A 69,974-nucleotide genomic window follows, 5' to 3' on the forward strand; every position below is an offset into this window, starting at 1 on the left:
AGTGATTAGCTGTAACGTTAATTTATGTGTGCACGTGGGTGGGTGTGGGTGTATTGGGGGGGGGGGGGGGGGGGGGGCGTAGGTGTGTATAAGTATGTGTAATCAACATTAAAGAGCTGAGATGTTAGTGTTTGGTACAGGGGTCTCAACAGTGACACATGTTTGGTGAAGGTCAAATGTGTGTGTCTGTGTGTGTGCATGTGTGTGTCTGTGTGTGTGCATGTGTGTGAGTGCATGTGTGTGTCTCCCTTAACCAAAGTAGAACAGCTCATTTGTGTCCAGTGTCTTATTCAGGTCAAGTTCAATCTCTTCACAATAGCATGTCACTCAAATATACGCATAAAACACACACACACATATGTAGTGTAAGCACCATGAACAGAAACATAACATGCTTACTATCAGAAGCAACCAGCACACAACAATGACACTAGTTTGTGTTTAAGAGTTGGCACACTTGGACGAAGCAGCCTCGTTCTCTTCTCCTTCCCTCGCTTCCTCTCCTTTTTTTCCCTCTTTCTCGCATCCCTTCATCTTGTTCTTTTCCTGTCCGTGTCTCCTTTTTTCCTCTCATTCTCTCCTCCTTCTTCCTTTCTCTCTCGCTCTCCTCCTTCCTTTTACTCCCTGCATCCCTCTCTCTTTTCCATCCCTTCATCCCTACACGTTCGCACACTCATTTGCACATTTTCTCTTCCGTTTTCTTCTTCCATTCATTTTTTGCAGTCGGTATGAAAATGGCATATGAATATGGATGCCAAGAGGCAGGGATATTGCCTATGGTGAGCAGCTATGCATTATGCAGCTTTCTGTGTCTTATGTAAAATCTCTCAGACACACACACACACACACATGTGCTAATGCACATCTAAAAAAATCATACTGTCAACTGAATACACACACACAAACAGATATACATCCATAGAGCTCACAACAACTACACACAAACACACACACAACGGGATACACATGTACTTCTACAAGGACAAGACAGATATATATCCACACCTGAAGAATAACCACACCTGCATGAATTTGCCTTCATTAGAATATACATGGAGGCTGATATGACAGCATGGTGATGTTAAGATGATTGTCTGAAAAAGGTGTCCACAAATAGAACCATCTGTGTAGGATCTTATGGATGTCAACAGAGTTATGTCTGGGACCTTTACATGAGTTCCCAAAACATACTGTACTTAGTAGTGGTGATGACATTGTGATATTTTCACAAACCCAAGACAGAGATGGAGAAAAAGAGAGAGAAAGAGAGAAACGTCCCCTATCATTATTTTCTGCAGTGTCAGTGGAATATTAGGGTGCCATTTCAGCATTTGAGGAATTACATTTATCTTCTAAGTCAGCTGCGTCAGGTTTGGAAACAGAACGGTATTAAAGATTAAATCAGAGGGGTGATAGAGCGAAACAGAGGGAAGGTGGGAATTTTGATCAATTTATTAGTATTTTAAGTTACCCATCCGTGACGCACCTTCTCTCGTTCGTCACAAACATGAAGTAACGGTGTTACCTGGCTTTCAGCGTTTAGAAAAGCGTGTTCTTCTATGGTGGCCTTTCTGGTTCTTGACAGATTCCAACTATTGAAGGCTCGTCTGCTGCCCCATCTATCCGTTACTACTTATTACAAATGACGGTTTGGGTGCGATAGAAAGGCTACGTGACTCCAAGCGCAACAGTTGTGGGAATGTTTGGTGAGTCAGCGCGACGTTAATAACACAAATGCTTTGTGTGGAATGTGAAACAGTCGCAGTGGAGATGAGATGGACACTAGTTTGATTTAGGTGAAGATACCATTACCGGTTTACCTTGCTATTGGTCTGACGTGTACCACATCTCAAAGTTATGCATCACGAACGCTTGCGGAAAATTGTCGCCACTTCACCCTTCACTCTACCGCCCCCAAAAGAGTGGATAAAAGAGCCGTACTCTCCGGAACGCAACGGGGGGACGCGAGTTAACACGAGTGACACGTAGGCATTAGTGTGACTTTGGCTTTGAGAAAAATGACAGGTTAACCGTTAGGAAGGCGTGTAAGGGTGGATATATGGGCACTTGGGAACTGTTTATAAGAGATCGAATAGCATGTCTGTCACACAGTGGCAGAAAGAGAGAGAGAGAGAGACAGAGGGAGAGAGAGAAAGAGAGAGAGAGAGAGAGAGAGAGAGAGAGAGAGAGAGAGAGAGAGAGAGAGAGAGAGAGAGAGGGGTGAGAGAGAGAAAACAATGCAAGCACTACAATGTCCTTAATTACTGCCTTGAAAGTCTGTGCGTAACTACAACAAAACACACAATGCTTGCTTGTAATGTCATTACAGTGGACAACTAGCCATTACTGAGGAGACTACTCACTTCATCTATAGAGCGCACTGTGTGTGTGTGCGTGTGTGTGTGTGTGTGTGTGTGTGCAGGGAAGTCAAGGGAGGAGGGGGAGGGGGGGGGGGGGTCCGTTCACCTATAAAGTTATTGCCTGACAAAAAAAATGTAGATGAGTAAGTACACACAATGGCTCAGCTCGCACGTGGAACGCAACCCAGACACGGTCCTAACACTAACAAAGTTGTGACACACAGGCCGAATCCTGCATTATTTCACCAGTCACAATTTCGATTTGACTCCCACGGCAGAGAAATCGGGCGACTGGTCTCATCTCTCAACCTGCATAATTGCTCTCCAAAATCATGTGCCTAATTCTCAGACCGGTGAAAAAACGATGTAGCTTTCGATATGAATTGCAACTGCACAACAGTAGCCTAGCCTAAGGAAAACATGTTTTAACTATTAGTCTTACAAGATTATGACCACATGAGAGAAGGAACAATGCAGTTTATGTAAAAGCCGCCTAAAGGCTGATTAAAGTCTAACGTCGTTGAGTGCTGCAATGTCATCACAGGCACGTCCTAATTTAGGTAGCATGCTGGTTAAATCCATTTAAGGCCTCTTTCATAATTCTAAACTAACCACTGCCGACCCTTAAAATTATTATTTATATCAAATCGTACAGACAAAATGACATTTGCTGAATTCATAGGCCTATGTAAAAACACAGACGGCTTAAAAAATAAAGCAACTTGATGCAACTTTAAACAGCAGCGCAGCGCAGATATGTATTTATCTGTAAATCAAATAGCCTACATGTTAATAATTTGATCGTGGTAAATGGCAAAAATATGTTGATCGGTTCAATAAATACGTTGTGATACTGTCCTTTTGACAGTATAAAACCATCAAATAATTACGGAAACCCTACCTCCAAAATACGTGAAATAAAAATAACGGTAATTCCATCTGCGTACAGTGCATTTATTAACACGTAATGTATTTATTATGAACATTTCTGTCAACAAATAAGTGAAAATAGTCATAATTTATTTGACATTGTAATTAGATTCCTGTCACATGCATGGGCCCAACACCTGAGGCCTCCGCAGAGGAGTGTTGTCTTGTCACATCTCCATAAAATGACTCTCTAGATCATGACAAAGAAGAATGAATATACCCTCCATTCATCCCTAACCCCCCCCCCCCCCCTCCCCATCCTTGGGGTGCAGGCGCTCTGTATGACCATGAGACACACACCCAAACTAATAGCTTCAAAATAGCTATCCAAAATGTCCGTGCAGCCTACTCCTACAAATCAACGGCAAATGAGATATTTTACTAAATGTCAGGGTGTCTGGGCTTGATTGAAGTAAAATGTATAAGTGACACTTTTAACCAACACAAACACACTGGTTAGTTAGATCATTTGAAAGTGAGATACAGTGTTGAGGCGCGGCCGAGGCAGGGAAAATGCGCAGTCCTAATTTATATGCATGTATGATAATTGGCTTGCAATTTTTCTATTAGGAAAATTGGTTATTTGGAACCGTCATTGAAATACAGACACTGCAAATCGAAACGTCAATAAATACACCACTGATTCTTCATGTCAAATGAACGAAAAAAAATAAGAAAAATTATGGACAAATTGAAGTTTTGTTTTCCTCGGCGTTATCTACATCTCTTCTCTTCCCTATCTCCAGCTTTCTTTCCGCCCCACTGCCCCCCCCCACCCACCCCCCCTCTATCAACACACAAACACGCAGGCTCACACAGTACATCTTGTTCAGTCACGGGACAAGCCTATGTGCAGTGTGCATAATTGAAACATAACCTGTTATCCACTTACAAATATCAAAAACAGCACAAAAGTCAGCATCGATGGCGGCAGAGAGACAGGAGCACCAAGCACCCGGACCGGCATCACAGAGGCCGGGTATCAGAGAGCTCTGACCGGGATGTAGGCCCACCGTAAATAAGAATGTTATGTCAAAGGTGATTGCTCTCCTAACATCATTGATAAGGAAGAACAGTGTTGCTTTAAGGACCTGTGTTTTACACAGCACAGTTTGGTTCACGGATATTTGTCGAAATGTATAGTAACATTGATCAATTTTGGGCCAATTATGAGAAATCGGACAGTTTGATGTTATCCAAGTTGAATAAACTAAAACAGTAATCTTTTTTGAACGGTAAACTAGAGAGGGAAGCTCGTCATCGTCTAGATCTGCAGTGGTGTTGGCGTTGTTGTCATGGCAAAACCCAATCAGTATGTAGAATCTGGTGCCACAGAAAATGGTGGCGAAATAATTGCACCAGCGATAATAAGACCGGAGTCTGCAGACGATCACGCGGCTGCTTCAACTACACGACGATTGACTTCAGCTTGTTGTTCTAGAAAATCAGCTCACAGCTTCTATAAAATGTATTGACCCTTGTGGCACACACACAAACACCCACAACTAGAAACTAACACCCCCACACAGACGTACAACAATCACACAGTAACGCTCCACACACACTCACACACACACACACTTGTATACACAACTAATCAACCTCAGGGATGTAACAAGCGGATTTTGTGCGTCAAATAAAGCGCTATCACAAAAGATCTAAACCACACACGCGCACGCACATAAACACGCACACTAACACCTTCTGTCGTGGGACAGGTCAAAGTCAGCCAACACATTTTACACTCGACCGTCCGTCTGAAGGCTACTTTCCCGAGTTAACACATCCTTTATGTGCGCCTTATGTGGAGTAAACCATCCCTCTGCAGATAACAATCTCCCTCCACCCCAACCCCCCCGCTATTGTCGCGTTTCCATATTCATCACACCTCGACATATTCATAATGAGAATGCAAATTGTGTTATCTCCCCCATCCTAACTGTCATAGACAAGCGCCAGTACAGATAGATGCGGACGAAAAAATAACTCCTCTCTCCTTCTTTCCAAATCAACTCGATATTCATTCAAACTGATCGTATTCATGTTTTTGAAGCGTCTTATCAAGGCATCTGCCCTGAAAGACATGGCTGAATGGGAACCTCGCTAATTGCCTCTGGGTAAAATGGAGACTGGCACAGGATCCAGAACACGCATTTTATCTGCCAGAAAGTTACTATTTGAGCTTTTCAGGGTTTACAATTTTTATATATAGTCTATATATTTATATATTTCCAAAATTTCAGAGTTCTGATATTTGACCAATTAATTTCACCCTCCTTAGTGGAATTTGGAACACGTACAGAACCCCCTCCAACTCCAACATGGCACACGGAAAGAGAGAGATAAGATCAACTGTCTCCACGTACCTTTATTTACAGCATACAGGAGGAGCAGAGTTACCCGCCACATGCCATAAAGAGCAGTTTGATTCTTCGGGAAGGTAGTGCTGTCCAGGGGGAAGTACGGCGGCGCAGCAGCGTTCGACCAGGCGAAGCTCCGTGCTGGAGTGACGGTGACGGCGCTGCGCGGCGATCTCTCCAGCCCTTGTCCCTCACTCTCCAGCGCAGAGCAACGGGCACGGTGCTAGTCCCGCCTCCCGTACCCTCCCCTAACCAGAACCGTCATCCAAACATCAGCCGGGGCCCCTCCCCTTCTATTCTAATAACGCGCGGAGACGGGAGAGGTGTGCAAGTGTACCGGAGGAGAAGCACGCGGTCCAGAGGGGCGCACGGGCCACGGGAGGAGAAGAGTTTAGAGGAAAAAGGTAGACGTGGTTCGAGGGGTATGTAAGTTTGCGGGGGTGTCGTGTTTTTCTCTCTCTTTTTTAATGGGTCTAAAACTGAGGCGTCAGTGGGAGTGGGAGGGGTCGTTGAAAGTGATGGAAGGCAGCAGGTGTCGGTTAGTTGCTTCTCAGCGGTGGTCGCGCGCACCTGTGGACCAGAGAACCGTTCCGGGCACATTCTTTTAAGGCGAGAGCGGTATCTCACATATCCAGAGGAATAGTTTGCACAAGAACCAGTCTGAAATGTAGATTTGCTTTTGCATAAATGTAGCCAATCGAACATGGCTATACATTTTTAGCATTTAACTTTTTTCCTTGGGGATTAGATATCGATTTAAAATGTTTAAATACAATCCTGTATCTCTTCTGTGTGTGCGTGTATGCGTACTCTCTCTCCCCCCCCCCCCCCTCCCCTCTCTCTCTCTCTCTCTGGCACAGACGAGATGCCACACACGGCTCAGTGCGTCCTTAGAGAACGTGCGCAACCACAATCTTTTACGCCCCCTCTCACAGAACACACACACACAAACAGGCACACATACACGCATGCACACGCGCTCACGCAGTCACAATTCAAAGACTCTGAATAATCCCGGATGGAGCGGTAGCCATCGGCAGCGTTGCGTGGCAGACAGACGACGGGCTGACACTAGAGGCGCGTGTCTCTATCAGCGTCGCTATTGTTGGTCTCAGTGAGACCTCAGTCTATTTTCAGCGTGGTGGTCTGCGGCTAGGACAGTCCTGTACAACTACTGTCATTCCAACCTATCTAAACGACCTAAAATCCCATGAGTTTGAGGAGAATGTCCCACAGGACAGGTATACTCTGGTTTGGCTGTCTCTGTCTTATCCTTCAAAACTATTTCTGTGTGGCTTCTCTTTATTTCTCCTCCATCTGCATCTCCTGCCTTTTTTGGAGGCTCCTGCCTTTTTAATCTGCTCGCTCTCTTTCTCTTGCTTCTCCCTGCCCTCTGTCTCTTTCTTCTCTATCCTCGTTCTACCTCTCCACTCTCCTTTACGCCAGCAGTAGAGACAGCCTTTACTGCTTGTCACACTGACAGTTCTAGAACTAAAACCAAGTTGTTTCTAGAATTCTAGCGATCGTCACAGTGGAGTGCCGAGTCAGCACAGTTCCAGCGTCGTACAGTACATCTCTCCTGCTCCATACTGTAGGCACCCTGCAGCTGGGCCTGTGAGTGACATACCAGCTCTGTTGCCATGACGATGATACCGGTCCTGCCCCAGCCCGTCAGGAGTGATGTGACCTGTTCTGACAGCGGCAGACTGGTTGGACTGTAACTCACCCTAAGATACACACGACATCTGACAAGACAGGCAAATGACCAGCAGGAGAGGAGAGGAGAGGAGGAGGGGAGTGGGGAGGTAGGGAGAAGAAAAGAGAGGAAAGGAGGAGAAGGGGGGAGAGGAAGGGAGGACAGGAGGGGAAAGGGTGGGAGAGGTGAGGTGAGTTAGTTAGAGAAGAGAGGGGAGAGATAAGGAAGGGAGGAGAGGATGGGAGGAGGAGGGGAGAAAGGGAGGAGAGAATGGGAGAGGAGAAGAGAGGAGGGGAGAGGGTGGAGCAGAGAGGAAGGGAGGAGGAGAGGAGCCCGGGAAACATCCATCCACCACACAGAACATGACTTATCTACATGATCCTCTTCTGACAGACACAGCCTCGGGGGAGAGAGGGAGGGAGAGAAAAGGTGAGAGAGAGAGCTAGGGAGGAAAACAGGGTCGCAGATAGATAGAGTGAAGTTGTGAGAGAAGGGAGTAAGAAAGAGTGAGAGATGGGAGTGAGTGAAGGGAGGGAGGGACAGAGCGGAGAGGAACAGAAAGAGAAAGGGATGGGGGTGAGTAAATGTGAACGTTATTACTATGACAATCAGAGAGCCCCTCGGGCCAGGACTACATACTAGGATTATATTAGCGCTAATGTATCTGGTATTAATACACACACACACAAATGGTGCTGCAAGGTCAGAGCTAGGGGCTGTCACAACATTTGAAGGTAAGAGCCTGTTAAGCATAGCTAGCTTCAGGCAGGGCCTCCACTGGGCTAGGCAAACCCTTTACTGGTGTGTGTGTGTGTGTCTGCGAGAGAGAGAACAGAGGGGTGCAGAAGCGAGATGTCAGGGGGTGATAATTTATTCAAATGAGCTAGAGAGGATAACGAGAAGATGGGGGGGAGGAGAGAAGAGGAGGGGGGGGGGGGGTGCACCTTGCTTATGACTCCTTTCTCAGAGCATAGATGTCCCATGCCACTGTGGCCAGGCTAGACATAAAGCTGAGTCTTTCTTGCTTTGCTTTTTCCTATGCTACCTTTCCCTCATTTCCATCTCTCCTTTTGCCCTTCCTTATTTCCCTATAGCCTTCTCTTCTTCCCATCTCTCTCTATCCTTCTCTCCTTCCTCTCTCTCTTTCCTGGTTGGCTTCCCTCATTCCCTTCCCTGTTCTCCCTGCCTCCCTACGTGTGGAAAGGACAGGATCTGCCTAGGACTGCAGACGGAGAAGGGAGGAGGAGAGAGAGATGACGAGTGGGGTAAGAAAGTAGAAAAGAGAGGAATGATGAATGTTGCAAAATATTATCAGCTCTGCGAGCGTCATGGAAATGGAATGTTATCACACCGAACGAGTTGCAGACCCAACATGGCTGCCACACCAGGCAGAAACGCAATGTAACTAGATCCAACATGGCTGCCAAATCAAACAGAAACTCTGGGCTTGTTTGAGATCATATGTGTTTGTTTGTGTGTGTGTGTATATGTCTGTGTGTGTGTCCTTGTCTGTGTAAACTTTCATGGCGATTAAAAGCCCTTTCTGATTCTGATGGGTGTGTGTGTGTGTGCGTTTGTGCGTGTGCGCGTTTGTCAGTTGAGAGCTTCAGGCTGTGAAGGTTTAATCGCAAAGGCATTAGGGTACCTTATTTACTGTTTTTCCAGTGTGTGTGTGTTTGCATATCTATGTATGTGTGTGAGGGAGAGATGTGGGAAAGTGATATAGATCAGAGCACAGAGGGTCAAGATGGAAAGTGTGCTTTCAGCAAAGCTGAACGTGTCTTCTCATGTTCCTGCTCACTCATCAACACACACATACACACACACACTCACACACACAGTTAGTTGCCTTTCTTATCTGTGAGTGAGTGTTACTAACGACCCCCTACCTCTATAGTGCACACACAAGCACCTGCCTCTCTGATGGTATCAGAGCCACTTGATTGACAGCTTTACCTGCTATCTTAGTGAAGCTCTCATGCACCACAAAGCAGGTGGTTGTGCTGGGATATAATAGGCTAGGCTAGGCTAGACTAGGCTGTGATAGACAAAAACTGATGGGGTAGGCTCGGCCAGTGAGGCTAGACTGTGACAGGCTGGGCTAAAATCACAATTTCGTAATTTTGGGGTAATTTTTTTTTCATTATTCTAAGGACGTTAGAATAATGAAACCTTTTCAGATTACTCTACAATCCAAAGGGGAATGGAGAGAAAGAGAGAGAGTGGGAGAGAGAGAGACATTTCCTGGTTGACATTGACAGCTCCTGTCTCTTGACGTAACGACTTATTTACTCGAGGATAATTAGTCATGCGCAGCCCGGTGGCGGGATGATTAATGAGCTTTGTCATCTCCGTCTCACGATGTAAACAGTCTTCTCTCAACCTACCTTTCTCTGGAAACAGAACACACTCCGATTGTCTCCAAACTTCTGATCTCGCCGATTATGTTTTGTTGTTTTTACAGCAAAACTACGTAACGTTTTATTTACTGCAAAACTTATTGTGACACGCGTCGCATAAGTTTACATGTGTGCAACCAGTGGGGTGACCTACTATAACAAAAGTACGATGAAAGGAGGAGAGGATATGAGTCAGCGAAACATCTATCCACTCAAGTAAGCGACGAAATGGGGACGTTTATAACAGGTTTAACAGATGCCCTTGCTTCTGGACTTCAGTGGTTTGACATTGGTCTGATGCTGACCCCTAGTGTCGATATTACAGACTACATTCACAGATAGGCCCATAGACTGCCAATGCAATGCGGAGGCTGTACTGATTTTGAACTCTGGACATCTGTTTCACCATCCATTTGCTAATTTAGAATTTTTATTTTTGAAGCTCTCTCTGACATTGCATGTACAAATTGCCCTCTAAAAATGTCATTTGATTTGATTCAATGAAACTAGGCCTGCATAAAACTTCTAGTTTGCTTTGTTGTTTAAGTTACATTTAGTCATTTAGCAGACACTCTTATCCAGAGCGACTTACAGTAAGTACAGGCACGTTGGGTGAAGTGCTTTACCCAAGGACACAGCGTCATTATTGCATGGCCGGGAATCAAACCAACAACCTTCTGATTAATAGCCTGAATCCCTAACCGCTCAGCCATCTGACCCCCGGAGTTAAACACCCGAATGCAATAACTTTACAGAGGTATGTATTCAACACTCATAGATATTTGCAACCAAATCGACACAGGACACACACACACACCCAAACACACACACACGGTTCGACAGGTCTTTATTAATACAAAGGGAATGCCTTAAGGCGTTTAACACACGTGCTGTAATAACAACATCTGAAGTCAGATGTCAGGCCAGTCTGGCTGTTGCTGCTCAGTTCTCCTCATCAACGTTTCTTTTCTGCAATGCACAGAGCACACACACACACAAACATTTGAACAGAAGGAAACACATATAAACATGTTTTCCAAATCCAGTGAACATTTTGTCATTATATATCATTCTAAATGTATGGCCACAGTAACAGATAGTCTTCTTGGGAACAATGTTCTCATTCTGTAACATCAGTCAACATTATTCAATTACATTATTATGTTACATTTATTGTCCTACAACAAACAATCTCTTAAACCCTTCCAGAGTTAGCCCTGAATTGTAATTGTCCTCATTTTAAAGATCTGTAGGCCTGTCTCTGTTCATGCTGTACTCCTTAATGGCCACCAGAGGTCACCACAACTCCACTGTTCTAATGGTGCTGGAGCAGAAGCCTCACCTTGGGTTTCCCACACCGGCGGATCTTGTTTCCTGAGAGAAGAAGAGGACGGTCAGTGATCACTGACGTTTTGATCAACACTTTTTCGCAATTCAAACCATGCTTTAATTTGTCAAGTCAAATAAATATCATAGTGGTGCTAAATATGCACACATGTACAGACACACACACAAACACACACACACAGGGCCGGCCCAAGCCTTTATGGGGACCTTAAGCAGAATTGATTTGGGGACCCCTCGGTGACGCTGTATGATATTATAGTTAAGCTGTTACTAAATGTGCTCTTGGGGGCCCTCTGGTGGCCACGGGGGCCTTAAGCAGCAGCTTAGTTCGCTTATGCCTTGGGCCGGCTCTGCACACACACAGGTACACAAAAACATGGGTGTGTATACTCACACATTCAGAATGCACACACACTCTCTCTCTCACACAGACACACACTCAGCATTGCCCAAACCTCACCGGCCAGCAGGATAACTGAGAGGAACACGATGACCCCAGCGAAGGTCAACCCTCCGACCCTCAGGGTGTAGTAGTCTAAAACACAGGACACACTCAGCACATTGTCTCCCATGGCAACCACCCTATCCTAGCTCTTTCGAACTTTGTTTTTCACTTTGGTCTCTCTCCCTTTCTGTGTTACTCTCCCTCTGTCTTTGTCAATCTCTCTTTCTCTCTTTCTCCACTTCCCCTCTCCCTTTTTTGTCTCCATCCCTCTCTCACGCACTTGCAGTTTCATTGTCTATCTCTATCTGTGCTTGTCTCACTTCTGGCTGTGTTGCTCAGACAGTAATGTAGTTAGGTATGTGAGAATGGACTGTCTGTGCATGAGTCCCTCACCGTAGACAAAGTCTGCGTCAAAGTCCTTGTCCATCTTAGGAGCTGAAAAGAGGAATGAGAACCTTGTCAGCAACAGCAAACATCATAACTGTCATCCTCATTATTACCTCACAATAAGAGTCTCTTTATTACACATAAAACACACAGATACACACACTCGTACAGATACATACACACACATACACACACATACACACAGTCCTACACTTATACACACATACAGAAACATACACACACACACAAAACACACACACACATAGCATGTAACAGCAACATGCACTATTGCCTACTGACCATCAGGTGCAAACACAATGTTGCTTTGAACCAGCTCAACTGTAACTCACACAGTTTAGTCACAGCAGCATCTACCGCTACCAAAAAACAGCCATCTCAATCACCCAGCCATCAATACACTGATTCAGCTGTGCCACTCACCTGCTCTCCAGTCGGTTCAGTCTTGATCTCAGTGCCTCTGTTGGACAGGACAGAGAAGGAAGAATGAGGCAACCTCATGACAAGATCTTATCTGTGCGTCAATGATTTGAAGCAGGGAATGATCTATTTGAGACAATCCGTGTTTCACTGGTTACTCAGCTCACACAGTCAACCAGTCACACTGTTGCAAACATTTCTAGTGGGATTGCATTCCTCAGATTTGTGTTGTGCAGCTCTCTCTCTCTCACTCACTCTCACTCTCTCTCTTTCTCTTTGTGTGTGTGTCTCTTTATCTCTCTATGCCTCCACAGAGTCACAGCGCCCTCTGCTCTTTTCATTTGAATCGGCAGGATTTAATCATTAACTCACATGGATTTTGAGACTGAAACTCCATTTTGCATGGCTAACTTCCTTCTGGGTGTCAGAATATGCGGTTAAAGTGTCTCAACCTGGCTTCAGGGCTCCACACATGTTTGGTAATGTGTCTTTGGGTGGTCATTTTCCACCTGTGACTGCACAGGAGCTCAGAAGGTGAGAAGGTGGAGTCATTCATTCTCCGAAAAGCAGATCTAAACATTGACCTTGAAACCAGCATGAGCCCGTAACTACAAGGGTGCCCTATGGAATCATATGTCACAATATAAGAACCCTCTGTAGGTAACAGACAGAACCCTGCTCAGGGCTGTGGGGCTCCCCATATCTATCTAACGGTCTGTCTGTTTATGGACTGTGTGGAGGACAAAAAGTCAACTGCGTCTCCTGAAGAATGCGCCCTGAGCAAAGCACTCAACCTGAAGGCCTTAGGCCTCTCTGGCTCCAGACTCCAGGTCCTCAGGAGCCCCAAGGGAAGAGGATGTGGGCCCCACACTCCCCAAGATAACACTTTGCCAGCACGTACACCCACTGACTCTACAGTGTTACCAGTTTAGGGCATCATTTGAATGCAACAGATAGTGGGCTCAACAATGCAACCTTGGAAGTCGGTTTCCCACAACCAAACACGTCTACAGGGGATGTATTTCCCACACTTCTACACAGCATATACATTGCTACACAGCTCAGACTCCACAGTACAGACACCAGCACGGTCACTTCTCACAGCACACACACCACAGCAAAGCACAGACACTAGAGCACAGACACCAGAGCACAGACACCAGAGCACAGACACCAGAGCACAGACACTAGTCCATGGACAACTATCACGACACCGAGACCACAGCACAGACTGTACACCACAGTACAGTACACCACACCACAGCACAGTACACCACACCACAGCACAGTACACCACAGGAGTTAATACATATCTAATGTGATGAGAGGTCGTGTGTATTCTTCCTAGCTTAAAGACAGTAGTTGTGTCTCACCTGTGGTGCGCTCTCTGGAGTACTCCTCTTGCTGCTGTTTGTACTCCTCTTGCTGCTGTGTGTGTGAGTAGCCAGGTGCAGCCTCCAGACCCCCCCCACACACACACACGCACACACGCATCCACAAACACACACACGCCCACATACAGACACACCCAAAAATATACACACACGTCTATAAACACATCCACACACACACAAACACGCACACAAACACACCTAAAAATAGACACACAGACACACACACACAGACACACACACACACCCTCTTCTCCCATGTATCAGTAACCAACCATCCACACATTTACAGCTCCATAAACTCTGCCCTTCGGCACTTATTAAAAACCCAGAAGAGCAACCTTTGGAACCTGCGGTCAAGATGAGAACGTTCCAGGCTAACCAGTACGTTAAGAAGCCATCTTGTCACCCACCTGGGGCCTTGGACTTGCAGGTCACCACATGGGCTAACCGTGTAGATGGAGGAGGGGTGGAGGACCTGTGGCTGTCCTTTAGTAAGGGGACAGGTGTCGGAGGGTTGGGGTTGGCGGGGGATGGGGGATAAGGATGGGGTCCAGGGGCCCACGGGCTGGGGTGGTGGGCAGGAATGTGGGGGGGGATTTGGGGGTCTTTGTGAGGGAGGATCTTAACAGTCTGGCTTACAAGGTCACTGCTGGTCATTGTATATTTGTAAGATTCCTGGTTCTGCTGATGGATCCTAACCTCTTGAGCGATGCTTTGTGTTTCTTACGTGTCTATGTTGACGGACTGAGTCTGGATGCTGTTCTGATACTCAGCCAGTTATCTGTGATGCAGTGTGTGGGTGGTGTGTGTCAATGTGTGTTTGTGGGTTGGTAGTGTCAGGAGAGAACACAAACATGTTGTAAGACAGTTGTTCCTAAGTCAAGTTGCTGTACCTGTATATAAACTCTCTCAGTACACTTAAATCTCTCTGGTCAAGGTTATTGAAGATGGAAGGATGAAGGAAGACAATCGGCCTTGATAACTACTGAGAGTGAGGGAAGAATGGATTTTCTGTCTCTTTTTTTCTCTGTGTGTTTCAAAGATGGGGGAATCAATTCTGTATTTCCCGTCAGTTCCACGAAGTGAACAAACAGCAAGCACAACAGAAAACTGGTGTTGGACACTTTATTTACAGGGTGAAAAGCACAAAATTCAGCTACAGTAAACAGCCTTGTGCACTGGTTGACCAGAGTAGCTAGTTGTTCAGGAGGCTGAGTCTTCATTGCACTTTAGATACAGGTGGAGATACATGTCCACTCCCTTTATCATGACCCTGCTACGCATGTGAATGTGAATTGCAAATCTTGTGAGCACGCACACACTTACACACACACATTCTTCCATCAACTACACTGTTGAGTCATGCAAAACTGTGAGATGCTATTGGCCGTTAGATTTATTACACAACAGGCTACCTAAACCTTAAGAACATAATAAGCAAACATGGGTTTGTGGCACTAGTATGTGGCGAATCCTCCAACCACAGTCTGCCTTAGAGGGCACACACACACACACAGACAATCCTTACCTTCCTACCCCTATCTCTTACATACAGTCAAACATCTAAAACACACACACACTCATAACCCCTACCGACATTGTCCTAAATAATATATATATAATTACTCTCTATATATACTTTATTTAGTGCAGGTGGGAACAATATAAAGACAAAGAGTTACAAGATTGTGACAACAACAAGAACAACAACTTGCAAACAAAACACCAGCTAACCTCCAGAACCGAAAGACAACAGAAACACAAGGTATTCTAAATACAGATAACATTGACACCATTGGCGGTTCTCTGGAGAACTAGGATATTGACACAATCAGCAGAGGGTGGTGTAGGCTAAGACAACAAGCTGTAGACAGAGTGTTGCAAAAAGGCACGGTAACAAAGTATAGACAGGAGTACTGGGACACTGGCACAGTCACAGAGCACACAACAGACTAGAGATGTATGTACACAGTTTCTCCATTCCTCCTCTATCCCTCCTCTCCTCCATCCCTCCTTCCTCCTTAACCATCTCTCTCTCCTACCTTTACAGTAGTTACATTCATCATCGTCACCATCATATCCTACATCATGTAACCCATCTTTCAATGTGTGTGGCATATGGTGTGTATGTGTGTGTGTGTATGTGTGTGTGTGGTGTGCCAGGTGTGTACGTGTGTGGTGTGGTTAGCGTGGGTAGGTAGGTAAACTGTAAGCAGGTAGTGATTCAAAAGCCGACAGCTGTTTTTTTGGGGGGTCAGGGGTTGGGTTCAGGGGTCAAAGGTCAGGTGTGAAGTCTTCAGTTCTCCTCTTTGGGGGTCTCTGTGGTTGCTGAGGCTGTAGAGAGGAGGAGAGGAGAGAAAGAGGGAGGAGCGGAGAGGAGAAGTGAGGAGGACAGAGAGGAGAGGACAGAAGAGGGGGAGGAGAGAGAGGAGGAGAGGTAAGGTGAAGGGGGTGGAAGGAGCAGTTAGAAAGGGGTGGTTGAGAGTCAAAGGAGGGGGGAGTCTTAAGTTACTGCTCACTGTGGTGTCAGTTAGTAAGTGTTGTTACGATCACAGCTTTTAACCCTTTCTGTCACACACAAACACACACACACACACTCGACAGCACCCGCATATGGTCTGTCTCTCCCTTCTACCCCACCTCACCTTCTCTCTTCCTCTTTATCTATCTCTTTCTCCCTCCTCTCCCCACTCTACCCTTCCTTTTCCAATTCTCCCTCTTCTCCCCTCTCTTTTTCTCTCTCTCCTCACGTCTCTCTCTCTCTCTCTTTCCCATTCTAAACTCTCTCTCCCCCTTCTCCCTCCACCCCCCCTCCATGTCTCTCAGGGGGGTTCCTCTTACCCTTGGTGATGATCAGGTTCTCTGCCTGTGCCTCCTCATCGCAAGGGACCCTGCAATACAACCCACAGGTGTCATGGTAACCACACATGAGCAGAACAAAGCCCCACCCACAGGAAGTAAACAACACAACAACATTAAGGACAGCTGATCAGAAAGAGTCCCTCCATTACCTTGGTTTCTGGTTGATGCTGCAACGACATCTTCGACCTGGAGATCATCAACGACCAATCATGAACGAGATATCATTTTGAACCACTTAAGGACACACCACACACACACCCACACACTTACTAAGAATGAGGAGGATGCCCAGAGCAAAGAGCACCACTGCAAACACCAGTCCTCCAATCCTGAGGCTCTCATAGTCTGGAGTAGGGAAAGAAAGAGAGAGAAAGATGGAGAGAGAGAAAATAGGACAGTGATGCGAGAGAGAGACAGGGGAAGAGTAAGAAAAAGAGAGAGCAGAGAGAGAGAGAGAGTGAGTCAAATCAGATGAGTACTTCATGGGTTAGGTTCCAACAGACTCCTGAATTACTGTGACACCTACTTACCATAGGTGAATGGATCCAGCTCTTTCTCCTTATCTACAAACACAGAATCCAAGACAATCAGAACCCTGCTGTGGTGTTTCCCACCCCTATCTCTACACACTAACGCAAACCTTCACCATAATCACATCAAGAGATGTACTGTAGACTATGTCTATCAGTAGGTGATTACAACAAATCTGTATCAATACGACTTTATCAATGCCTGACCTGACCTGAATCGTGGATGGTAGAGACAAGGTGAACCTAATCCCTGTCTATTCCCGGTCTAATCCCTGTCTCGCTGTTATTCTCTGCAGTGGTGGTACTGATCTGAACACCTCTGACACTGATAATCCCTGGATGTCAATCCCATGAGGAGGTCCGCAGTGTCTATCTGTGGTCATCCAGTCGGCTCATCAGCGAGTCCCACTGAAGGGAAACCTGCCAGATGTACTTAGCATGGTTGTGGGCTACTCACCTTGTACACTGGGGTCTGACTCCGCTGTGAGAGAGACCGGGTGGGAGGAAGATACAGAGGGAGAGAAAAAGAGACAGATATAACTAGTAAAGAGATAGCATTCCTTAAATAAACTGTGGGGAATATTGAGGTGGATCCACTGAGGTGGTTGTGAGTGAATGGTTGTGTGGGGTTTGATGTGAGAGGGCACTAACCAGCCACACAAACCAGGAGCGAAAAAAGGAAGAACAGAATAGTTTCCATGGTAACTGCAGAAATATAGAGAGGGAGTGGAGGAGAGAGGAGAGAGAGAGAGAGAGAGAGAGAGAGAGAGAGAGAGAGAGAGAGAGAGAGAGAGAGAGAGAGAGAGAGAGAGAGAGAGAGAGAGAGAGAGAGAGAGAGAGAGAGAGAGAGAGAGAGAGAGAGAGAGAGAGAGAGAGAGAGAGAGAGAAAGAGAGGGAAAGAGGGAAAGAGGGAAAGAGGGAAAGAGGGAAAGACAAACAATGACAGACATCAGTATTAGTGAGAGCTATCTGTTTGGCACACCTTGGCTTAAATAACCCAGACATGCATGTGTGTTCGAGAGTGTAGGACTGTTGCCATCTCCCCCTCCAGTGTTCTAGAGTGTTCCTGTCTCCTCCTGTGTTCTAAAGTGTTACTGTGTCCTCCAGTGTTCTAGAGTGTTACTGTCTCCTCCTGTATTCTAGAGTGTTACTGTCTCCTCCTGTATTCTAGAGTGTTACTGTCTCCTCCTGTGTTCTAAACGTGTTACTGTCTCTTCCAGTGTTCTACTGTTACTGTCTCCTCCAGTGTTCTAGAGTGTTACTGTCTCCTCCAGTGTTCTAGAATGTTACTGTCTCCTCCTGTGTTATAGACGTGTTACTGTCTCCTCCTGTATTCTAGAGTGTTACTGTCTCCTCCTGTGTTCTAAACGTGTTACTGTCTCTTCCAGTGTTCTACTGTTACTGTCTCCTCCAGTGTTCTAGAGTGTTACTGTCTCCTCCAGTGTTCTAGAATGTTACTGTCTCCTCCTGTGTTATAGACGTGTTACTGTCTCCTTCAGTGTTCTAGAGTGTTACTGTCTCCTCCAGTGTTCTAGAGTGTTACTGTCTCCTCCAGTGTTCTAGAGTGTTACTGTCTCCTCCAGTGTTCTAGGGTGTAGGATTGTGGTGAAAATCCCAATCAGCACACATGACAGACCTGGCCTACTTTTCTAAAATGAAGCAGTGGTGCAAGCTCACAAAAGCACACACGGGTTTCTATGTTTTCTGTTTGAAAGAGACAGAATGAGGAAGTCATTTAACCAGTTCTCTAAACACAATGAAAGCAGATACACCACAATACATACAAGCAGGTTTGTTTTTTTGGAGTAACCTTGACTGTTCCTTGTAGACAACAACAATGGCCGGGTTTCCCAGATTCATTGAGAAGCTCTTAACGCTAAGAGATTCTCAACTAATCTGGGAAACGTGGCCAATATCATTTCAGGCTTTCAACCTTGCTGAGGTAAACTTACTGTGCTATTAGTGAACCAAAATAATACAAGATAATATAGATGGGACTGACCAACATCACATCTAAACCCTATTCTCAATGTGATATTTAGGCAGGTTTGTGGCAGGTATGAAGGCTGTGTCTGACCTCATCTGGACATAAAGTGTGAAAGTGGTGAGTGACTGGCTGAGCCCAGACACACCACTACACCACAGCGAACACACAGATCAATCACATGATCAATATCTTTAAATCCACCCACAGGAACAGTCTGCACCTGTTAGAGCGGCCCTCTCTCTACCTTTGCCTTTGCCTCTGCCTCTGCCTCTGCCTCTGCCTCTGCCTCTGCCTCTGCCTCGGCCTCTGTCTCTGCCTCTGCCTTTGCCTCTGCCTCTGCCTCTGCCTCTGCCTGTGTCCCTGTCCCTGTCCCTGTCTCTGCCTTTGTCCTTGTCTCTGCCTCTGCCGCTGCCTCTGTCCCTGTCTCGGTCCCTGCCCCTGTCTCTGCCTCTCTCTGTCTGTGTCTCTGTCTCTGTCTCTGTCTCTGCCTCTGTCTCTGTCTCTGTCTCTGTCTCTGTCCCTGTCCCTGTCCCTGTCCCTGTCCCTGTCCCTGTCCCTGTCCCTATCCCGTTCCCGTTCCCGTTCCCGTTCCCGTTCCCTATCCCTGTCTCTGCCTTTGCCTCTGCCTCTGTCCTTGACCCCTCTGTGACCTCTGTATCCCCTGGAGAGAAGCCCTGACTCCAAAACGTGAGTCAATCATGAATTATGGATGCAGACAAGATAGACAAGAAGGAAAAGAAAGCATAGAAACAAGAAAGCATTCCAGGGGTGCATATGTGTGTGTCAGCCTTGCTCCTGGGTGTTGGGGTTTTGTATCATCACACACTTGAGCGCCCACACTCACACCCTTCTCTTGTGAACATGGTGTGTGTGTGCGTTTATCCAGATACAATGGGCCCATGTCTGCATGATCCGTAATGCAGTGCAATGAAACCTGAGATGATTTTCCCTTTAGTGTGTGTGCGTGTGTGTGTGTGTTGGGGTGTGTATGTGTGTGATATTTTGGGTGTTGTTTTGCAATTGAAGAGCGAGAAATCAGTCTCATCTCATACATCCATTCATTTATTCTCTCTCTGTTTTTCCCCTCTCTCGCTGTCTCTCTTTCAGATTGCTCTCTCTCTCTCTCTCTCTCTCTCTCTCTCATTGAAATATAAACATACGCCTTTAATTCAAGATATTCTAATAATGATGCTGTTCAGGGGTGGAGAGACTCTGATGAACAGATATGCCTCCAGAATACAGCTGTCCCTTGATCCCCAAGCATGTGTGTGTGCGTGTGTGTGTGTGTGTGTGTCTGTGTGTGTGTGTGTGGGTGTGTGTGTGTGTGTGGGCAGGTGTGCCCACCACACAGGTATTGTATTACATGTAGCCTACACATGTAGTATATGTAGAGTCACTTATGCTCTCTGCTTTTCAGGTATTCTCAAAGGAGTGGATAACATATTCTGTTAATATATGACAACATTGTATTCAGTACGGAAAGCAAATCCTGTACAGTATAGGTTCTCTAGACTAAACACATTACAGCGCTAAATATTTCTCTGCATAATAAGTCTCTGCATAGTTCTTGTCATCAGGGATGCCAAATGTACAGGGCGTTTGTAATTAAACAAGTAGGCTATAGGACGACAGAATAACTGGGTCACAAAACAAGACAGCATGGAGTATTTTAATGCAACGTCCTTCGGCTAAATTATTTTTCTACCTTCTAGATTATACCCAAATAACCATGAAAACAACTCATTCTGAGACGCCCTCCTCCTCATACGTGCGTCTTGCTGGTGCTGATGTATTGCCATGGCAACAACTTCTGTCGGGTGACTGCAACCCGAGGATCCGAACCACTGCGCTTTCGAGCGGCGGGAAATGATCTAAGATGCTATCGACGTTAAACCACTATTAGAAACATAGTCGTGATGAGCGGAGAGGCGGGTGGAAACATTATTACCTGTCCAATTCAATTTGTTAAGTAATTGTAAACTCCTCGAACACAAAATAAAAGCAATGATGTTAATATGCTTATTCTGCATCGTCATGTGTGTATTTAATTCAACGTCATAGGCTACGTGTCCTTATCGCATGTATAAGTTAATTAATTATTGAAGTATGACTGTAAAAATAAGAGGCATTTTCCCCCACTGTGAATGCGCGAAGCGAGGATCCGATCCAACCTGTGGATTGTCCTGCTATGACTACGCTCGGGTTGTAGAAAAGCTCGTCTAAATGTCACTATTAAACAATTGACTTCTCCGACAGTAAGGCTTAGATATACAAGCCTTAAAGAAATACAAAGACTAGGAGAACAATGACATCACTCGTCTTTGTGAAAAAGAGAGCGATCTTTGTATTTTTGTGTAAGAATCATGGTTTCATTTAACAATTACCTGAGGGGACATTCGGTGCCGAATTATTTATATAAGACTCCCATACAACCTTTGTAGCGTGATACTTATGGCCATTATTGTTCGTTGCTGTGGCAGACTTCTCACAGACAAGGGACACACCCTCGTGAGAGGGTATCACCAGACAACCGTTACAGTTAGACGATACATGGGCCATGTTTGCAGAAGAACACGGTTCTTGAGCGTTTAAAACTGTAAAACGCGATTTGTGGGGTATATATTATCATTACATTTTAAACAATTCATATTAGGAACTCTTTCACTGGCTATAATCCGCTGTGTTAAAGATAACATATTAAGGATTTATCATATTCCAATACATTATTTGACCTCTTGTTGAAATAAAATTAAAGTTTGTTGAGACATTAGCCTAGGTTCAGAAAGTGCATGCATATCTAATTTCAAATAAATTATACAAAACAAATATTTAAAATGAAACATGCATAGTATTCGTTCTCACAAGCCTGTCCCTTTTGTCTGTCTTCGTTCTTTTTGTTAAAGACTCAAAATGTTATTGTTTTTTTTCAACAACACACAAGTCACGTACACGCCCCTCTAGAAATCAAACGGAAACGTGATGTAGGCTACCGTCTTACCTCCCGGTATTCCCTCGCTGACAAACACAGTCTTGAAATCCAGAATACGACGACGGTTCAGCAAGCTTTTTTGTCAAAAACAACGTCTAACATCTGTGACTTCCTCCTGCTCAGTCGATCCAAAGAGATCAAGGGGTGGCCGTGGAAGAATGACAGTATATGGCCAGGGTCTATATTATTTTAAAACGAGTCAACACTTACACTAGTAGAAAAATATGTATTCAGTCCTTCAATTGATCCCTTGTTTTGTGCCTATCACTTTATCTATTTAGAAAGATTCTTTCTGTCGCTTCCGCTCTCCCCGCTGCACACACACACACACGCTGACCTAAGATGCAATAGGCGTCTATTTAGCCATCTAATCTCCTGCTTTACGCGCGCGCGTCTCCACCCGGTCCCCAGGCTCTCTCTCTCTCTCTCTCTCTGTCTCTCTCTCTCTCTCTGTTGCTCCTCAGCTCTCCCAGCGGCAGACTAGTCTTAGCCCTGATGGTGAGTATGTGTGGAAGGTCTGTGAAGGGGCTTCGCTTCTCATGCTGGAAGAAGCAATAGTGACGTACTTGTACGGAAAACAGTTAAGCTATTGGGAGAAGACCCACACCGCGCATTGATGGCATGATGTATTCACCACAGTCGACATCACATCTAAATGATCTTGGAGTCTGTTGGCAGTTGATTTTTGACTTTTATTCATTCAAGGAGTGTTGTTTGAATCAATATACAGACTTCCACAAAGCTACTTTACGCTAAGACACAGGCCTAACCACATGAGTGCCTAGGAGGCAGTAGCCTATGCCTGCACTATGTTCATTAGTCTACATCCAACCCAGTCTCAACACCAGCATATCTTAAAAAGAACCACAGACTGGATCCGTGTTTGGAAAAGAACAGAGTTTAAGGTCTGCGTTTGCTGTGAGAACAGAGGACAAAGGCACAAAACTCCATAAAAACTCTTTGACCACTCCTGCCCCCCCCCCCCCCCCCCCCCAATCACACACCCCTTCCCCAACAAGGTAAACATCATAGTAGCTATAGGTCTACTGCAAGATTGACATACCACCAGAAAATACCAAAACTGGAATCAAAATAACCCAGAGTATGCAACACAGAGTTTCAGTGCATTAACATTTATGGGATCAAGTGAATTGTACGGAACAGCACACATGCTGTACATCCAGTGATTCTGGGAGGTACAGCACAAAACAGGAACAGACACACACAAAAAGTTCACCCTCCTCTCCTCCATCTATCCAGCTGTCCATCTTTACTGTCCACCCCTCTCTCCCTCCATCAGGGGGAGGAAGCACGTTGCCAGTGGGCTTCTTGGACACAGGATGTAGCAGCGCCATGGGAGAGGAAGTGACATCACGGCCTCTCTTGCTGTGAAAGGGTTGCAGATTGAGTGGGATAATTCAGTCTGTCTCTTTCTCTCATGCTTTCTTTCTCCCTCCTTCTCTCATTCACTCAATCTGTGTCTACATGTCTGTCTCTCTCCCTCTCACCTGCATCTTTCTGTAGACCCAAGGCACCAGGCTGGACACCTTGGTGTACACTCCGGGCTGGCTCCTCTGCCCGCACCCCGCCCCCCAGCTCGTCACTCCCACCAGGTACCAGCGACTGTCATCGGCTTGGCACACCAGCGGCCCGCCACTGTCGCCCTGGGACACCAGAAGAGAGCATGAGAGTAGTAGGAACACTGGGAGAACGTCAAAGTTGTCGGTCAATAATCACTATCATCGGCCAGAGGAACTTTGCTATGGAGCCATATTACATTTTTACGCACACCCTTGTCAGAAAGTACAGCATAGAGGCTAAAAGCTGATTGACCACCAGGTTGAAAGAGAGACATGAAGAGACCCTACCTGGCAGGAATCTCGACCACCTTTCAGGTCTCCAGCACACATCATGTTGGTAGACACAGTACCAGCATAGATCATGGAGCTGTTACACACACGCGAGTCTATGAGTTCCACCTGGACACCCATCAGAGTCCTGGAGCCACTCGCTGGGGGGGGGGGGGGGGGGGGGGGGGGGTATTTGGTTTGGTTGGTTAGATCAATAATTCCTTCAGTCATGGATGGATTCAATAATCAGCATCTCCTGTCTCCTTCCACCCCAACCTCCCTGCCCCTTCCCCCTCCTCCCTTCTCCTTGCCCCTTCTCTCCCCTCCTCCTTGTGCCTCCCAGCGTTCTGCTACCTGCTCCTTCTGATGTGGTACCGAAGCCAGTGGTCCAGCAGTTGCTCCCTTGGGGAAACATCTGGTCGAAGGCTGGCAGGCAGGCGGGTTGGACAACACCTGAATACCACACATACACGCATACACACACGCATGCCCGCACACACACACACACACATAGTCCCAATTAAGACGTCCACATTAGATTATTGTTGAGATGGCGGACTCTCCACAGACACAGAAGAAAGAGACACCAAAGAGACTAGAAGATGACATTCACAGCCTCAATATGACCAGGGTATCCTCTCTTTTCCTATCCTCTCTCCTCCTCTCCTTTCTTCTCCTCCCCTATTCTCTCTCCTCCTCTCCTCTCTCCTCCTCTCCTCTCTTCTCCTCCCCTATTCTCTCTCCTCCTCTCCTCTCTCCTCCTCCCCTATCCTCTCTCATTCTGTCCTATTTCCTCCTCTCCTTTCCTCTCTCCTCCTCTCCTCTCTTCTCCTTCCTTATCCTCTCCACTCCTTTCCTCTATCCTCTCCTCTCTTCTCTTCCCCTATCCTTTCTCCTCCTCTCTCCTCTCCTCCCCCATCCTCTCTCCTCCCTCTCCTCTCCCCTCTCCTCCTCTGCTCTCCCCTCATTTCCTGTCTTCTCCTCCCTTCTCCTCTCTCATCCTCTCCTCTCTCCTCCTCTCCTCTCCTCCCCTATCCTCTCCAGACTCACCGGTGAAGGTGACTGGAGCAGTGAGTTTGAGGAGGGCGATGTCCTGGTCATTGGTCTTGTTGTTGTAGTTCTCATTCACTAGGATCTGCTCCACATAGTAGGGGAGGGGCAGCCGGTCCTGGGAAACAGTCCCTCCATACACATACCAGTTACTGGCCACCAGAGCAGAGGGGGTGGACCTGAGCAGGGAACAGAATGAAGGACAGCCAGTTAACTCTCTAACCAAGACTTCAGCTCAGAATGCTGGTATTGTAAATAAAGATAAGCAGATCTATGTGAGATATTTATGGATATGTACTGGATACACAGTTCCTCTTGCATAGAAAGAGAGAGGAAAGAGATTTTTTAAAAAGAAGATGGAAATCTCATGTTATAAAACAGCCATTTTATCTGAACCTCCATGACAACTGACCAAGGGAAGCAGTGAGCAGCGGTGATGACGAAGTCAGGAGAGATGAGCACGCCTCCGCAGATGTGAGTGCCCCTGTACTGCAAGGACAGCTGCCAGGGCCACTGGCCCGGCTGGGAAACTGCGCCCCCTATGATCCTATTGGTGGACTGCTGTCGGCCGCAGTCTGGATGAAAGGAGAGGAGAGCAACAGGCTTGTGGGATTCTGTCTGGAGATGTCTATAGTGTGTGTGTGTGTGTGTGTGTGTGTGTGGGTGTGTGTGTGTGTGTGTGTGTGTGTGTGTGTGTGTGTGTGTGTGTGTGTGTGTGTGTGTGTGCGTGTGTGTGTGTGTGTGTGACTCCTCACCCACACACTGCAGGGACACAGTCTTGTCATCTGGGCAGGTTTTGCTACGTCAACAAAAATATTAGTTTATTGTCAGTATGCAAATTCTTCAAGAATATGAATTAATTGATTGATTGAATGTTACATGTACATGATTAATTAGTTGATTATGTTACTGTTTTGTTCATTCATTGACTTATTTAATCATTCAATAATTCACTCATCGATAAATCAAGCAGTACATTCATTCAGTCTTGCAGTAAATGGTGTCTGACCTGATGTTGACCAGCCCCTGTATGGGCAGGGCTGACCTTTTGCTCAAAGTCAGAGATGTAGACTGCTGGGAACTCACTGGCTTAGTGCCAGAAGCACTGGGTGGAGACACACACACACACACACAGGCGTGTTTAGACTCTGGGCAAGATAAACAACATCAGAATCCAATCCCCCTCACTGATGCCTTAGTGAAACTCATTCACAAAGGCACACTCAGATAACCAAGAGAGGACCAAGGTGAATTTGTCTGATGGCACACGCAAGTGACAGCAGACGACTTCTCCTCCTTCTTTGAGAAAAAAGTCGCCGACATTAGCAGTCGGTTCCCTAAACCCACCCTTCCTACCCCCTCACCCTCCATTACTGACCCAACTAAATGTCTAAACTCCTTCTCTCCCCTGTCCGAGGCAGAGCTCTCTGACCTCATTCTCTCTCATCGCCCCACCTCCTGTCCCCTTGATCCTGTCCCCTCCCCTCTCTTTCAAACCATCTCCCCCTCTATCATAACTTTTCTGCTCCATGTTCTAAACTCCTCTCTTACCTCTGGCACCTTCCCCTCTGCCTTTAAACAGGCCAGAGTTACCCCTTTACTCAAAAAACCCTCCCTTAACCCTGCCGTCCTCCAGAACTACAGACCGGTATCATTGTTACACTTCTTTTCTAAAACAATTGAACGTGCTGTATCTAACCAACTGTCTAACTTCCTTTCTCAGAACAACCTGCTCGACCCCAACCAATCGGGCTTCAAGACCGGCCACTCCACAGAGACTGCCCTCCTTTCAGTCACCACTGCCCTCCAGTCTGCCAGAGCGGCTTCCAGGTCATCCGTCATCATTCTGCTGGACCTTTCTGCGGCGTTTGATACGGTTAACCACCAGATCCTGCTCTCCAGACTTTCTGAGATGGGCATCACTGGCACTGCACTCCAGTGGATCTCATCCTACCTGTCGGGAAGATCCTACCAGGTCTCCTGGGGAGGCAAACTGTCAGGCCCACGCCAGCTCTCCACTGGTGTCCCACAGGGCTCCGTCCTTGGTCCCCTCCTCTTCTCTCTGTACACCACCTCACTTGGACCAATCATCACCTCCCATGGCTTCTCCTACCACTGCTACGCTGACGACACGCAGCTGTACCTGTCATTCCCTCCGACCGATCCGGGGATCTCAGCTAGGATTGAGGCCTGCCTCGCAGACATCTCCGCCTGGATGACTGAGCACCACCTCCAGCTGAACCTTGCCAAAACGGAACTTTTCATCATCCCGGCCAAACTCTCCATCTCCCATGACTTCTCAATCACCCTGGGATCTGCGACGGTGACCCCCTCATCCTCTGCCAGGAACCTTGGGGTTACCATGGATGACGAGCTCTCCCTCACGGCCCACATTGCTGCGGTCTCCCGGTCGTGTAGATTCACCCTCTACAACATCCGGAAGATCAGGAGATACCTGTCTGAGCACTCCACCCAGCTGCTTGTCCAAGCACTTGTCCTCTCCAAGTTGGACTACTGCAACTCGCTGCTCGCCGGTCTCCCATCATGCGCAACCCGCCCTCTTCAGAGAATTCAGAACGCAGCAGCCCGTCTGGTCTACAATCTACCCAGACGCTCCCACGTTACCCCGCTCCTCATCTCCCTCCACTGGCTACCCATAACGGCCCGCATCAGATTCAAGACCCTGGTACTGACCTTCCGAGCAGTGAACGGGACTGCGCCCGACTACATCAAGTCTCTCCTGCAGCCTTACACCCCCACCCGCCACCTACGGTCTTCTTCAGACAACCGCCTGGTGGTCCCACCTCTCAAGACCGCCCGGTCCCAGCACAAGCTCTTCTCCTGCCTGGCACCCCAGTGGTGGAATCAACTCCCCACCTCCATCAGAGACACGGACTGTCTCTCCACCTTCAAGAGAAGGCTCAAGACGCACTTGTTCCGGGAGTACAATGGTACTTAGGAATGGTTTGCTGAACCCAACGCTAGTTTCCTCAAGGTTCACAATGACTCTTGCTTAGACTGTTGCTCTTGTTGGTTAGTGGTAGCTGATTTAAACTGTTGTATTCTTTTTTTAGTTAATCCTATTTTTATTGCTTTCCTACAGGTACACCTGCACTTAGAGATTAATGTTGTGTAATTTTAACTTGTTTAACTACATGCTCTTATGGTTTCTTCCCTTTAGCACTATTTTTTGGTTGTTCACAATATGTACTTCTTGTTTTTGACTACCCGCAATGCTGTGGGGCTATCTTGTTGTTATTATCAGTGACCTATGCACTTTGTGAAGCTCTCTCTTGGAAGTCGCTTTGGATAAAAGCGTCTGCTAAATGAATAAATGTAAATGTAAGTGTACTCATAAACAAGTGCACACACACACATAGAGGAGAACCTGAAATATCTGAATGAGATTGTACTCTAAGGCAGGGCCGGCCCAAGCCTTTACAGAGCCTTAAGCAGAATTGATTTGGGGGCTTGGCGTTGTTAATACATATATATACAGTGCCCTCCAAAAGTATTGGAACAGTGAGGCCAATTCCTTTATTTTTGCTGTAGACTGAAAACATTTGGGCTTGACATCAAACGATGAATGTGAAACCAGAGATCAACGTTTCAGCTTTTATTTCCAGGTATTTACATCAGGATCTGATGCACAAATTAGAAAATATCACCTTTTTGTTCGAACCCACCCATTTGTCACGTGAGCAAAAGTATTGGAACATATGACTGACAGGTGTGTTTTGTTGCCCAGGTGTGTCCTATTACATACATTATTCAATCAATAAATACCACTGAATGTCTACACTCAGGTTCAGATTGGGTAAGATAGGTTTTGTCTATGCAGACTGTATTCAGAGGTGAAAACAACATGAAAACCGGAGCGCTGTCTTTGGGTGAAAAACAAGCAATTGTGAGTCTTAGAGAAGATGGAAAATCAATCAGAGCCATTGCAGAAACATTGGCCATAGCCAGTACAACCATTTGGAATGTCCTGAAGAAGAAGAAAACTACTGGTGTACTAAGTAACAGACGTCGAACAGGTAGACCAAGGAAAACATCAGCAGTTGATGACAGAAACATTGTGAGAGCTGTAAAGAAAGACCCTAAAACAACTGTTAGTGAGATCAGCAACAACCTCCAGATGGCAGGAGTGAAGGTATCACTATCTACTGTTCGCAGAAGACTTCCTGAACAAAAGTACAAGGGCTACACCAGAAGATGCAAACCACTCATTAGCAAGAAGAATAGGAAGGCCAGGCTGGAATTTGCCAAAAAGTACAGAGATGAACCTCAAAAATTCTGGGACAAAGTTTTATGGACTGATGAGACAAAGATTAACTTTTACCAAAGTGATGGAAAGGCTAAAGTTTGGAGAAAGAAAGGAACTGCTCATGATCCCAAACACACAAGCTCATCTGTGAAACACGGTGGAGGTAATGTCATGGCTTGGGCTTGCATGGCTTCTTCTAGGACGGGCTCATTAATCTTCATTGAGGATGTAACACATGATGGCAGCAGCAAAATGAACTCGGAAGTCTACAGAAACATTTTGTCTGCCAATTTAAGGAAAGATGCAACCAAACTGATTGGCAGAGCCTTCATCATGCAGCAAGATAACGACCCAAAACACACTGCCAAAACAACAAAGGAGTTCATCAGGGGCAAGAAATGGAAGGTATTAGACTGGCCAAGTCAATCTCCAGACTTAAACCCTATAGAGCATGCATTTTACCTGCTTAAGAGGAGACTGAAGGGAGGAACCCCACAAAACAAACAACAACTGAAAGAGGCTGCAGTGAAAGCCTGGGAAAGCATCAAAAAGGAAGAATGCAAAAGTTTGGTGACGTCAATGGGTCACAGACTTGCTGCAGTTTTTGAAAGCAAAGGATTTGCAACTAAATATTAAGTCTTATTCACTTAAATATGTTTTAAGTATATCTGTTCCAATACTTTTGATCACATGACAAATGGGTGGATTCAAACAAAATGTGATATTTTCTTAGTTGTGCATCAGATCCTGATGTAAATACCTGGAAATAAAAGCTGAAACGTTGATCTCTGGTCTCACGTTCATTATTTGATGTCAAGCCCAAATGTTTTCAGTCTACAGCAAAAATAAAGGAATTCGCCTCACTGTTCCAACACTTTTGGAGGGCACTGTATATATATATAAAAAACATTAAACTGTAATTTAATGTGCTCTTGGGGGCCCTGTTGTGGCCACGGGGGCCCTAAGCAGTCGCTTAGTTCGCTTATGCTATAGGCCGTCCTGTATTTAAATTTTCTACACTGAAATTATACTTTTACAGTAAGTACTCATTACTTTAACGTACTTTCCTTTGTGCTTTTAAACATTCTTATGGTGTTTCTACTCTAAAGTACTCTAGTTTTCAACTCTGAGATTTTACTCAGAGAAACAGTTTTCAAGTTTTCAACTCTGAGACATTTGTTGTTTTACTCTGATATTCTACATGGAAATACTCTAGATTCCTTCTCTGGTTTACTCTAGTTTTCTACTGTGGTGTACTCTAGTTTTCTACTGTGGTGCACTCTAGTTTTCTACTGTGGTATACTCTAGTTTTCCACTGTGGTGCACTCTAGTTTTCTACTGTGGTGCACTCTAGTTTTCTACTGTGGTGCACTCTAGTTTTCTACTGTGGTGCACTCTAGTTTTCTACTGTGGTGTACTCTAGTTTTCTACTGTGGTGCACTCTAGTTTTCTACTGTGGTGTATGATGTGTGCGGTGTCCACCTTCTGAAGCCCAGCTGGGCGCAGGTCTGGTCAGCGTAGCTCTGGTCCCAGCCCAGGTAGCAGACTGGGAGGAAGACACCGTCCTCAGATGTGCGGACGTGCAGAGAGCCGTTCTCCCCAAACCTCACTGGTTGAAGGAGGAGAAGGGGGAAAGGAGTAGTGATGTGGGTGAGACAGACAAGACTGGGGCATTCAGACTGACTGTGTCAATTACTGTCACTCCCCCTTGATAACCGCCTGTGTGTGCGAGTGTGTCTGTGTGTGTGTCAGTGTGTGCGAGTGGGTCAGTGCGTGCGAGTGAGTGTGCATGTTTAAGTGTCAGTGTGTGCGAGTGTGTCAGTGTGTGCGAGTGTGTGGGTGTGTTTGTGTACGTGTGTGTCAGTGTGCGTGTGCGTGTGATGAATGCTCACCACAGTCGTTCTCGTCAGTTCCCAGCTCGCAGTCTATCTTCGAGTCACACTGGACTGTGGCGTTGGAGCAAGTGTCGTAGATGCTCAACATTTTACCATTATTCTCATGGCTTCCGTCCTCCCCACTTTCATTGTCAGCAGCCTCTTCAGACTCCAAGCCTCCTCCTCCTCCTCCATCTTCCTCACTGTCACCGTCAATGTGGCCCCCACCAGGAGGTGTGGGACGGCGGGAGCCATAATGCACTGAGAGAGAGAGGTAGGAGAAAGGAGAAAGGGAAGAGAGAGAGAAGGGAAACAAATATGGGAGGGGAAAATGAGAGGGAAAGGTAGAGAAAGTGAGAGATGGATGCAAAGAGAGAGGGAGGTCAACAAAAAGAAAAAGCCATTTTAGGGAGCAAAACATTTATAAATATGGATGTGGTGAGATGAGACAAAAACAGGATTAGGTTTAGAGTAATGTACGGCATGTGTCCATGTGTGCCTGCGTGCGTGTCTGTGTGTGTGGTTGCTACCTCCCAGCCAGATGAAGAGACCCAGAAGGGCGAGGAAGAGGATGGTGACCCCAAAAATGGCATATCGTTTGGTCTTGTTGGTGCAGCAGCTCAGCTTCCTACAGCTGTGGAGTTCTGTGTGTGGTGAGGGGCCGGGGGGGGGGGGGGGGGGGGGGGGGGGGGGCACACACACACACATACAGGTGGGGAGGAAATACATCACATATACATACATAATAAACAACATACATCATGTTCTATAGTTTTCCCTGTATCTCTTTCGTAGGTCTTTTATTTTATATAAACAACCAATTGAATAGCGATGTCACATACATGTACATACAGTAAATGAGTACAGTAACAGGGGAAGGTCGCCCTGCTGACCTTTGCTGGGTTCTTTGACCGGCAGAGGGGTCACTGCTGGTGCATGCTGGGGGATGTAGTGCGGCTGGCTGGGAGGGACCAACCAGGCAGGGTCCCCAAACACCACCTCCTCGTAGGACTTGAGGGGGGGCTGGGTGTGTACTGCCACAGAGTAGGGGGGCGGGCGCTCGTTCTGGAGGAATGGGAGGAGGGGGAGAGATGTGGGGCGACGGATGGAAGAATAATTATTTATTCATGCAAATTCTGAGAAAGACAGATAAATAGACACAACAAAGGGAAAAAATATAGAAGGGGAGAGAGAGAGAGGGACAGAGAGGGAGAGAGAGAGAGTGTGTGAGAGTGTGTGAGAGAGAGAGAGAGAGAGAGAGAGAGAGAGAGAGAGAGAGAGAGAGAGAGAGAGAGAGAGAGAGAAATGGGACGAGGGGAGGGGGGAAGCAAGGAGGGACACGGAACAACGGCATCATGAGCTCTGAACTATGATACAGCATGTGAACCATGGCATACACTGAGCTGGAACATGTGGTGGGGGTTTCGATAAGACAGTCCTTCTCTCTGTCTGTGGGTAACAGGAGCTGGGCATTGTTACTGTCTGTCTGGCTTTGTTGTCTGTGGAAAATACCTAACTACCTCATGGAGCTGACTCTCCCGAGGGCCTCACAGTGGAGCTGACTCTCCTGAGAGCCTCAGGTTGGAGCTGACTCTCCTAAGGGCCTCACGGTGGAGCTGACTCTCCTGAGAGCATCACAGTGGAGCTGACTCTCCTGAGAGCCTCAGGGTGGAGCTGACTCTCCTAAGGGCCTCACGGTGGAGCTGACTCTCCTGAGGGCCTCACGGTGGAGCTGACTCTCCTGAGAGCCTTATGGTGGAGTTGCTTCTTCTGTCACATCCTCTGACGAGCACATCCGTCACTGAGACTAGACCCCATCTCATGGCAAAAGGCATGCTCAGACACACAGTGTACCTCGTTTCTCTGACCATCATTTCAAATGTGTTCAGACATTGACCCACTGTTTGACTCTCGCTTCATATTTCCTATCCTTTGTTCATCCCTCCATCCCTCCATTCACATAGTCTGCTCTCTGTTGCTCCTCTGATGAGTCAACAGCCATTTCAGATCAGTCAGTTGATCAGGTCACCAGGCCCTACCCCCTCCCTCCCTCCCACCTTCTAACCCAAACTCCACTCCCTCTATTGTTGACAGTAACTGGAATTGGTTGCCGTGGGGGGAAACGGTGAGGGAACGCCGCTCGCCTTGGAAACCATGTTGGTCCCCAGCAGCGGAGACAGCCTTCTGGCTGGCGAGCATCTTGGCAGTGAGCCTGGCAGTTATGACCCACATACACAGGCAGGTCAGTCAGGTAGAGTAGAGCTGCACCCTGGAGAGTAGACTGCTGCCTCCAACACTGGCACTCTCCTCTCTCCCTGGTGTTATTTTGGTCTCTCGGTTTCCTCTTGATCTCACTCTGTCTCTCTTTCTGTTTTGGGTTTTGTTTTGTTTTGTTCTTTACTGATTTTTCTCGATTTTACTTGACTCGACTCTACTCTGCTCTAGTCTATTCTACTCAGTTGCGTTCTTCCCTAGGAAGATGTCAATCTCTATTCTGGCCCCATCCTGATGCCAGAGCGATAACTATCTCTACAGTGTGACTCTATGACTCAGCAGGTTTTTGAGTGTAAACAAGGAGACTTCATGGTAACTACTACACATGTTTGTCCTACTAAATTAAACAGTTGTCATTGGAACCACTGCTACTAATAATACTAATACTTTGAAGGATTATTGAACTTCCGAACATCCGAAAAAACTACTAAAGGTTCCCCCACCCCTCCTCCCCACTGCCCCCTTTCCCCACACACACCTACACACACATACATGTCCATACAAGGCTCAACTCATCACAATAAACCCAGTGGAAAAACACAAGCGGCAACACACACAGGGATTGGATCCACAGGTGACACAAACCAGTATGTCCTTTTCTTTAGGTTGAGATCTCTGGTTGCAGGAAATGTCTACAGGCGCTCAATCTTCAGAATTACCACAATAGCAAAGGTTTATGAAAGAGGAGGATTATGAGAGCGGAAGGAAGAGGAGGAGAGGAGAGGAGGAGAGAAGGAGAGGAGGAGAGGAGGAGAGGAGGATGGAAGGAAAGAAGGGAGGGGGTTGGAATCCCCAGTAGTCAACTCAAATAAGTTGTCATTGTCTTCTCCAGGATAGCTTTCCACTCTAAACAGACAGTTAAATCATCGGATTTAGAAGTTCGAGTAACAACATTACAAAGGTCAGGCTTGAACTATTGTATGACAACAAAGAAGAAACAAAACAAAAGACCCCCACACCTGACATCGTAAAATTGTGACGTTCGTGAAGTTTACCACAGATTTGATCACAATTCATCAGCATGAGAACTAACAGAACTGAATTGATCCACAATCCATAATTTTGAGTGCTCTAAATATGGTTATGTTTGCCTCATAACCTTGTTATATGAGTGCTATAGAAACCATCACACACACCTGTGTGCAATTAGGTCAAACACACACACACACAGGCATACACACACAAAGATACATGATGCATGGAGAGCCAAACCCAGGAGAGGTTATGGAAGTAACAGCCATGTGGAGCGCAGCAACACGGCACTCTGCGCGTCACACGCACCAGCAGCTTTGACTGGTACAGCAATAGACAAACAGAGACGTTTGTGGGTGAGAGAAAGAGAGTGAGAGAGTGAGAGAGAGAGAGAGAGAGAGAGAGAGAGAGAGAGAGAGAGAGAGAGAGAGAGAGAGAGAGAGAGAGAGAGAGAGAGAGAGAGAGAGAGAGAGAGAGAGAAAGAACCACAGAACTACATTGAACTTTCGGAACTTTTGGAATCATAGCACCCTACGAACGGAAGAGGAGAGAAACCGAGAATAGAGACGAGCGGAGAGGAGAGGACTGCTGAGGAGAAGAGGAGCGTAGGAACAGAAAGGAGGAACAGAGAAAAGGAGAGCGGAAGGAGGGAGGACCTACCTCTTCATGCTGTGCCATCGGACTCAGCGGGGTGCAGAGAGGAGAGCAGACAGGTGCATTTGAGCGACAGGGGGTGGGGCCAGGGCTTCACATCTTCTTAGTTGGCGCTCTCCCACACATGTGACCAGAGAACACTGACACCTCCCTCAATGCTCCTCCCTCCCTCTGTCTCCTCCACGCTCTGTTACTCCACAGGTGACACTGACCCGCCCCCTTTCCCGTCCTTCCCCCTCTCACCTTCCTTCTCTTCCTCCTTCTCAATGGAGATGGGTGTTTCCTTTGCGATACATTCACACCTGAAAGACTGGTTTGAAGAGAGCAGACATGGAGCAATTGGGTGGAGGTGGGGGTGGGGGTGTTTATGGTTGGGGCTGGGTGTAGTGGGGGGTCCAGGGTTCATATCAGAAACAGATGCCAAATAAATTTCGGGTCACACTCAATCTAGAGAAACGTTTTAACGCAAAGCCTTTTCGATCTGTACTCAAGCCTTGATTGATCCATCAACATTACCAGCTTTCTTCTACTCTCATTAGAAATACGATTCTGAGAGGGAGACATAGGACGAATACACTTTGATGGTATCAGGGTTGTTTATGCATACACAGCATATTCAGCGGGGCTTTCCAAATTCATACAGCACTACCCCCCCTCCCGTGGCCCCCCACCCCCTTCCTTTACAGTATGATCCATGTACTGTCTGAATCCTTCACCTCACATACCATCTCAATGCTAACCCCCCATCCCCACCCCCACCCCCACCTCCACCCGCCTCATCCCCTGTCCAGGGTCCTGCCTCATACTTTGAGAACCATAAACACTGCAGTGGTAATTAGTGACCACAGCATGACAATGCAATTTGTCTGAATGGAAAATGCTGTGTCATTCAGGGATAAATTCCTTGTAGAACAATGATTTCTTGGTTAGTCAGTTTGTCTGAGTGAACAGTACGTTCTTTAAGTGTATGTAGGTATGTGTGTGTCCTTGTAGTGAACTCATGAAGTTCTAAGAATGTTTTTTTTTTATAAGTGAGGTAAAAGGAATGAGAACATACAGCATTCCTTCCAGACCACAGGCTTAGGTTAAAAAAAGAGACAGGATAAAACACACAAATACACACACACACACACACACAGCCTGCTGTTTCCTATTACCCTTATCTCATCACCATAGCAATACACCTCAGCAAAGACTATGAAAATAACTTGTGAGAGCATAGTATATTTCAAGGTAAAAGCTTTCTTTCTTGAAGCTCATTTGCATCAGTTATTTTTTAGTGTGCCTTCAGACACCATTGGCGACTGTCACATTCAGAGAGCAGCTCAATTCAAGAGCTGTTCTAGATCATGCAGCAACTGTTCTAGAATCTAGCAACTTAAACAAAACCTTCTTTGGGTACACTGTCGATTCCAAAACGTTTTCAAGATTAGTATTTATTCTATTATTATTTTACTTTTTCTCAGTGTGGATACTGTTTTGAGAATAATATTCTTATTTCGACAATTCAATAATTAGTATGTGTTTAGGAGCTGATCTTTATCTCATTCAACAGGCAGCCCTTTGTTGCTCTAACAAAATCACATTACAGAGTGGCTGGATCCACTACAAACAAACTGCTTTTTTGGGGCTGATATACTGAAAAAATATTTTCAGCTTGACTTTGGTATCTTCAGAAAGCCCTGTCCCTATATGCCACGCATGTTTCAATTGTATCAAATTGTCACAATTTGTATGGTACGTATGTGTTTGTGTACATGTCTACGTGCTTTAAAACGTGAACTGAACAGTTTTTACCAACAGAGGGAGCTGTTGCATGGTTCGTCATGTATCTCTCCTCCACATTAGGGCTGGTCCTTCCTACAGGCGACATAGGCAGCCGCCTAGGGCGGCATGAAGAGGGGGGCGGCATTTTCCCAAGTGCATCCAGTAATCAACCCTCCCGCACTGCCAGCAAGGGGCGCCAACCGCGCCACATCATATGTCCGTGTTGTGGTTGGGGGGGCGGCACCCCCGGGAGGGGGGGGGGGGGGGGGGGCGGTGGTACTGGTGATAAATCTTGTCTCGGGCACCAAATGTGCTAGGACCGGTACTGCTCCACGTCCTGCCATCAGAAACAAAGCACATGATTTGTCACTGAGGATTCGAAAGAGGGAAGTAAAACTGAAGAGCCGGGAGGGATCACACTAATAAAAGTGGTTTCCCTCTCACAGAAAGAGGTGCTATCTGCTTGCTCAGAAATGTCGACCCTATGATGATCGAAACAGAAATTACAGATGAGACTTTCTGTTAGTACAGAATCCCTTACACAGACTTCCTCATTTTATGTAGGGTAACTGGACAGTAAAGCATGACATTGGCAAACTCCATCTGCATTCAGATAGCCACCCTCTCTCCAGCCTTCCTCCAGCCTCTTTCAAGCCTCTCTCCACCCTGTTTCCAGCCTGTAATCACCTCAGGGCTCCTTTATACAGATAGACAGATATCATTTTGTCTCACATCTGTGGTCAGTCAGAAATCCATTCTCTATAATTCGATGTTCATGGTTTTCTTGTTTTTTTCCATCACTCTCACACACAAATAGGAAAGATGGTGGTGCATCATCCCAGGTGTCAGAAAGGTAGAGTGGTTTCACACATCCGTTCACACACGGTTTGGTGCATGAGAGACTGGCTTTTACATCCTGATAAACAACAGACAGACAGGCAGACGGGTAAACTGACAGACAAATAGACAGGCAGAGAGACAGGCAAAAAAAATAATACTTTAGTTTTAATTTATATTTGTAATTGGAGGCTGTAAAAAACAAAAGATAAGTTGTTCCTCATCTCCATATCTATCTCTCTGTACTACTTATTCTGCACTGAGTCCAGAACTCGGCTCTACTGCTCTGTACGTTCTAGTGAGGAGAACAAGCGAAAAGCAGGTGCAGGGTAAATAAAAGTGACTTTACAGTAAAAATGTAGTATTTCGGCCTCCTCTCTCTGCTTCTATTTTTGGTTCCCTCCCTATTCCCTCCACTCCTCTCTTCCCATGCTTTCCTCACACCCTCAGCTGTTACACATCAAGACGGAGAAAGAGGGAAAGAGAGAAAGAGAGATAGAGAGAGATAGAGAGAGATAGAGAGAGAGAGAGAGAGAGAGAGAGAGAGAGAGAGAGAGAGAGAGAGAGAGAGAGAGAGAGAGAGAGAGAGAGAGAGAGAGAGAGAGAAACGTATGTGTCACAGGAGGGAAAGCACAGCTCTCACACTCCAACAGACTGCCGGTGGGGGAAGTGGAAGTAGGGGGGTAGAAATGTCAGCTAAGGTACAAAACCACGATAACTTCCCCTGTCGCTATCAGTCATATATTACCACAGCAGAACGTCAACGCAGAACAGACAAGCTTGGACAGAACTCTTCCGCTGCCCTGTTATGACAGCTGTCTGGATACCGAACAGATGAATGAGGGAGATGATTAACAGAGAGGAGAAACGGAGGAAAGCGCTTAAGGAGTAGGAGAGGATGATTATTGTCTAATAAAGGATTTTTGGACCAGATCATGGATTGGAGACGGTGGATGTTAATTCTGGGTTTGCTGTTGATCGCAGCAAACTGCATATCAGGTATTGACAAACTTCTATTGCTATATTGAGGACATCTCCTGTTTAAACTACGTCATGGTAGGCTGAAGGAATCTCCGGTATTTTTGAATCCTACTGTATTTGGATTTAGCTGAGAACATCTAAACTATGATTGTTTCCGTCATATTTCTAATGTGTGTCTTACAATTTCTGGCAGCGAAAGGGAGTTCTCTTATTGACTGTTGATCTTATTGTTGATAAACATAGAAATTAATGATGGGGTTGGCGATTGTGGTAGTATTTACAGTCAAGTAGCTTCAACCTCAAGATAAAAGGAGAAGCACTGAGATGTGATTCAATTTCCATCTCCTTATTACATTTTACTAGAACATCCTCCTCACATCCTAAACTCACAGACAAGTTAGAGAAATGTTGTGTAGGTTTCGTAACTCAAAAGTGTTCTAGAAACAGTGATCAAAACAGAATTTTGTTTTGTGCAATACGTGTCTGAGGAAACTCTGCTGAGGTCATGTGTGATGGAGTTCCCTTGGGGAAATTCTCTTCATGTACCGTTCTGTTCTGTTGTTCCTGTAAAATGTATTTACATACATTCATCATACATATTCAAATACTTTCTCTGCAAAGACTCTCAATAGTATATGATTGTAATGCAAAATCCCTTATAATTTTGTTAAAGTCAATGTTGAGTAGACTCCAAATCAAATTCAGTTGCAATTGCAATTCACTTTGATTCAATTAGACTCAGTTCAACAAAATGTCATCAAGTTCAGTTGTATTCTTTTATATTCTGTTACAGTTTTTCACAATTGCTAAAACACAAAACCCCATTCTCTGAACCAAATGTTCAGTGACCTGAGTCTGCTTGTGTGACTGACTGGTGTGTTGTGTCTCTGTGCTTCAGGACAGATGCTGCCTAAACCAGCCAATCTGAGCCTGGTCATGTGGGAGGAGAAGGTGACGGTGACCTGGGACCCTCCTAGGGAGGCGTCTCCAAGGACTCACTACAGCGTGGAGATGGGAATGTAAGCCTTCCTCACCACAACACACAACCAAACTCATACACCTTCTTCATCTTCATTCCTTACCAAGGGGTGGATGAACTTTGATTCATCCACCACTTTATCATTTTCTTTCCCCACCCATCCAGAAGCCATTCAATCATTCTACCTCACTTTCCAGCCATGCGGTCTACCTAAACAACCCCTCTTCCTGACCCTTAGTTATGGCCATAACATGACAGTGGTGAGTGGCTGTCAGAAGACCTCCCAGACCTCCTGTGACCTGACAAGCCTCATCAAGAACTACACCAAGAAATACCGAGTCAGAGTTCGGCTGGTTACTATGGCTGCACAATCCAGCTGGGCTCAGAAGATGTTCACTCCCAACAGTGAGTGTACAGAGAAGAATGCCTTGTGTTTGAAACAGGCCTCGATCTCAGCCAACAGTTGGGCCTTGGTTTTAGACTATCACTATTTCTTTTTCACTTTCATGTCCTTGTTGTCCTCCTCCTCCTTCACCATTTCCTCCTCCTTCACCCAGATTTTCTGCTGCCCCCCACCTTCTCGCTGCTGGCCACCTCCAGCTCTGTCATGGTGAAGATCCACAAGAAACCCATTTTCAAGAACATGTTCAAGTTTGGGATGACCTACACTGTGTACCTGCAGGAGACAGGACAGGAGAAGGTGAGAGAGGAGAATGTGGAACGATAACATGATGGAATGACCGGACTGTGGAATTATAGAATTTCAGGTTTATGGAATAGTGTCATTATGGGATTGTGGATCCATGGGCTGTGGGTACTGGTGAAAACTAGTAGCATCTTGTAGATGCTTGTATGGTCTGTGTTCTTCATGTGTTGTGCGTCTGCCAGGTCGTGGTCCAGAGCTTGACCGAAGGACTGGATGAGGAGGGGGAGGACGCGGTGCTGACATTCCACAACCTGCATGGGCGGAGCTACTGCGTCAGCGCCACGGTGGAGTCCAGAACGGGTCCCACCATTAGCGAGGCCTCGCCCCAACAGTGCATCCAGCTGCCCAGTAAGACTGTCTATCTGTCTCACTTTCTTTCTGTCTATCTGTCGATCGATCGATCAATAGATCGGTCTATATCTCTCACTCTCAATCTGTCTATTAAAGATTTCATCAGTCAATATATCAATCACTAAGGTCTTGCAGAACATTTCCCACAGTGAGGGAAAATGTGAATTGCTTTGTCAATCAAGTTCTACAATGACTGACCTCTGCTGTGTCATTCCCCAGAGAATGTCCGGGTCTGGGTCTATCCTACAGTCCTCTGTGTGGCTGTGGTCCTCTTAGCCCTGGTCCTCACCCTCTGTTGGGTCCTGAGGCGTCCAGAAAAAATGCCTGCAGCACTGGTAAGTCTGTCTGTCTGTCTGTCTGTCTGTCTGTCTGTCTGTCTGTCTGTCTGTCTGTCTGTCTGTCTGTCTGTCTGTCTGTCTGCCTTCTAGTCTGCATATATTCCTGCATATTAATACATTTTTGACCACCATTACCACAGGTTTTTAACCCGATAAGAAAAGAGCAGTCCTTATACAATTAATAGATTGAACTCTAACAAGTATGTTTCGGTGTGTTTCGTCACAATTTCGGTTCAGCCGCATGTCTTCCTCTTTCCAAGAAGGCTTTCTGATTCATGTTGATTTTCATGTTTGTCATCCAACTTATCAAGTCTGTGTCATTATGCTAAGCTATTCTGGGCTACTCTGGTGGTGAGTTTAGTCATGTCAGCTAACTGACTTTTTCCTTCTCTTCTTACTTTCCACCAGACGTCCATTAGGACTGACTGGTTCCCCCTGAGCCTGGCGAGGGATTCCGTGGAGGTGGTCACCAATCAGGGCTGGTTCCTCTCCAGCCCTCGACCGGAGACCACGAGCTGGGGGGGGCTGGGGACCCCTGCCCCGGAGGAGGAGAGAACAAAGGAGGAGAAGGAGAGTAGGACAAGTCTGGACAGCGGAGTCAGCGTGAAGTCCCACTCTGGTGTGAGTGAGGGAGGGAGGGGAGGAGAGGAAAACAGGAGGGAGGGAGAGGACAGTGGCTGTGGGAGCATGGGGGAGGTGGAGAGCATCACCAGCAGCAGGAGTGGGACAGGAGAGCCCCCCCTGCAAGACCTCCAGCTGGGTTCCTCTGGAAGTCTGGATGGGGAGGACTGTGGGCTGCTTCCTAGGATCATGCACCTTGCTGGGGATGGATACCGGAGCCAGAGCCCCTGCTCGGTGGACCTCCAGGCCAGCAAAGATAGCTTTAAGCACATCCCCTTTGAAACACAGATAGACATGGCTGAATGTATCACAAGCTATAGACCAGGAAACTGGCAGACAAAAACAGTCATGGCTGACGTCATGACTGGCTACAAGTCTGGACATGTTGCGTGTGTGCGTTCAGACACAGGAAACTACAGAGTGCAGGAGGAGCACCAGATCGCGCCTCCATGTTTCTCAACCTCCCAGAGACAGTTTCTAACCTGCAATACAGGCAAGATGTTAACTGGGCAACAGAGGAACACTCCCCTTCCCATGGAGACGGTGGCAAACTTGGAGGACTCTGTGCTGATGCCACATGCCCCCCAGCAGTCCATCCACCTGGGGGAGTCGTTCCCTCTCTTGACAGCTCTGTCAGAGCTCCCCCTTTTGGATGGAGGACTAAACTGCAACGCCGACATGACGGCATTCATCTCTCTGTGTAATGTTGAACTGACCTCAGGCTGACATGTTGTACTAAGTTTGGTCAAGTGTTATTGCCCAGGCAATATGCTGCAAATCAAAGTTTTGATTGAAGCACTGTGATAAAGTGAGGAAGATTCAGCTCCTAAGTGAAAAGCATTTCAATGTAAACGGACTGAATTGTGTGAGTCCCTCTTCAACAGATGTGTCTTGCCACTGTAGTTTGCTTGCCATATCAGGAAGTGTAGAACAGACACACTAGGCTTCAGTTACTTTGTGTGAGGCAGGAAGTGGTTTGATCCACGGTTGGTGGCAGCAGATGTGAGATGATTCAGGCAAGTTGTTCGACAATTGTTTATTAGGTGGCCATTTGGGGGAGGGGGGAGGGAAACTGAAGTATTTCACCAGTAATGAAAAATGTTTTGGGGGTTGGTGCCTGCTATGGAAACTGACACACCCTCCTTGCCTGCTTGAGATTTAGTGGTCCAAACTGTTCAAAAGAGCGAGGGATTAACATAGGCATCTGAGAAAGATGAATACTCAAGCGTAGAGCGCGATTGTGGGTTGGCTGTGGGGATACGTGCGTCAGTAAAGGTCACGGCGTTTATATTTTTCACACATACAGAATCATATAGGGCAAACGACAAACGTTTTACACAAACAGCACCCCCAGCACAGCTCCTACAGCTTTACTGCTAAATGATAACGTCTCTTGTAAAACATTGACAAAACCCACCCCCAGTTACCGTGTCATTCATTAACATACTGAAAGAAACAGATGTCACACTGGTTTATCCTGAGACCCCCGGGATCGGCTCTCAGACTCGGGATGAGAAAGCACAACCTTCGGGTTGGGAGCTGTGACCAGTAGCACTTTACCATTACTGAAACCTGTCAACAGTGTACTGCTATAGATAGGGAGAGAGTGGGGGGGGACAGATATAACGTTGGTCATTTTAGTGACGCTGTGTTCTCTCACTCCAAATCTCACTTCCTCCTTCTAGTTCTTTTTTGACTGACGGAAACTACAGACAGCTTGTGTCATGGAGTTCCCAGTAGAACACACAGACAGTTAGGAGTTCCCTTATCAGGGTTATTTATTGATATAATATGTTATTTATTCAGAATGTTTCTGTAAGTGAAGTGGGGAAGAGTCCCTGTGATTAAAGTGCTTAAAAATGGTGTCCTTCTGAAACGTGTGTGTGTGTGTGTTAGTGAGGTTGTGTAATTTATTTAAGGAGTTTCATGTGTTTCTCTGCTGTGTGTGAGAGACTTCTTGAATGGTAACTAAATGACACTGATAAACCATGAGTGAAAACCACAACATCCCGACATACAAACACACTCACACACACACACCCCTCTCCCCTCTAAACACACAATAGTGTGGCTCCTATCGTCAGATGTTATGGGACACCCATACAGTATGCAAAGATGGGACCATGGGGGGCTAGTGAAGCTGAATCACCAAGTTCCTTTATCTGCTTCAGCTTGTCAGTGGGACCTCAGGTCCAGGTCAAGGTTACGTCAGACACCATTCAGGAACAAAGAAACACTCAAAAACTCAACAAAGCAAACATTGTTACTGTTACTTATTATGGACTGAACACTCCACCCTGGTAGCAATCAGTGAATCAGTAAATACAATGTAGATTTTTTTTACTTTTCAGTTATTTACATTTGTATAAGGAAAGTAAATTGAGATCGGCGTCTCTTTGTTAACCAACACATTAACTTCAAACGTCTGATAAATCTTTGTAGTGCAAACATGAATTGGTAGAACAGGACCTCAAATTCCACAAAGGGGATCACATGACATACCTGGTGATGACCTGGCCTGCCGGGAGCATGCCTGGTCTGTTTGTGGCCTCCATCTACCAGCTGAGTGTGAGTGCGTCAGTGGCGGCTGCTGGTCTTTCAAATAGGGGGAGCTAATTTTCAGCCTACATCATATACAATATCCATGTATTTCGCTAGTTCACTGGCTAGTTCACGTGGGAATTAGGTTCAACTGAAACAAGGAATGTGGTGTATAATTGTATGAAATGTATGATGAAAATTGGCTAGCAATTCCGCAAAGCAAATACCAAGAAATAGGTTGCAGGGTTGCAGGCAGCAGTTTTTATTTCAACTACAGTTGATGGGACTGAGTTCGAATAGCTTCGGCGACTTTTTATAGTACAAAATCGCTCAATCAAAAGGAGGTGCAGTCTTTCGACAGACCCTCCAATCATCACGCAGAAGCCCGGCGTCCAGACCAGCCCACTCCTCCATTCATCCGCAGAGAAGCTGAGCGTCCGTGGGTGGGACATAATCGCAGCATTTATCCAATGACCGTATAGTATGGAAGCACTATTTTCCGGAAGACAAAAAACTGTTCAAAGCATCCCCGTTGAAGGCCATGGAAGCTGGGCTTCAAGGAAAATGCACTGTGACGCTACGGGAATGTATGTGAAGGAAAGCAGTCAGTCGACCTGCTAATTATGTAGCTGATTCTGAACGAACTCGTCTTCGATAGGAACGTTTTATAACGCATTTAAAATGTTAACACAGTAGTAAATATTTAACCATACATGTTTTCAATTTTAGGGTTAGTTTTTAAGAAATCGCCACCGGAGTGCGTGTGTGCGTTTGGAAGAGAGAGAGGTGAGACAGTATTTACATTAACTCCATGTGATTTTTCTTAAATGCAATGCATTTCATTGCAGACGTATGTGCGGAAGAGAGAGAGGTGAGACCGTTATTTCTGTACCATCCACAAGGCTGAAACTCCCCATGGCCATCTTGTCCCCATGGGGTTGACACCCACATTCTCACACCCACCCACACATGAAAATGTGTTTCTCTCACACACACACACACACACACACACACACACACACACACATCTTACTCTCAACCACTCAAACACACCCACACAAATATGCATTGACCTCTCCACAGGCAATGCATTTCAGATAAATCGAGGGAGATTCTGTCAGATACCCCCAGACTGCAGGAATGCCTGGTTAGTGACTAAGGTCACCACGTCAAGAGCAACATCCGTCCCAGGGGAGTTCCATGGAACCAGAACATTCTGAGAAAGAAGAGGCCCGGTCCAGAAACACCACTGAAAACAGAACACACTCACGTTATCTTCCGTGACTGGTCAGGTTCAAGAACCGCAACTCCTACAGTTACGGTTAGCTGCCTTGGTCGTGATTACAATATTCGCCGTCCCAGTTTCCGCTGAACTCATAAGGTATACATGACTGTAGTGTCAAACATGGAAATTGTATGATTTGATGCTTCCTTTCAGATGATAAGTCGGCGTCGTGTTTCCTGAATAAAGAAATGAGAACCAAGCTGTTTGGAGATTACTTTATTTTATGTTACATGTTTTCAAAGTCAATGTTGCAGCCACCCTTGATTCTCTTGCAGTTTCTTGCTTCAATCTTACACAATTCAGTCTTCATGATAAAAATATAGTGCATTTCGATATTACATTACTCTTATCTACTATCTTATCTCTTGTTTACTTATCAGAAGGCCCAGCACACCTCCTACACACACACAACCACTAGGTCTTCCGCACATCTTCCTCCTGACCACTTGACGTCTGCAGCACTTGACTGACTGGTTCTTTCTTTGAGCTGACAAATTGATTTTAAACACATTCTGCGCATTGAATGTCAGTCTGTATGTGAGAAAGGGTGAGAGAAAACATGAAAGGGGAAAAGAAGGGTAGTAAAAGGTAGAAGGGGAAAAGAGAAAAAAAGAAAGAAAGAAAAAGAAAGAGTGAGAGCAAAAGGGAGGGGGACAGTCGGTATCAGCATCCACACACTGCACATTTAAAAAAACATTATTAAAATGATTAGTCACAAACAGTTCTTTGAAACTCTGCTTCCTTGTTTACGTTCCTTGTCTGCCTTGTTTCTGCTGCAAACAGGGACAGGCCCTGAGGGGAAAGACCTGGAGAATAATCTACATATTATTGGATTACAATCTTCCTTTTATGTTTCGACCAGTAGTTCAAAGAAAAAACACCTACACTTTTGACCGGTACTGTAAATGTTATGAAAAACACAGTTATCAGTCGCGCTATAGGACACACGCATACACACAAACACACACAATCGCACATGATGTCAGCACTTGCATAGATAGGGAACACACGTGTGTGAGCATGTGTGTGTGTGTTTGTCTATGTTTACCACAAAATCACACCTTCAGTGGGGATTTATTGTCAAACCCACAGTTTCATCCAGATGTGACAATGTGACAGAAAACCAAATTATGTTTATTCATTTATGTAAATGGTCAAGATACTATTAGGATCATGATGGTAATATGAAAACACTACCTTTGCTGTTTTATTCACTCACTTACACTCATTCACTCTGTATATCTCTTTTTCTCTCTCTCTTTCTGTGCGCTGGCGAGAAGGGGAGTGAGTCATAATTCAAATGTGAATTTCATTTTCACATTTCAAATGTGGTTTGTATGAAGTGAGAATGAGTGGGATTTGAAAGAAAGAGCAGACGAGAGCATGCAGAAACACAAACAGACAAGATACAGAATTTAAAGAAATACACAGAAAGATCAAGAATGCCAATGCTTGAGTTTAACTCTAAAAGTCCATATCTGTTCCTGTGTGTAGGTCTGACTCTACTTGATGATGCTGCTGATTGAGAAGGGAGGTGGAGATTTCTTTAGGCCCACTTTCCTGTAGGCGACATACATTCATACATAACCAAAGGCCCAGATAAAGAGATCGACAGACACACAAATGCAGAGCACAGCACTAATACCAAAGCATCACCAACACAACATACAATTAACCACTCTCAAGGAAAAACAAGGATTTGAATTGATCCATTCTGCGTTCATTAATATAATACACTCACGTGAGCACTTTGTCTTTCAACGATGGTTCTGGAAAGGAAGTGAAGGAAAAGAGAAAATAAGACATGAAGACAGCAATGTAAATATATAGAGAGGACACACCTACATTTATACATCATACTGGACATCGTACTGTACCTTTTTTCTTACACTTCTCGCAGCCGTTCTTGAAGCTGTTCTTGCAGGCATTCTTGCAGCAGAGTTGAACGATGCCAATGGTGAAGAGGACGGCAAGGAAGGTGAACCCCGCGGCGATGCCCACGGCCTCTGAGTTTACTCTGCTCCCTGCAGTGCCACACAGAGATGGCATGGGGGTCAGAGGCCACAGAGAGAGGGACAGGGTAAGGGTCACACAGTAAGGGAGAGGAGGGATTGGGTCATAGGTCATGCAGTAGGGGAGAGAACAGTAAGGTCATAGGTCACATGGTAAGGGAGTGAAGGGTAGGGTAGGGTTATACTACAGTTAAACTACATGAGATACGTAGTCAGATAGGGCTGTTTCATCGCATCACTTCATCATCCCCCGCCATCAACAATGCCAGATGGGAGAGAAGCACAGGTACAATCTTTTTGTCTGCTTCCTGTGTCTTCATGCATCACACACACGCCTGGCTAGCTAGCTATGTTTACTCTCTCACTCCCTTCTAGCTGATGGTGGCAATATTTCCCTTAGTATGTTGATAAGTGTTTAGCAGATTAGCTGTTCGTTATTTTAGCAATTTATAAGACATCATAGCCATCTGTTAGCTTAACAAATGAATCTATAGGATTCTGTCAGGAGAAAATTTGATGCTTGTTAGATTCAGCTCATTTCGGGCCCAATAAGCTAAATTACAATAAAAACTAAAACTGTGACTGTTATTGAGTTTCCAAGGCTGTGAGGAAGCTGAACAGCAGGAAGATACACTTCCTGCTCATACAGGAAATACGGAGCTGACCACACAACACACAGTGACCTACAGTAGAAACAGCTTCACACTTCAGTCACACTAGGCCTGCGTAAGTCAGATCTCCTCCTCTACCAAAGCGTCTCACCAGAACTGCCCATGCCTCGTCCAGTTGTTTGCTTTTGCTCGCTTTCTCCTCCTTCTCTGCTTCTTCTCTTTCGAGCGATGCTCTGTGTCAATCCCTCAGTCCGTGTCCTCAGTCATAGCCCCTGTCTTCAGCTGACTGCTACTGAGACCATCCACAGCACTGAACCTTAGCTCTCTCCTTCCTCTCTGTGTGTGTCCTGCGTCAGCGACTTACCAGCTTTACTTCTCAAACTGGTCCGTCCTCATTCTCCTGCCTATCATCTGGGTTTTGACAAACCCTCCCACCCTTGTTTTCCTTTTGTAAACCACGCTGTGTCTGTCTCATTCAGGCTGTGTTCCGGTCCTTTCTCCCTCCCAGCCCCGGCCCTGTCTCCTTCCTCATGCCCCTTGGTGAACAGAGGTGAGTTCATCTATTTTTATCTGACTATGTCACGGACATCATTCAACGCTGAGAAGGAGGACAATAAAGCTAGACACCAACAAAAACTAGATTTGACTTTGACTATTTGGTGATGGATTTCTTATGTCCTACCCCAGTCGTCATTTTTGACGAGAGCTTCTCTGTTGGCAGGCCTTCCAGTATCTGTAACTGAGGAGTGAAAAGATATTTGGACCGATTGGATCTTTCTCTGTTTCTCTCAGCTGGCCTTCTGGAGGGCACTGTTAGGCAGGTGCCAGCAGGTCTCTCAGGTGTGACCCTGTTATCATACTCAAGCCTCAACACGATGACCTCTTTGTCTGCCCTTCATGATCAGCTCAACTCTTCAATTTAGCATTTTCCCAAATCCCCAAAGCTTCATTTTAAACCACACAAATTAATGTAAAATGTTAACCTTTTCTCCACTTTACTGTAATTATATCTGATTCATTTTCTATTTAATCTTGAACCTATCCAGCTCAGTTCCCAGAGCAGCGTTCTGCCCGGCTCACCTGGTTCTTCTCAGGTGAGTGAGGCCTCCTGGTGGCAGGAGGAGGTTTGACGCCCCACTGTTCTCTCCACTCCACTGATTTCTCACACGATAACATATTTCAACATCTGTTTCAAAATCACTATGAGGAGTCTCAGTCTATTTATAGGGCTTTCCACGTGCACTGACACATTAACACATTAACAAACACAGACATTCACAGAAATACTGACAGACACACACACTGGCTACGCCCCCCCCCCCCCACACACACACACACACACTATTATTTTTTGGATGACGTACACATTATTTGGTAATTTTGTTATTTGTAATACACAGTGATGTAGCTCACAGTGATTGCATAATACCAGCGCGGCACTAAGACATTCAGGAGTCATGTGTTGAAAAGGCTATCAGGGCCTCTCACAGTGAGGAGGGTCCCAGTCAGGTCCAGTCAGGTCCAGTCAGGCCCAGTGAGGCCCAGTCAGGTCCAGTCAGCTCCAGTGAGGCCCAGTCAGATCCAGTCAGATCCAGTCAGGTCCGGTGAGGCCCAGTCAGGCCCAGTCAGACCCAGTGAGGCCCAGTGAGGCCCAGTCAGGTCCAGTCAGCCCAGTCAGCCCAGTCAGGCCCAGTGAGGCCCAGTCAGGTCCAGTCAGGCCCAGTCAGGTCCAGTGAGGCCCAGTGAGGCCCAGTCAGGTCCAGTGAAGCCCAGCGAGGCCCAGTCAGGTCCAGTGAGATCCAGTCAGGCCCAGTGAGGCCCAGTCAGACCCAATGAGTTCCATGTTCTCTTCACTGTCAGGTCCAGACAGCCACTGGCTCTGTCTGAGTGCCAGTTCTCCTTCTCTCCCCTTCTGTCCCTCTCAAGGACAGATGGAGAGATGGAGGAACGAAGAGATGAAGGGAGAGGTTGACACATCTATGCAGGAAGTGATAGAGAGAAGTTGGAGAGAGAAAGAGAGAGTGGGAGAGACAGGGAGAGTGAAATTGAGATTTCCTTCCACTACCCAGATCTAGTTCTCATTTCTGGTCAGAAGGGCAGGGGTGCCAGGAAAGTGCCTGTGGTTGGTGCATTACTCCAGGAAATGCTGGTGTGATGATGCTGTGAATGACAACATCACATTAATGACGAGAGCTTGACACAATGGAGGATGTTGTTAGCAGGTAGATGGGAAAAAAAGGATTGTTCTGAGCCAGGCAGAGTCAACATGTTAGTCACCACCGAGACCAACTCATCACAACTTAGACAAATAATGGATTGGTCATGTTTTGTTTTTCTGGTTTTGAGCTTTCAGTGTATTTTGGGCGGAGAGTTTAACTGTTTTATGTGACATAAGTGCAATTCTAATCAGAGACGACAGAATTTTTTCTATTCATTGTACCTCACTTCCTGAAATGAGGCACCACTCCCAGCTGCATTGTTACAGAACGATTTGAGATGGATCAAACTGAGACCACAGCCAGGATATGTAACAGTAATATTTCAACTGAGATGACGGAGACACACACACACACACAGTCAGTGGTTGGGTGAGCATGTGCTGGCAGTGGTGGTGTTGTGTTACATTTACATTACATTTAGTCATTTAGCAGACACTATTATCTAGAGCGACTTACAGTAAGTAAACGGACATTCCCCAGAGGCAAGTAGGGTGAAGTGCCTTGCCCAAGATCACAACGTCAATTTTCACGGCCTGGAATCGAACAGGCAACCTTCTGATTACGGTAATAGCCTGATTCCCTAACCGCTCAGCCATCTGACTCCCCGTCATGCGTGTGTGTGTGTGTGTGTGTGTCAGTGAGGTGGTGTCATTACGGTCATTGCTTTGTTTGAATGGCTCAGTCGGCTGCTTGAGCAACACCTCAAACAGACAGAGAGGAAGAGAAGGGAAAGAGGGAGGAGATGTGGGGAATGGGAAAGAGGAAGAGAGGGGGAAAGAGGGAGGAGATGTGGGGAATGGGACAGAGGAAGAGAGGGGGAAAGAGGGAGGAGATGTGGGGAATGGGAAAGAGGAAGAGAGGGGGAAAGAGGGAGGAGAGAGGGAAAGACGGAGGAGGGTTGTAAAGTGACAATAAAACTGCTTTAGAGTGTGTCAACATTACCAGTAAAACATTCCCGTTGTTTCAAGTAAGAGATTGCCGGTTTCTGTCTTCAGACCGGGCCAACTGAATACTTTAGGACTTCTAGGTGGAGCACATACCTCTGTCTAGTCACCCTTTCCACCTCTAGCTCCTACCACCTGCCCCAGACTACCAGACAAGTCTTGAGATAACCAGTGGACACGGACCAGGAACATCCTACATCTCTGCTCCCACCACATGTACAGTAAGTGTAGATCTTTTTAGTCATGTCTGGGGAAAATGTTCCAACCTTCTGTTTCTTCTGGTGATGTTTGTGTAATTAGTAATATGCAGTTCAAAAGCATGTGTGCAGATCTTGTTTTTCTGTACTCAATGGTAATTGGTAATCATGTTATGATTTGTTGAAACCAACCACTATCTTGGCATTATACGTGTGGTCTTTTCAATGTCTTCCAAACCAGAACTCCATGTATTTGTTATCAAGTTTCCGGGTTCAACAGTACAAATCTGTAAATGTTTTACCTGTGTAACTCAGTGTACTGCAGGGTGTCTGGAGTGAACTGACAACACTTAATGATGTACAGTACAGAAGCTCCATCTCTGACGATAGCTTGATCTCTGATAGTGTGCAGAATCCTTGACCACTAATCACCCCTGCTCCAGTCTCCTGGACACTGTGTATTGGACTCTGAGGCCGATATTCAATCAATACATGAAATTGACAAAGCAGATGGGGGGGGGGGGGGTGTCCTGCCCCAATGTCCATTGTTCCATACCTGAAGGGTGGCTGAGCAGGGGGTCAAGGTTCAAAAGGTCAAGACTTCAAACAGTCCGGGTTGCACATTTATAATCAACTGCTGCTCAGAACAGAGGAGCAGACTCTCTTTCTCCTGGTTTGCTTTCTTTATTTTTTCCCTCTCTCTCTTTCTCATTTAATCTCCATCTATTTCTCTCTCTCACTCTCTTTCGCCAAATCTGTCAAAATATATCCAAAGCAGGGGGGTCAAATCGGGGGTTCAGATGCCTGAGCGGTTAGAGAGTCGGGCTATTAATCAGAAGGTTGTTGGTATGATTCCTGGCTGTGCCTAATGACGTTGTGTCATTGGGCAAGGCACTTCACCCTACTTGCTTCGGGGAGAATGTCCCTGTACTTACTGTAAGTCACTCTGGATAAGAGCGTTTGCTAAATGACTAAATGTATGTGCAAATCTGTCCAAATCTATCTCCATATCCCTCTATTTCTAATTTTCCCTCTGTTTCGGTCTCTCTTTATCTCTGAATGAGATCTGTGTCATAGAGCTTTTATCATTCTATTCAAGACAGATGGTGGTGTTTCAATGGGTAAATGTGTCACAGATTCCCTATAGGACAAGCTATCCTACACATAACTGGAAACTAGGAAGTAGGGCATGGCTGTGGAGCCTTGTCTGTAACTGACGTTCAGCAGAGATGTTAGCCGACGTCAAACAGTTCTCAGTGACATATCGCCGTCCTGGTGGTTCGACTGGGAAGGAAGCGTAGGAGAAGTGGCAGCAGGGGTCTGAAGGGGTGTCAGGTTCAGCCCCTCGGGAACACGACTACGTCTGCTGGCACCTCGCCCATGTGGGTTACCGTAATCCAGGTGGAGTTGAAGAGGCCGGGAAGGAGAGGGAAGTAGGGCTGGCAGGTGTTTGTGGGAATGTGTAACAGTGCTGACACAGTAACACAGAGAGGGAGACGGGGGAGTGGTCTGTGTCAGGAGGATCTTGTTGCCGGTTCTGAGTTGATGAGGGTGACGTCCCATGGTATTTACGAAACTCTTGAGGCAGTTTGGGTTCAGAAGTTGATGCTAAATCAAGTGACGCGTGATTGTCTGAGTCATTAGGCAGTGATACTAATTTGTCACGTTTTCCTAATGACCATCATAACAAGACAGTCAAGAGAGTCAAGCACACCCTGCCCTGAGGATTTTAGTGCAAACACACACACACACATAAACACACATGCACATACATACACAGAGACACAAACACGCACACAATTGGTGTCTTTTTAACTGACATGTTTTGGCTACATAACGTTGAAGTTGGATAAAGCATGCAAGATGTAAAAGTACAACATGGAAAAATAGAAAAAGGAGGATTAGTGAAGAAAGAAGAGAATGAGAAGGAGACAAAGACAAAAGAAAGATTTTAAACAAAACACACAACCTAACTATCTACCAGCTTTGGACAGCGGGAGTGAGTGGGAGGAGAGAAGAGGGAGGCACCCACAGGTAGAGAGAAAGAGGAGGGCCTAAAGGTGTCCAGTTACCAGAAGTGGCTGAGTTGTGTTTGTTGGCAGCAGGGCCATTTACCACAAATCCCAGAGGAGCTGTGTAGCGTGGAAACACATCAATATACGCCGACAACTCTGATTAGAGCCACGGGACTTTGCAGTCAGGCAAGTTTGGCAGCCCGCAAGACAGCTCTAGTTACAAAGCTTTTGAGTTAGAAACAAAGAACTGGGAAAAGGAAGGGGGACAAATATTGTAAAGAGAAAGAGAGAGGGAAAGGGAGTGAGAGAGAGAGAGAGAGAGAGAGAGAGAGAGAGAGAGAGAGAGAGAAAGAGAGAGAGAGAGGGTAAGGAGAACTCTTAGAAAGACAGAGCTTTGGTGGAAGGTGGAGAAGTCATCTTGGGAGTTCCACAACCAGAGAGAGAGAGGGACCTTGCTTGTTCCCTGTCCCCATAAAAGGAAGTGTTTCTGGGCCTGTGGAGGAGCACCATGAGGGTAAGTGAACCTTCCACATAGGAACAACCGCCAGCTCAGACTGCAAACTGTCCCACATTAGGGTTTAGAAAAGACACAGGTGAGGTAAGATGTCAGGTTTGGACTGCAAGAAACAAAGAAGTCCTATGTGATATTGCATGTTGTAAAATAACATTTAAAATGGGCTTTCTGTGACATGGTACTTAAAGTATAATCACACACTGTGTGAACAGTGTCCGCCTGTGGCCATAGCCTCCTGGTCACCTAATGAACTCTGACCAGTGACTGTTTAACAACATACTCTGAGTTTGAAGGTGTACGTGTGTGTTTGTGTGTGTGTTTAGTATCCAGTATGTGTGTGGGCATGGGCGTGGGCATTTTGAAATGTCACATGCAGCTCTCCAAAATAATTAGTTTACATTACACATACACATAAAAAAAGAGAGAAAGCAAGATCTTGTCAGACCCATCATGCCCCAGATTCTCTCTGCAGAACCAGTCCCTGAGTGACCCAGTTGTGCTCGTGGATGCCATTACTGTACACACTTGGGACCGCCTTCACCCTGGCCAGACTGTGGGAAAACTGTGCCAAACTGAAAATATTCAAATGGAAAGCTAACTAGCTAACTTACTAACAAGCTAACTACTGCTACTGTACTTTCCTACTAACTTTCTAAGTGTGTTGATTAACCCCCAAGTGCACATTTTTCTCTCTAATGGGGGGTTTCTTACCGCTTATAGGGGATCTGGGTTAATCTCAGCCCCAACCCTTCATTTTAAACACCGCTCCTTGTCCTGGCAGTTCTCCTGCCAACATGCTTTACTGGGGGACAAACTCCACCACCAATTGTCATCATGGGAACATGAGATTAGCAAACAGCCCGTATCAAACTCCACTATAAACAACAATCATGGGACCAATAGATGATGAATCTGGCCACACCTAAGTGCTTAGCGTTAACTGACACGAGGTATGATATAACTGCGGTTGGTGAAAATACTTTGACGTGGGTATCAATGTCAGTTTTAAATCAAACTTTCAACCGCAACGTTTTTTTGAGCAACTATTTTTCTGTGTGGATATCTAGTTGAGCTTTGTCTTATGTCAGCTGGTGTCATGACTGGTTTGAAGAGGCAGAGCAGGTCTTTAGGGAGTTCTGTCATTCTAGAAGGTGACCTAAGCCCTTAGCTGCACTCCTCCCCTAGGTTTGCATTCTTTGTTTCTGTTCTTGTTTGTTGTTTGTATGTCAGCTTGTTCCTCATCACACTGCTGTATGCTGAGTGTGTGTATGTGAGTGTGTGTGTGTGTTCTTCTACCAGTACCCATATTCAAATGCAGTTTCGATCATTATGCAAATACCATCCCCTGTGTTTGGCCTTGTATAGAGAGTCTTGACTTTTTGGATCCACCCAATGTAACCACACTAAACAAACACAAAAACGATTAGATTTCCTTATTCAACCATCTCACATACATCAGAGTTTAAAATATTTTCAGAATCACCTTACCTTATCAGACAGAGAAATAGATCGGGTCATAACCATACAGCGTTTTAGACAGAACACAATATGATTGTCTGTTCTTACGTTACACCAGCAGACACTTGGAGGCTGCATGCAAACAAAGCAGACAGCATCCTCTAGAACACACACAACAAGAACCCTCCCTCTTTGTCTCCCTCACACCCTTTGTGTCAGAGAATAGATGCTATGTGTGTTGACCAGGGCAATGGCTTTGTGATCTTTCTCCTCTTCTCCCTCCTCCTCTTACTCAGATATATGTGTTATTGAGAGTGCTGCTACTGTAGGTACAGTGTACCGGAGGCTGTATGGTGGAGGCAGAACAGTAGAGGCAGTTTGGTGGAAAGAGCTGAATGGCAGTCCTGTCAGTAGACCTCTCTCTCTCCCTCTCTCTCTCTCCCTTATCCAAAACAGCAGCTCAGTCAGAGAACCTGTCCATCCACATTCCAATCCCTCCCCGTGTGTCTATGTGTGTGTGTGTCTATGTGTGTGTGTGTGTGTGTGTGTGTGTGTGTTACTCTCTGTTGAACATCATCACGAGAACAGAACAGAATAACAGAAGTACTTATGCTGATTATATTCAAGTCACTTCCACATTTGCAGAATCAATGTAAAAATTTAACAGTCAAAATGTATTGAAGTACTTACTGTAAAAGCAGGTTAGGGCATGTGTGTATATGTGAATATGTGTGTGTTCGCTAAATCCTTTTTTTGGCTGTTTACCATCTGGCCAACAGTTTATTGTAACTGAACACTTGAGGACGTGTGTGTGTGTTTGTGTGTGTGTGTGTGCGTATGTGTGTGTGTGTGTTTGTGTGTGTGTGTGTGTGTGTAGAAAACTGTTTTTCTGTCCATCCAATGAACAGCATGGTGATGAATTTGATTATATTATTATCGTGATGGTGAGATTGACGAGATCACTGTACGTTAGGTGTGCAGTGTGTGTGTGTGTGTGGGGGGGGGGGGGTTCTGTGTGTGAATGCCTGACAGTATACAACACTTATTATTGTGCTGACGGGAGTATTATTTGTTGATCTGTAATGACGGCCGTGCGGCCTTTGTGACGTCAAATGCAGAGCAGGTCACATGACTTGCAGTTTCCCTCTGGTCTGTCCTATCACAGTGTAACTGGAGGTATTATGAGCATGTGTAGGCTTGCCAGGGTCTCCAACCTCCATCTCTGGGCCTCCAGCCTCTATCCGTAGGCCTTCAACCTCTGCAACGGGGCTCAGTTGATACATTTCAACTGCTAAAAGCTTCTTCTCAGAACAGAAAGATTAGATGATTTGTCCAACATCTAATTACAGAGTGTTCCTGCCTTACAGGAGGAGAAGGCTGGGCACATGGTTAGCTGATCAAATTAAAACTTACGTTAATTATCATGATGCTAAAAATATTTTTTCTCTCTATTTGTGTCTTTCCCTTGGTCTCCCTCTCTCTCTTTATCTCTCTTCCCTCTCTCCCCTACATCCAGACTGCTACCACAATTGCAGTATTAGAGAGTACTAGACCCCTGCATCCTACTGAACCAGGTTGGTGATTACCTAATATTATTAAAATGCTATAATGTCGGAGTGTGTGTCTTTGTCCAGATTTCCCACGCTTACATGGAGTAAGAGGTTCCTCTTTTTTCTCTCCCACAATTTCTCTTACATCCCTCCCTCCCCCAGTCGTCCCCAGGCCCGGCAGACGCAGAAAGTCCATGACGGTCCCACTGAAACCCCAGAAGGAGGGTTCAAAGAGCAGGAGGGTTGTGTTCACGGTCCTCACTGTACTGGTGGTACTGGGAATACTGGCCACAGCTATTTTCTTCAGTAAGTACACTAAGGGAACTGTTGTATCCTTCAGTTAGTCCACTGGGGCAGTGGTCTTTAACCCTGGTCCTGAGGGCCCACTGCTCTACTTGTTTTAGATGTTTCCCTGCTCCAACAAACCTGATACACCTGGTAAATGGATGGGTCATTATCAGGGTTTTGCATGGCTTGTCAATGGCCCATTCGTTTGAATTAGGAATGTTGGAGCAGGAGTGGTCCCTGTGGACCACTGCACTAGGGGATAGTTGTTCACTTCATTAAGAATACTAGGGAACAGTTGTATACTTCATTTGTAGTTCAAGAGAACAACATAGAACTCTAAGGGATTCTCCACTCCTCTTTCCTCTCCTCTCCCCTCTCCCCTTTCCCCTGTCCCCTGTCTCCTTTCTCTTCCCCTTCCCCTTCTCTCCTCTCCTCCCCCAGTCAAGCAGTTGATCGACAGCAAGTTCTTCTTCTGCTCAAGCTCAGTGAGGTTCATACCTTTAGACCAGGCTTGTGATGGCAAGGAGGACTGTTCAGCGGGAGAGGATGAGAAAACCTGTGTGTCCAGTCTCACAGTCAACACCATCTTTCCAGGTAATACACACACACATCCACACACGTACACACACACACACACTTGTACACACACAAGCACTGAGACGTCACTGTACAAACACTGAGACACAGAGAGACTCCATGATACATGGACATAGATATAGATATATATAGCTATACATGTCTTCAAGAATCTCCCGACCCCCCTCTAGTGCGTCTCCTGGGCAACAGCAGTGTGCTGCAGGTGTACAGTTCTGGGCCGGGCTGGATGACTGTGTGTAGTGATGACTGGACCCAACAGCACACAGACACAGCCTGCAAACAGCTGGGATACACACAGTGAGTTCTGAACAAGAGACTTGTCTTTCTCTCTCACACACACGCCCTCTCTCTCTTTCTTCTTCCTTTTGTCACTCTCTCTTGTTCTTTCCATACCTCTCCCCCTCTCTCTACCTCCTTTCATAAGTCAATGGAACTAGATGGACTAGTATTCCAATCAGGTTGAGACTGAACACAAAGGTGTTTCCCTCAGTGACCTCAGCTTAAAGAGTTCCTGGAAGTGACAGCCAAGATGGCTTCCACTTAGGCTATTCCAAAGCCATGTGTGGTTACATATAATAGAATGTTCAGTTTATTCCACCTAGTTTCAAGGCAAGTTTGATTCATCGGGACAATTTAAAAACTCTGCTGTCTCTCCTTGCTGTCCCCCCCCCCCCCCTCCCCCCCAGGACCCCCAGCAGCCGTCCTGTCCAGGTGGGGACCCTTTCCTCGGCCATCAAGACCGGAGTCTTTTCAGGCGCCATCGCCGCCTCCAAGACCACGCCCATACACCTCTCTGTCACCCAACGGTAAGCAGCAGGGAGTCTGGGAGGCCTCTGTAACGGAACCTCCAGCCAGGGACTACAACCTCCATCTCTGGGCCTCCAGCCTCTATCTGTAGGCCTTCAACCTCTGCAACCAGTTGATCAATTTCAACTGCTAAAAGCTTCTCAGAACAGAAAGACTAGATGATTTGCCTAACTAAGTGTTCCTGCCTTACAGAAGAAGGCTGGGCACGTGGTTAGCTGGTAACAGTGCTATACTACATCATTGCATGGTCTAATGTTACAAAGGTTAGCTAAAAGAAGATAAGAAGATTAATATTACTCCTGTCCGTATGGTGTGGAGTGCCATAGGCTGGTTAAACAACTGGTTCAACAATTCAGGCAGAGACAATAGACTGTCTAGATTCACCCCCTCCATATCTCTCTCTCTCCCCCCTCTCTCTTTGGTTTCTGTGCCCAACCTTGAATTTGTACTTATCTCTCACTTACACACACACTCTCTTTAATATGTTCTTTCTCTTTATTTCCATAAATAGAGGTCATGTACATTGTAATATTTTCAGGAGACTGGAAACAACCAGTGTGACTGATCATGAGTGTGTGTGTGTGTTAATACTGTTTTCTGTGTGTTGACAGCAAAGTGTGCTCCTCAGGGTCTGTGATCTCCTTGACTTGCTCAGGTAAGCCTGGTCTCTCAGATGGCACACACACACACACACACGTGTGATTCACGCTCCCTCCTCCCTCCACCAGTCATTGTGAAAGGGGTTTTCCTAGCAGAGAACGTTTGAGAGTGGTCACCACATCAACATGATAGAACACAGGTGCCAGCACGCCTGCTCTGACTCCCTGTCCCTCTCAGGACCTGTTAGGCAGGTTGACACATGTCAACACACTAGGAGCAGGCCCACACATGCACAGCTAACAGGCCTGAAGCCTCCCTCCGTCCCCAGGCAGTCAGACAGCATGAGACAGGCAGGACGACATGCCCTCCTGACAGTCAAACACTAAGCCCAGGAATGTTTAGCGCCCAGAGATGTTGCTCGCATTCCCTTTACTTTCAATGTTACTTTTTCAGGTTGCGTACTGAGTAAAAATGTGCTGAATGTGACTTTTAGTGGTCAAACCTTTGACATTATTTTTGTCTTTTTGGTGTGTGTATGCGTGTATGTGTGTGTGTGTGTGTGTCAGACTGTGGGCATGTGGGGATCCAGGAGCGTATTGTGGGGGGTTCTGACGCCGTCATAGAGAACTGGCCCTGGCAGGTCAGCCTGCAGCAGAACGGACAGCACTCCTGTGGAGGCTCGCTGGTGTCACCTTACTGGGTCGTCACGGCAGCACACTGCTTCTCTGGGTTAGTAGTCACACACACACACACACACAGGGTTGACATGCACATATTCATATACCCAGACAGACACACACAGAGGCAGACACATGCTCGCACACACAAGACATTCCACACAAAAAATTACGTTTTCCTCTGTGAACTTCACTTCATCCTTCCCCCACCTCAACTCCCTTGCATCTACTCTCCACCCCACCTCCTCTCCTCCCCCCTCCCCCCTCCCTTCCTATTCTCCTCCCCCCTGCAGGAGTAAGAAGGAGGTGAGCAGGTGGAGGGTGGTGTCAGGGAGGACCTACATGGGGACTCTGGGAGGCTCCAGTGTGGACAGGATCATCCTGAACGGAGAGTATCGCCCCGCTGTCAACGACTACGACCTGGCCATGATGAGGCTCAGCAGCCCCATCGCCGTGGGAGGTAACCATAGCGACGTACTCCTCATCACTGTTGAAGGCTCCCATAGCAACACACGCTTTCTCACTGTAGAAGGTTCCCATTGCAACAGTCTTCCTTGTTGTGAGATGAAGTTGAACTTTAATGTATACTGACTTCTAGTGGTCATAGTGTATAACAGGACATGTTTCTATGAGCCTTGTTTTAATGGTGGGAAGCAGGGGCGTCGCTAGATCCTTTTCACTGGGGCACGTGTCCCAGTATAAATCTGCTGTGCCCCAGTAAAATCAAAAGTTTTAACTATTTACTTTATTAGTCAGTGAAGTAATTTAAATTGAGAATCCCGGAAAAAATAAACCCAGTAACCCAATCAACGCTTGTAAAAGTGTTTAACCGAAAACACAAACCGATGCATGCAGAATTCCATGTTCCACACATGAAGCGCTCAAATGAATGCGAAAAAATGTGTGCGCTAGCATTAACTATTGATGTCCCTCCCATAGCTGATATCAAACTTGCGTCCCTGAACTGTTGTATAGTGGGTTAAGCAAGGGGAGTTTCTATATCCTAGTAGTGCATTGTGCACAGCAAGCTTGAAAGAAAAAATTGGGATATGAATGGGGGCCTGTGCCCCAGTAGAGTTTTATGTCTAACAACGCCTCTGGTGGGAAGCTAATTCTTTCAGAAAATGACTCCTGTCTTTGACTGTAAATAGGGACTACAGGTATACATTCCCAAATGACTGAGTTAGCACTAAAGAGGAAATACTGATAAAGATGTACCGTTGTGTAATTGTAATCATCATTGTGTGTTTATGAATATGTAGAATTAAAGTGTCTTTGTGAAACCCCATGACAATCATATGTAACCCGTGTGTGTGTGTGTGTGTCCCAGGGTCACGTCTGCCAGTGTGTCTGCCCCCCAAGGATTTGTACCTCCCTGCTGAGGCCTCCATGGTGGTGACAGGCTGGGGATACCTGGAGGAGAAAGGTGAGCAACCCCCTCTGCCTCATCATCTTCATCATTACCACCATCACCATCATCTTCAACACCATCATCACCATCATCTTCAACACCATCATCCTCTTTCTTCTGATCATCTCCTCCCTCCAGGGAAGGTATCTCCAGTGCTCCAGAAGGCCAGCATCCCCCGCATCTCCCCGTCTCAGTGCTCCAGTCCCAACGTCTACGGCTCCGCCATCACTCCCAGGATGTTTTGCGCCGGCTTCCTGGAGGGCAAGGTCGACGCCTGTCAGGTAAGAGGACACGCCCCCCCTCCCCCCCCCCTCCCCTCCACATACACGGGCAACAGGAAGTTCCTGAACCATTAAAGACCACAGCCCATACCAGGAAATATCTGACCCTGCTGACCTGTGACCCTGGTGCTGCGTCTCTAGGGCGACAGTGGCGGCCCCCTGGTCTACCTATCGGGGCGCTGGAGGCTGGTGGGCGTGGTCAGCTGGGGGGTTGGCTGTGCGAGGGCGGGCCGTCCAGGAGTCTACTCTAACGTGGATGAGATGCTCAACTGGATACACACTGTCATGGAGGTGAGTGGAGCTGTGTGTGTGTGTATCAACGTTTTTTTTTGCATTCACAAGATCAAACAATATATACATGACATGTAACAATATACTTTCACTGTTGTCATTCAGGTTTGACCGACAATATTTTGTTGTTGACAATACCGGTTTTGTTTTTATAGGCAAACCCTTGAAGTTCCACACCGTGATCTACTACTACTGCACTGAGCACGTGTCTCAGAGAGAGAGAGAGAGAGAGAGAGAGAGAGAGAGAGAGAGAGAGAGAGTGTGAGTGTGTGAGAGAATGAAAGAAAAATGGAGTGAGAAGCACTGAGAAGAGACAGAAATCTTCAGAAAACACACCAATACAACACACTCGCTCTCATTGGTTCATTCCATGTAGTTGTAGGTGCTATCTCAGGGGACCATATGGTCGTAACACACACACACACACCTGGTATTAGGGATTACGGAGGTGACTGGAGGAGTGGGTACACATTTTGTAAGAGGAGGTGAACAGTGTTTACCTTTACACATGTGCAATTTGACCATTTCTTTTCATTGGTGGTGATTGATGAGGGACATATGTACTGTATACTGTTGATTGCACTCAAACATCAAGGAACGAGTGGTTTATTGTAGATATTTTAGAGAGAAACCAGCCATCCTACTTGATCATGGGAGTGCAAATGTATTCCCTGTTTGATTAATTGAACTTGAATGAGTTGTTAACTGGCCAAGTCACCAGTTTCCCCACAACAGCGTGACAGAGCCGTATATAGGACATATCCTGTACCATACTGGACCACACTGCTGAGCTGGCTCAGCTAACAAACACTGACCAGCCCTGTGATCAGCTGTCTAGACAGGTGTCTAGACCGACCGACTGTAGACTCACAACCCTGCCAGTCCCATCAGCTGAAGCCATTCCAGTCCAGGTTTTGTGCCACCTCAAGTTTTCAGCATGTTCTGGATCTGGACCTCACAGTTTTGCTGGTCCATTGAGTGTAATTGTGAAGAGAAAAATATGTATTGTACTTTTGTATATATTGTATACTTGGTGGTTGACTGTGTAAGCTGTTGGAATGTAAATAATGGATTGGTGCCATTGTTTCTGTACTTGTAAATATGATATTACATAAAAATGACAATAATGTGCAATAAATGCCTCGCTTGGACTGGCCTGGCAGGAATCTGCTGCTGTCACATCTCACACAGACCCATCCAAAACACAAAACAAAAACACAAGGTAGGTTTGTAGAAACTGGAACTGTTTATTTCCTTTCCTTGAGAGAACTTGGCTGCCATGGCTAACAGTACACACTGGCCAATAACAGAACTAGGAACTGACAAGTGTAACTGAACAGGCCAAGGGGAGCCAATGAGCAGTCAAAATGTTGGGCAGCATGGGCACCATGTAACCAAGGACAGTGAATGGAGTCATACTTTAGGTCCCATATATAAACAACACTTATCTCCTATATCCTAGCTCCATAACATAACATGGCCAGGTCTTGTACTGCATATATATGACCCTTCCTGGATAGCTGCCTAAGATCATTCGTCTCCATTCACTTGATATCAGCAGCAAGCTCTGAAGGGATTAAGATGTGGGTGATGACCTCATCAACATGTGGAAGCATCCATCAAGCATAACATGATTGGAAAGCTAGCCCATCAGACCCATACAATCACAACTCATCGACTAATCAGACTAACACAGTGCACAGCCTGGTCGGGATGCCGGCTATCTCTGTCTACGCCTGCTGGAGCCTTTGAACGGGTCAAACTCCTCCTGGGAGAATGACACAGAGAGACAGCCATGTTAAATGACATGCACATGGAACACACACACACACACACATACACACAGAGTAATCTTACCTCATCAACATTGTCATCAAACATCACACCCCTGTTAGACTGGCTCTGGCTCTGAGTGCTCCTCTTACTTGACACTGAGGAGACTTCCCTGTAAAGGGAGGGAGGGAGGGAGGGAGGGGGGACAGGGAGAGAAAGAGAGAGACAGAAAGAATGAAAGGGAGAGAGAAAGAGAAAGCGAGATGGGGAAGAGAGAAACAGAGAAATGGAAAAAGAGTGAGAATATAGGTGATGAAGAGATGGAAAGAGAGAAACATCTAGCTCCTAGATGCTTATTTAAACAATACATTGAAATCAAATACTGAACCATGATGAAACCCACGTACCATAATAACACACACAGACACACAAACACCTTACCTCTGAGTTGGTCGAGCTTTATTCACAAAGGACACATCGTCGTCATCATCATCATCATCCTCCTCAATCTAACCAGAAACAAGAAGAGATGAAGGAGGAGAGATGGATGGATGCAGCGGAACGAGAGAACCTATACTCAGACTGTCAGATTGATCACAAAAGGGAGGGTGAGATCTGGTGAGTGTGTGTGTCTGTGTTTAGACGAACATCATCTGTGTAGGACTTGGCTGTGGTCGATGCTCTGGCAGCTCTACTCGATGGAGCTCGGAAGGCTGCAGAGAGAGAGAGGGATAGAAAGAGAGAGGGAGGGACGGTGGGAGAGAGGGAGGGAGAGGGAGGGAGAGGGAGGGAGGGTGGGATGGAAGGAGAGGAATGTGGGAATGGAGAGATGTGTTGTGTGAACGAAACGGTCAGACACACCAAACTGTGGTCTGCTGCTGCGAGGTGGACCACTGACTCACCCTCCATGATGCTCCTGCTCTGGCTGGGGTTTCCCCCCGCAGCCTTCTGGGAACGACCTCGTCCTGCTGGCTTTGGTTCAGCCGCAGCTGCGTACACACACACACACACACGCACACTCATTTTTGGGCCGGTAAACTGACAGTGTTGACACACAATCACACAGCAAAAACACACACGCCCCCTAACGAACACACTCGTTTGCCATGGCGACTCACCCCTCCCTCTCCCCCGGCCGACCCCCCTCCCCCTGGTCCCCCTTCCTCGCCCGCGTGCAGGAGGGGGAGGGGCTAAGTCCTCATCAGAATCCATGGTAACGTCGTCGGGCGCGTCTGATAGATCCGGGTCTCGGTCGTTGTCGCCTCGTTCCAGACGGTGAGCTTTGGCTCTGCTGAGGGCCTGGAGAGGAGACCGATCATGATCTGTGTGTCTGTGTGCAGGTGCTGTTTGTGCATGTTTACAATTGAGTGTCTGTGAGGGTCTGGTTGGGTGTGCCTATGTTGTATGGGCGCCTGTCTGAGAGTGTCGGTGTGTGTGTGAGTGTGTCGGTGTGTGTGTGAGCGTGTGTGTGTGAACGTGTGTGAGTGGGAATGTGTGTGTGAGTCTCACCTCTCTGACCTCCTCATCCTCCTCAGCAGTGTTCTTCTTGGAGTCTCTGAAGCGCTGGATCTGAAGAGGACAAGACCGCTCATGTCTCCTCCTCTCCTCCATCTCTCCTTCACCCTTTCTCTCCTCCCCTCCAAACTCTCCTTCATCTCTCAACGCCCTCCCTTCCCTCCTCAGTCCCGACTCCCCCCCCCCCCCCTCACCTCTGAGTCCATATCCTCCTGGGAGGTCAGCCCTCGGGTCTTCAGGTGCTGCTGGGTCTTCTCCAGCTGGTAGGAGACCAGCTCCTCGATGGCATCCTTTTCCTCCTTGTCTACAAACTCCTGCACCGCCTTCCCCATGCTCTGCGCCGTCAGCAGGGACAGCTGCACCGTCTGCACACACGCACGCACGCCAGACAAACCACAGGCCCACGCACCACACACACACACAATCTCTTAAATGTGCCAAAAACACAGTGTGTGTGTGTGTGTGTGTGTGCAACATGTGTGTGAGTGTGTGTACCCTCTCGGCTGTCTGGAAGTACTCTTTCACCAGATCCTCCACTCTCAGACCATCTACAGACGTTCTGGCCAACACATGCTTAAAATCAATCTGATCATCTCCTGTAAACACACAGACGCGTGCACACACACACACACACACACACACACGAGTTTAAGCAAATGTGTGGTGCTTGTCTACCTTTGGTGATATCCTATGTATCTTTGTGTTGTGTGCGTCTATACAGACTGTAAACAAGTGTTTATAAGCAGTGTGTGTGGGTGTGTGTGTGGGTGTGTGTGGACCTTTGGCGTTGTCTTTCTTCTCTCGGTGTCGGAGGAAGTGGATGATGTCTTTGGGGTTGGCCACGCGGTCCACAAACTTCTGACTGAAGCGGTTGGCGTTGAAGGCCTCAAAACCCCCTGAGTAGTCCACCTGGGGAGACAGGAGCCTGTGTACTGGAGCAGGGGCAGGTGTGTGTGCGTGTGAGTGTGCGCGCATGTGGGTGTGTGTGTGTGTCTCACCCTGAGTCGTATGAGCGGTTTCTCTGGGGTGAGGGGGCTTCCCATCCTGTCTCTCTCTGCTTCCTCCAACATCTCTTCAACCTAACACACACACACAGACACACAATTCAGTCACAGGTTCAGCCTCAGCAGGTTACACATTACCTTAGCTGCAGCTCACATGTAAATGATAAGATGGAGACTGAGTGTGGGTGAGTGATTTTGCATGTGTGTGCGTTAGTGAATGTGTGTATGAGACTGTGTGTGTGTGTTATGGTGCGTGACCTTGCTGCAGCAGAAGTTCTCCACACGCTTGGCGACCTGGGGCGTGTCGGGGGTGAAGAGGTCAGGGTGATCTGCCAGCTCCAGGTCCTGGATGAAGAACTGTCGGACGGTCTGCAGGGGGATCTTCTGGAGGTTCATCTTACGGCCCTTCACTCTCAGAAGGCCGATGTGCCTGCACACACACACACATGAATAACTTTGTGTATGCACCTGTATATTAGTACGTATAAATACAAGGATATGGATGCATATCCACGTATGTGTGTGTGGGTCCATGGATGAATATACGTGTGTGGTTCTGATGCGTGTGTCCATGCGTGCATGTGTGTGTGTATAAATGTGTGTGTGTCCACAGTATACGTGTGTGGTTCTGATGCGTGTGTGTGTGTGTGTGTGTGTGTGTGTGTGTGTGTGTGTGTGAGAGCGTACTTCTTCACGGCCTCCCCGGGAGAGAGGGAGGTGACCACGGAGCTGCCGGGCTGCGTGACGTAGAACAGCTGCTGCTCGTTCCTGGCTGGCTCGATCAGGCACTCGTGCTCGTGCCCCCACACCACCAGGTCCAGGAAGTCATCCAGGAACTGCTCCGGGATGTAGTTAGTGGCCCCGTGCTTACTCCTGGAGAAAACACACACACAGATACACAGAGACAGGTACACACACACACGCAGATGCACAGAGACAGGCACACACACACACGCAGATGCATACACACATTTAAACCTTAATTGTATTTTGTGTTACATTTCAACAAAGACTCTCTCAACACACACACACACACACCTGTTCTGGTGGATGGTAAAGAGGTTAAACCATTTGTCCTGGTCCTCTTTGGGGCGGAGCATGGTCACCTGGTTGTTGACAAACATCCTGTACAAGCGCTCGTCAGGGATGGAACCTTCACACAGGGAACACAAACGCATCACTTCCTCTGACAAAGGAAGGTATGTTTTACACCTTGTAACATGCAATCAAACACACACACATACACACTCACCAATGCCATACAAAGCTAGTTTTGTGCTGCCTTTCTGGAGAAGGACTGGACTTATCTCTATCCTCTCTACCGATTGGCTGCGGCCGAAGTGATTGACAAGTCCAGCAGAGCTAAGCAAATCCAGCGCACATAGGCCGTCAGCCTGGGATACAGAGACACACGTTACACACACACACGGTGAATATGCCCAGTTGTTGGTACTAAACCATTGCGATAAGAGCTTACCCCTGTGGGGTCGTCATGGTTACCATGAACACTAAATACAGGAATGGAGATGTTAAGGTTGTCATCCTCATAGTTGACCCAGGGGAACCTGCACACACACACACACACGAAACAACTTAGTATATATTTGAACATGACTCGCTCAGAATTTCGCAACATAACATATACAATGTGAGAAAGAAGAGATAGACAGACGTCCAGTCAGATATACAGACAGGTACTGACTTGCTGTTGCTGAAGTTGACCGCCTGGTCGCTGAGGATGTTGAAGAGGATGGGGCTGTCTCCCATGCAGTACTGCCTCAGCAGGGAGATACAGGTGTGGAGGCAGCGACGAGACGGCTTGTTCTCATGAAACAGATCCCCTCCCAGCAGGATGAAGTCCACCTGGAGGGGGGAGGAGGGGGGAGGACAGGGGAGGAAGAGGGGGAGAGATGGAGGGGGGGGTTTGTGAGTAAGGAAACGTGAGTGACGGTTCACAAAAAGGGTTGTATTCTGTCTCTCTATTTCTCTCTCACACACACACACACACATAGGCACTGGTATACACAGACATCTACACACCTGGTTGGTTTTGGCACATTTCAGGATCTCGTCCAGGGTTTGGAAGGTGTCGTTGGCACGTACAGCATCTTTCTCCATGTAGCCTAAGTGAATGTCTGTGGCTATAAGGATCTTAAAGGTGTCCTCATCATCCCTGATAACCATGACGATAATGATCACGTTATGATAATTACTCTATGATAAATTAAAGAGAACAGGATGATAATGGTTTCTAGAAGACTTACATTGTGTTCTCTGACGTCATGTTGAGGGGGAGGACTGAGGCGTCTCAAAAGGCTTCATACAGGGTCTAAAGGGAAGAGGATGAAAGAGAGCAAGTTAAAAAACAACGATAGATATTTAGCACTATTCAATGTGTAGTTACTCTTCTTGCCTTGCCCTACCTACTCCTGCCGCATTAATAACGCTAGCTATACAGCTAGCTACTTAGCAAGCAGACTAGACAGGTGCAGATTAACCTGCAGTTAGCTTGCCAAATCTAAACAAGCGTAAGGTCAAAGGTCACAACTCAATCTTTCTTAACATAATATCATACCGAGCGATATGATGATTTAAATGTATTATAGCAGGTCTACAATCATTACCAACGATTAGCATTTTGGAATGCAGTTAACTTTCACTGTTAACATCATAAACTGTATAGATAACCGCATAGTAATTGTTAGAGCTAACTTTCTAGCAAATAAAATACAAACGTGCGGAAGTTTCGTTCCTTAACTCTGATACTATTTACCCCTGACAAACGTCCAACCCCATCCCAACTGCTTGCCTATGAAGTAGACATGCACCACGTGTGAAGACTAGCTAATATAGTAGTCTGCCTCATGTATTTACACTTAACATTTGATGAGTACCCACCACTTCACAAAAGCCCAGTGGTCGTGCCGCTCGTATGTTATGTGAGAAATGTGCTGCTTGCTTATGAACCGCCCCCCACGTTCCGAAGCCGCTGGAGAAATTCTGACAGGGAGTTGTAGTTTTCTTACCAGTAAGCGCAAATTCAATTCTTTGACAAGCAGGAAACATAACACTACATATCCAAACTAATGTATTTGTCTTTTGGTGTACGCCGGAGGGGGAACTTCAACCACTCCAAAGTAAACAAGCAAACACGTGAGAAAAATGGGGTTGAACCGGGATATAAATGATGCGCACCTTTTTCCATGGGGCGCTGAGCGGCAAACATAGGATTGCTTCTCCTTCAATAGTAGACGAGCGAAAGATAAATGTACGTGCTCCGTACACTCATGAGGCTTTGGAATTAAACCGAAGTTACTAGCTCGCCAGCTGGGTAGAAAGACTAGTGTTCAATGAAGATGGTGTCAAAACCAACCTCCGCCACCGTGCGGGATAAGGTAAAAGTATATTAGCGAGGAAGTGCTAATCCAATGACAGTAAGGCTGTGATCCATCTGCAGATGCTAGCGTTACGTCAAGACAAATATCTTAACTAATGTCTGGCCATAGATGTGAAAACTGACATGTCAGAATATCCAAGAGTTTGCTTGCTAAGTAGCTAGACCTAGACGTTGGAAGGTATCAGAAAGCTAACAAGAGCTGCAGTGTTATACTTTCAACGTTTGCTCTCGATATTTAGTGTTGTGGACCTGTCAACTAATGCTGGTACTTTAGCCAGCCAGCTTTGGCCTTTTATCTGCATTAACCAACAGAAAACACAGACACTGATATTGGAGTCCTTC

General features: G+C 46.4%; 6 protein-coding genes across 6 annotated transcripts in view; 3 read left to right on the forward strand and 3 right to left on the reverse strand.

Moving 5' to 3' along the window:
* Positions 1 to 14,875: 14,875 nt before the first annotated feature.
* fxyd6 (FXYD domain containing ion transport regulator 6) lies at positions 14,876 to 22,203 on the reverse strand (the record flags this gene model as incomplete). Its single annotated transcript, XM_047035808.1, has 7 exons — positions 14,876 to 16,090; positions 16,598 to 16,647; positions 16,768 to 16,804; positions 16,889 to 16,963; positions 17,149 to 17,181; positions 17,606 to 17,629; positions 22,134 to 22,203. Coding segments are annotated over 7 exons (327 nt in total), but the record flags the coding sequence as incomplete, so codon positions are not given.
* A 592-nt stretch (positions 22,204 to 22,795) lies between these two features.
* Positions 22,796 to 35,178, reverse strand: tmprss13a (transmembrane serine protease 13a). Its single transcript, XM_047035807.1, has 13 exons — positions 35,072 to 35,178; positions 32,059 to 32,230; positions 31,696 to 31,809; positions 31,184 to 31,426; positions 30,774 to 30,900; positions 26,034 to 26,129; positions 25,780 to 25,823; positions 25,437 to 25,599; positions 25,025 to 25,203; positions 24,329 to 24,427; positions 23,993 to 24,135; positions 23,633 to 23,788; positions 22,796 to 23,510 (listed from the first exon to the last, which is right to left on the reverse strand). The coding sequence occupies exons 1-13, from the start codon at positions 35,087 to 35,089 to the stop codon at positions 23,496 to 23,498; spliced, it is 1,569 nt and encodes a 522-aa protein (XP_046891763.1). The 5' UTR covers positions 35,090 to 35,178; the 3' UTR covers positions 22,796 to 23,495.
* A 3,126-nt stretch (positions 35,179 to 38,304) lies between these two features.
* Positions 38,305 to 43,508, forward strand: il10ra (interleukin 10 receptor, alpha). The gene is made up of 7 exons (XM_047035629.1): positions 38,305 to 38,668; positions 39,549 to 39,669; positions 39,868 to 40,034; positions 40,187 to 40,329; positions 40,518 to 40,683; positions 40,906 to 41,021; positions 41,433 to 43,508. Exons 1-7 carry the CDS (start codon positions 38,605 to 38,607, stop codon positions 42,369 to 42,371), a joined length of 1,716 nt encoding a protein of 571 aa, XP_046891585.1. The 5' UTR covers positions 38,305 to 38,604; the 3' UTR covers positions 42,372 to 43,508.
* A 10,060-nt stretch (positions 43,509 to 53,568) lies between these two features.
* Positions 53,569 to 62,416, forward strand: tmprss4a (transmembrane serine protease 4a). Its single transcript, XM_047035366.1, has 13 exons — positions 53,569 to 53,983; positions 56,958 to 57,015; positions 57,154 to 57,297; positions 57,721 to 57,873; positions 58,047 to 58,173; positions 58,563 to 58,682; positions 59,295 to 59,338; positions 59,850 to 60,012; positions 60,254 to 60,420; positions 61,291 to 61,386; positions 61,510 to 61,652; positions 61,794 to 61,943; positions 62,099 to 62,416. The coding sequence occupies exons 1-13, from the start codon at positions 53,978 to 53,980 to the stop codon at positions 62,108 to 62,110; spliced, it is 1,383 nt and encodes a 460-aa protein (XP_046891322.1). The 5' UTR covers positions 53,569 to 53,977; the 3' UTR covers positions 62,111 to 62,416.
* Positions 62,417 to 62,760: 344 nt separating this feature from the next.
* mre11a (MRE11 homolog A, double strand break repair nuclease) lies at positions 62,761 to 69,203 on the reverse strand. Its single transcript, XM_047035365.1, has 20 exons — positions 69,134 to 69,203; positions 68,500 to 68,564; positions 68,276 to 68,408; positions 67,938 to 68,098; positions 67,713 to 67,800; positions 67,488 to 67,629; positions 67,274 to 67,388; positions 66,923 to 67,108; positions 66,494 to 66,665; positions 66,230 to 66,310; positions 66,011 to 66,140; positions 65,727 to 65,827; positions 65,426 to 65,596; positions 65,226 to 65,285; positions 64,835 to 65,015; positions 64,619 to 64,705; positions 64,365 to 64,429; positions 64,158 to 64,225; positions 63,801 to 63,888; positions 62,761 to 63,711 (listed from the first exon to the last, which is right to left on the reverse strand). The coding sequence occupies exons 2-20, from the start codon at positions 68,517 to 68,519 to the stop codon at positions 63,664 to 63,666; spliced, it is 2,097 nt and encodes a 698-aa protein (XP_046891321.1). The 5' UTR covers positions 68,520 to 68,564; positions 69,134 to 69,203; the 3' UTR covers positions 62,761 to 63,663.
* A 184-nt stretch (positions 69,204 to 69,387) lies between these two features.
* The window catches only part of cep57 (centrosomal protein 57), a 4,309-nt gene continuing 3,722 nt past the window's right edge, over positions 69,388 to 69,974 (forward strand). Inside the window, exon 1 of the mRNA XM_047035733.1 lies at positions 69,388 to 69,630. Within this exon, the coding sequence (XP_046891689.1) occupies positions 69,586 to 69,630 (45 nt within the window). The 5' untranslated portion in view covers positions 69,388 to 69,585. The remainder of the gene's footprint in view (positions 69,631 to 69,974) is intronic.

Source organism: Hypomesus transpacificus, chromosome 15, assembly GCF_021917145.1.
Source record: "Hypomesus transpacificus isolate Combined female chromosome 15, fHypTra1, whole genome shotgun sequence".
Classification (NCBI taxonomy): domain Eukaryota; kingdom Metazoa; phylum Chordata; class Actinopteri; order Osmeriformes; family Osmeridae; genus Hypomesus; species Hypomesus transpacificus.

What these genes read in the sequence shown, in the direction of transcription:
- tmprss13a (XM_047035807.1), bottom strand. An exon ending in AACTGACGAGAACGACTGTG is followed by an intron (nt 30,901 to 31,183) that starts GTGAGCATTCAT and finishes TCCTTCAACCAG; the next exon opens with TGAGGTTTGGGGAGAACGGC. An exon ending in GCCCAGCTGGGCTTCAGAAG is followed by an intron (nt 26,130 to 30,773) that starts GTGGACACCGCA and finishes GTCTCCACCCAG; the next exon opens with TGCTTCTGGCACTAAGCCAG.
- il10ra (XM_047035629.1), top strand. Translation starts at nt 38,605, where the DNA reads ATGGATTGGAGACGGTGGATGTTAATTCTGGGTTTGCTGTTGATCGCA. An exon ending in GAAGATGTTCACTCCCAACA is followed by an intron (nt 40,035 to 40,186) that starts GTGAGTGTACAG and finishes TCCTTCACCCAG; the next exon opens with ATTTTCTGCTGCCCCCCACC. An exon ending in ACAGTGCATCCAGCTGCCCA is followed by an intron (nt 40,684 to 40,905) that starts GTAAGACTGTCT and finishes GTCATTCCCCAG; the next exon opens with AGAATGTCCGGGTCTGGGTC.
- tmprss4a (XM_047035366.1), top strand. An exon ending in GATCTCCTTGACTTGCTCAG is followed by an intron (nt 59,339 to 59,849) that starts GTAAGCCTGGTC and finishes TGTGTGTGTCAG; the next exon opens with ACTGTGGGCATGTGGGGATC. An exon ending in GCAAGGTCGACGCCTGTCAG is followed by an intron (nt 61,653 to 61,793) that starts GTAAGAGGACAC and finishes CTGCGTCTCTAG; the next exon opens with GGCGACAGTGGCGGCCCCCT.
- mre11a (XM_047035365.1), bottom strand. Translation starts at nt 68,519, where the DNA reads ATGACGTCAGAGAACACAAT. An exon ending in AGGAGGATATGGACTCAGAG is followed by an intron (nt 65,286 to 65,425) that starts GTGAGGGGGGGG and finishes TGTCCTCTTCAG; the next exon opens with ATCCAGCGCTTCAGAGACTC. An exon ending in CCAAGTCCTACACAGATGAT is followed by an intron (nt 64,226 to 64,364) that starts GTTCGTCTAAAC and finishes GTTTCTGGTTAG; the next exon opens with ATTGAGGAGGATGATGATGA.